This window comes from Fundulus heteroclitus, unplaced genomic scaffold (genome assembly GCF_011125445.2).
Source record: "Fundulus heteroclitus isolate FHET01 unplaced genomic scaffold, MU-UCD_Fhet_4.1 scaffold_344, whole genome shotgun sequence".
Classification (NCBI taxonomy): Eukaryota; Metazoa; Chordata; class Actinopteri; order Cyprinodontiformes; family Fundulidae; genus Fundulus; species Fundulus heteroclitus.
The window spans coordinates 48,343-120,431 of record NW_023396754.1 but is presented as its reverse complement, the minus strand read 5'-3'; the positions used below and the strand labels follow the sequence as shown (position 1 = coordinate 120,431).

Below are 72,089 nucleotides of genomic sequence, written 5' to 3'. Positions count from 1 at the left end.
TTGCACCAATACTAATAGGCAACCAGACATTAGATTTTCTGAAATTTTCCATGAAACCCATGTTGATACTCAGTATTGCACCTATATGGACCTTTAACATATTTGCATTGTACTAAATGGTTTGTTTTCAGTGGACATATATGTAGGTGAAACTGTCAGTCCCAATTTTTGTCAATATTAACATCATAATATACAATTATAGTAACGGGTGGGGGTGATTACCTCTACTTTAATACTTCATGTGGTTTTATATCTGGTTCTTTTATACTTTTACTTGAGTAAAAGGTTTGAGTTTTACTCCTCCAAGCAGCTCATCACTATAAATACCCTTTAAAAGTGACTCAACTTCAATGTTAGACTTTAACACTTTAATTTGTCAGAGAAACAATTAAAAGTTTTTCAGCGTTTGGCTCTTACAATAATAATTTTTGGAACAATAACGTTCCAAAGATGAAGAGCCCCGAATCAAAGCTACATGTTCTTTTTCTAAGCTTATACACACTCCATAGTGGAGATGGTCTCCTCCCATGACATCTAAACAAATAATGTGTCTTCATGGAGATGTTATCTGTTTTTCAGCATATGTTACTTTGTGGATGTTTTGAGCTGACAAGAACTCCATACAGCCTATAACTGATTAGACTACCTTTAGCTATTAGCAAAAGATTGCACAAATTAAACAAGCCATAACAATAGGTTCCTGCCAAACCCTTGCAGACTTCCTTACCTATAAGATTAAGCAGAAATATGTACAATAACACAAAAGGCAGGCATTTTAAAGGTCAAGTTTAAATACTGTATTATAACAAAGTTTGCTTTTTTTAAGGTAATTTTTATTGCTATATTTCAGCTGTGGAACAAAATGGAATAATAAGAAGCTAAGATGTCTGTTCTCTTTCAGATCAAAATAAGACAGAAGGCACGGTCATCTCCGCCCAGCATGGAAGCAACATCAACGCAAACCATTTTAATAATGTACACGCAAATAATATTACTTTTAACACAAGCTGTACACATGGTAAATATTTAAAGATATTTACAAATAATTTAATATTAATAATACAGATTGGATTTGTTCAGTACTTAGGACTGTGTATACCCTCTTAAAACCTATTAAAAAATAACTAATGTTTGTACATTTCTGTTTCAGTTCCAGGTCAGACAGACCAAGGTAATGTTGTCACTCCCAAACTGGAAGGTAATATGTATCTCTGAGATGTGTCTGATACAATATTCATCTTAATACTATAACATATATTTCCCTTATTTGGATTTCAGTGCCTTATAATTAAGAAGTAATTAACCATTAATTAAGCTGTCTATAAATCGATATGATGCAAATTATTTTCTTTTCCCATTGTAAAATCAGTTAATATGCATTCCAGAAGACCAGGAGTTTAATCTATTTCTTAAGCACAGCAATGTGTTTCTACAACAGATAAGAGCATGTCTTCAAAAGCTTATGAAAAACATAACCTGGAGCCAAATACTTGATTAAAAGTGTGCTGTTATTGATAATGAAACTAATCTATATTTTAAAATAATAAGTAATAAACACAACAGACATAAAAATGAATAAGACAGAAACAATTTTCTATTGGTTTAGAACATGAAGGGCTATGGTTAGATGAATAAAAGAATGGCCTGCAATTCTCATTCAACGGATACAAGATCTGAGAGCTCTTAGACCTTATTAGAGTTTTCCCAAGACCCCTGTCTGGAAAAATTGAGCGTATCTGATTTGATATCTAGCTGTCTCTCAGAGGAATGGGACCGGAGAGCAGGAGGAAATGATGGGTACAGTCCGATCCCAGTTGAATTTGTCCTCGACTCTGACCATGGCCAATGACAAAAATAATCCCTTCTGTCTCAAACACATCAGTCGTCCCCACGTCCAGGGGTCACACTCTGGCACCTCACCTCCAGCGGTAAAATACCGGATAACACCACAGAGGGACAACCATGGTTTAACTTCCTCAACACAGGTGTAAAAATCAGCTATTATGCTGCAAACCTAGTATATAGGAGGCAGATTTCAGAGCCGAAAACTATCACATCATTGGGATTCTTTTGGCTGTTATACTCTATAAAAGCATCTAATAAATACACAGATAGAGCTAAAGAGGAGGCCTTCAATCCTTGGAGCTCACAACCAATGATAAATAATTAAAAAATACCATTAGAAAGATGCAATAAGCTGGTCAGCTATTATAAGAAGGGTTTGATTGATGTAATGTCTATAAAGATTTTTCCACTGATTATGGAGAAATGTGTTCATTGCATGCCATTTTTTATTCAAATGAATCTGAAAACAGAATTGCATTTCTGAAATTGAGACCTCTTTATATTATTATATTATCTTTTAAGATATGCTCATCTCATTTCCAATCAAAAAAAACAAAAACTTTTTGGTTTAATTAAAATAATTTTGAATCAAAATATGCCAGTGATATAAATAATTTTAGGCTTAACTGCATGAATTAGTTAATCTAATAATGGATAGTATCTAAAAAATAATGTTAATTCAAACTTAATTAGAAGAATCCTTCCAGCTTTTGCAATTATATTTTTTGTTTGTAAAGCAGAAAATGTGAGCCTCTGTTTTTGTTTCTTGTCTATTTTTTTCCTAGTCTTATATTTCACTTTGGGTCTGTAAAATTGGCCTTCACTGTTATGTTTGGTTTGGCAGAACTAGTTTCAAAAATGGTATTTCCACTTGGAAAATCTTTGAAGATAACATATAAAATTTGATTTCTGGTTTTAATCCTGCAGACAACATCCAACGTTGCCAAGATGAATTAAAACGCTACCTTCAGTCAATGACGAAGACTCTGTCTCAAGGAACGGCAGAAGAATCATCAAACCTTTCTTTAAACAAAACCTATACAGAGCTGTACATCACAGAGGGAGGCAGTGGTGAAGTCAACAGGGAACATGAGATCATTGAGCTGGAGTGCACAAGGTGTACAAACGAAGAAAGAAAAATCCATCTCAATGACATTTTCAACGCTTTACCAAATGAAGAGGACCCACCAAAAAGAGTTCTGACAAAGGGAATCGCTGGTATTGGAAAAACAGTGGCTGTTCAGAAATTCACTCGGGACTGGGCAGATGGAAAAGCCAACCATTTCTTCCATTTTGTATTTCCCTTCACATTTAGAGATCTAAACTTGATAAATGAGAAAAGTGTCAGTCTTATTGATTTAATATGTGACTATTTTGAAGAGGTCCAGGATTTGAAAGATTCAGTATACAAGCAATCTAATCTTTTGTTCATCTTTGATGGCCTGGATGAGAGCAAATATCCTCTGAACTTCGAGAATAACACGATGTGTCGCAGTGCTACAAAGACTACAACAGTTGACGTCATACTCACAAACCTATTCAAAGGGACACTGCTGCCAAACGCTTCAGTCTGGATCACAACTCGACCAGCTGCAGCCAATAAGATTCCTCCAAATTGCACATCAACAGAGTGACAGAGGTACGAGGCTTTAATGACGAGCAAAAGGAGGAATACTTTCGAAAGAATATCGGTGACAAGAAAGTTGCTCAAAGGATCTTAGATCATCTTCTGTCGAAACCTTTGAGAAGTCTTTACATCATGTGCCACATTCCTATATTTTGTTGGATTTCAGCCACTGCACTTCAGAGCCTTCTGTCAAATCAGGATCAACATGAACTCCCTAAAACGTTAACAGAAATGTATATGCACTTCCTGATCAAACAGACAGAGTTGAAAAAACAAAAAGATTACCACGGAGGTGATCCGGACAAAGATATGGTCATGAAATTGGGAAAACTGGCATTTGAACAGCTGGAAAAGGGGAACATAATCTTCCATGAAGAAGACTTGAAAGAATGCAACATTGACCTGAAACAAGCTGCTGTTTATTCTGGTGTTTGCACACAGATCATAAGAAAAGAAAGTGGTCTTCACAAAAAGGTTGTTTACTCTTTTATACATTTAAGTGTCCAGGAGTTTCTTGCAGCTCTGTATGTACACAAGACCTTTGTAGAGCATGGGGAAAATCTTCTCAGCAAAAAAACTGTGAAAGTGGTGTCTGTGGGAGGAGAAAGTCCGGTCATTTTTCTACATAAAAGTGCAGTGGATAAAGCTTTGGACAGTGATTATGGACAATGGGACTTGTTCTTACGGTTCCTGCTGGGTCTGTCTCAAGATAAAAACCAGGAGCTTCTTAGGAAAGTCTTCGGAGCAAAAGACAGACTTCCACAGAGCCGCGAGGAGACAATCATCTACATTCACCGTAAAATAGAGAAGATGTCATATACCAACCAGGGCATTAATCTATTCCACTGTTTAAATGAGTTGGGGGACCAATCTCTTGTGGAGCAAGTCCAAAGGTTCTACAAGTTGGGGGATGTCAGTAAGATTTTACCGGCCCACTGGTCGGCTCTGGCTTTCGTGCTGCTTGTTTCCAATGATGACTTGTCTGTTTTTGATCTGAAAAAGTATCATGGATCTGATGCAGTTCTAGAGAGGCTGCTACCAGTGCTCAAAGCATCAAGGACAGCTTTGTAAGTAATTCCAACTCACGTTAAGGGCAAATCTTTTTCATTTAGTGCACAGGAATTGTGTTTGCAACATGCTTACCTTCATTTTCTTGCCCAACTTAGGTTAAGTGAGTGTAACCTCACTGACAGGTGCTGCAGTAACATTTCTTCAGCTCTCACCATGAAGTCTGGTGGCCTGGAAGTGCTGGATTTAAGCGGAAATAATCTGAACGACTCTGGAGTAGAGCTGCTGGCTGACAGCCTAAAGAGTCCCAACTGCAAACTTAAAGGACTCCGGTAAAATATTTTGGTCCTTTAATATTTGTGAATTCATAGATTTGCAGTGTGAATGTGATGATTTGCAAATATGGTTTGTTGGACAAATTCAGGATGGTACTTAGATATTAGCAACAAAGGAGTTTGTGACAGTGAATAAACCGAACTCTACACACTGGAGCCACATTAACCCAGACGCACTCAGTAAAAATCATGCATTCATATACCGATACACAGATCAGTAGGAAACCTGAAGTTAAGTTCCTTGCCTTGGGGCACAGCGACATGTAACATGAGGAAGCTGGAATCTAACCCACAACTTTTGTATTGCAAGGGAAGCACTCCACTTTACAAACTCCTAAGAAGTTATTGGACAAACCAAAAGATTTTCATACTAATTGTTGAATAAATTGCTCTAGATTTTCTACATGTAATTGTTGTACTAAAATGTAAATTAATCAGCTAAACTTTTTTTTCAAAATGGATTCTCATATATATAATCTTTTCAGCGATACCTGTCTCATGTCCTATCAGAATCAAACTTCTTGGTCAAACGAAAATCATGTTAAATCTCTGCCGGGATTATGAGTCATTTGGGGTTCAACTGTGCATGAATGAAAGTTAAAACAGCTTATAGCTGGTGCCATCACTACGAAGCTGGACGTAAATCTGTGGCCCTGAGCTGAATGAAAGCTACAAACCAAACTCATAAATAAGATTAAAACACAATGAAGTAGCTGCATAACAGATTCAAAGATCTGGATATTAGATTCCCAGATTGTACTGAATTTGTTACTCTGACTCTGAATACAAAGGGTGATTTGTTTCAGATCTGGGAAATTTTAAATATAAGCACTTGAGCCTTGAAATAAAATATGAACAAAGACATATTTTGCCTCCACAATCAAGATATAGTTCAATTTCACATGAAATATACTAATGTCGTGAAAGATGACATACTGAATGCAGTGGCAGATACTAGCAATATTGCCCCACCCTTATAACACTTATATGGTTTATAAGGGTGGAGGGTGGCAGAGACTGCAAATTCTCAGTTATCCGTGCAACAACAAACAGGCTTAAATTAGAGGTAACCAGACTTTCAAACCAAGCTGCCATAAGTTTGGTAACCTTGGTACATAAGCTGTCTTATTATGATTTGGGACAGATGAGTCCTTGATTTGCATCTGACCTGGAATGTGCCTAGGAGGATGGGCCTCCATGTGCTTAAAAACAGCTGCGCTCCAACTACAGGTTGCTCAAGTGTGAGCTGCCAAAAATCACAAAGGGTGATAGGTGTCAAAATGTTTTAAGAAATATACTGAGCAAGAGTCCAGTTTCCTTTGGTTAAAGCCTGTTTGCTTTAAAAAAAAAAAAAACAACATCATCTTTCTGTTGCACCAAACAAATTTTCTGTCGCTTATTTTGCATGCCAGCTCAATAGGGAGCAGTGTGTTGTGCACAGTGTAAGTACTGTATGAACATTTTGTTTTACCTGGCGAATGAAGCTAAATATGGGCCCAAGGCATTAGATTCAAATAAATAACTTTTTTGTGTTGTGTTTTTTTAAGGAATCGGGGCTGCAGTATTATTATTGTCAAAGTTTTCTCACAACAAGCTTTGCGAAGGAAGGGGACATACGGAGGAGTTTATCCAGGGCTCTATTCTTGAAAGAACGGCCCCTGGTCATATGTTTAACATAACTTAATGATTTAAAGTGCAGAAGTTATTCATCTGATTCAAATTACCGGCACAGAAATGATCTTTCATTGTCTTTATTTTTTAAAGCAGTAAGTATTTACCTCAAAAGATTATTAGGCTGTAAAGATTACCGCACCCTGTTGGTATTCCTCCCAGACAGTCTTTTTTTATTAATGACTTCTTTAGTAAGAAATTACTTTTGAGACAGAAACTGAACTTTACCACAATGAATCTAAACAAGCCAGAAAAATGGCACAGCTCAGTACTGGGCTCTCAGATTGATCACGATGCAGGAAAAAGTAAAATGAGGAAAAGAGAGCCCTAAATGACGGTTACATCAGCCTAAATATAGATCAGCAAGGACAAACCCCTGGTGGAGAGGTCCATCCCTCTCATGTCGTCTATAGTGGGCGTGTCACTGTCAGACTGTGAAATAAGCAAAGACTTTAAGGTTTATCCACATGTACATGCTGCCCCGAGATAACTTTAACAAAGACTTTATGTGTGCCACATCTGTTTCCCAGTACCTGCTTTCAGCAGCTCCAGCATCTGTAATCTCATTACTAGGAACCAATCTTTGTTTCTAATGTTACCATTTTGTGTTAACCTTGTCACTTTTCTTCTGTGATCCAGATTAAAACAGTGTGGCATGACAACAGAAGGATGTCAGCATTTGGCCAGATGTATAGCTTCCAATCCATCTCATCTGAGAGAGCTGGATCTCAGCAAAAACAAATTTCATGATGAGGGAATGAAGCTTCTTTCTGGTGTTCTCAGGACATGCTATTTGGAAACTCTGAGGTAAAACATTTACCAGATTTAATAAATACTAATCTTAGATCAGATCTGTTTGCCCTGTGGATGGTGCAAGAGAGTTCATGATTTGGAACATTTTGTGTAAATGACTTTTTGATTAGGTGGGAATTTCCATCGGGTGATGATGAAACAAGATAATTTCTCTACAGGGTGTCTGAGTGCGGTCTTAAGGCAAAAGGATGCACATATCTGGCATCAGCTCTTTACTCCAATCCATCGTCCCTAAAGAACTTGGATCTGAGCAGGAACAGCTTCGATAGAACATCGGTGGATCAGCTTTCTGACTTCCTGAAGCACCCTGACTGCCAGCTGCAACGATTGTGGTAAGCTTTGACTAAAAAGTAAGAAATGTCTTAACTTCAATCAAGTTTAAATATCTTACAAGGACATTTAATAGATTGGTCAAAACAACCAAATGCAGGATTGTGTAGTGGCTGCTTTGTAGTAAATATCAAGATTTAAGTGTAAGACACTTTTTGTTTCAGTCCCAATAGTTTCCGTGATTCATCATCACGTTGAGCTAAGCTGTTGTTTATACCTTGTCCACTCTGGCATGCAATGTGAATAAAATGTGCCTTTTTTGAGCAGAATCAAAATATTTTGATTAGTCTTTCTTTGTCCTTCTTTTTCCCACTGGTACCCTTGACTCCTTATTGGTTCTTGATTCTGTGGCCTCTGGGCCATCCAGATGTACTAATTACGTCTGCGTGGAAAATCATGGAAGCATTTGTTGTAAAGTTATACCCTTCCACTTGGTAAAACAATCCTTCTGGGTTTAAAACAGTAACCAAACATCTACTTTTGTTCTAAGGCTTTCTAAAACCAAATTAGAAAGAGAAGGTGCAGCTGTTCTGGTCTCAGCGCTGAACCCGATTCACCTGAAGGAATTAGACCTGGGAGCCAATGAAATAGGTGATGCTGGGGTGCAGGAAATTTCTGCACTGCTACACAGCCCAGACAGCAAAATTGAAGCCCTAAGGTAGGAATGTCTTTATACTGTGCTTGCTACCAGTTAGAGGTTTGCACTCACCTTCATCATTCAATGGTTTTTTCTTATTCTTTATGATTTTGTAAAGACATAGACTTAGACTTACTTAGACTTAGACAGCTTTATTTGTCATTTTGCATGCCCAGAGTGCATACAGAACGAAATTTGGTTGCATACAGCTTGTAAAATAGCAGAAGAATTGAGTTTACAATATGAGGTGCAGTATTGATTTAAAAGTAAGCAATTTAGATGTAGACAATGCAAGAGAAGTCACAGTGTACAGGTGAGTTTTTTTAAAAACCATTTCTATGTGCAGAAATTGATTGTACAAGGACATTAGTGCAAAAATACAGCTTGTAATTTACCGTAGATTTAAAATACAGTATAAGGTGCAGCACTGATTTAAAAGTAAAACAATTGAATTGTAAACAATGCAGGAGAAAGTCACAGTGTACAGGTGAATATATAAAAAAAAACTATCTGTACTGTATGTACAGAATTTAAAACTAAGAGTTCGGCAGCATTTGTACTGCTAGATGGAGATGCAATGGTGCGAAATGTGCAATATACAAATGTTGTGCAGAGTTTATGGGTTATAGTTCAGCAGCAGTTCAACAGTCTGATGGCAGCAGGGAAAAAGCTTTTGCAGAACCTGGTGGACCTGCAGCGGATGCTGCGGAACCTCTTCCCAGAGGGCAACAGGGAGAACAGTCCATGGTGGGGGTGTGAGGGGTCCCCGATGATGTTTCGGGCTCGGGACATGCAGCACTGAGATGTCTTTTATGGAGAGAAGAGGAGCCCCGATGATCCATTCTGCTGTCCTCACCACTCTCCTCACATTCTTCCAGTTGGAGGCACTGCAGCCTCCACACCACACAGAGACACAGCTGGTCAGAATGCTCTCTATGGTGCTTCTGTAGAAGGTCGTGAGGATGAGCGGGGGCAGGTGGACTCTCCTCATCCTCCTCAGGAAGTATAATAGCCTCTGTGCCTTCTTCACCAGTGACGTGGTGTTCACAGACCAGCTGAGGTTGTCCGTGATGTGCACCCCCAGAAACTTGGTGCTGCTGACCACCTCCACAGCTGAGCTGTTGATGAGCAGTGGAGCGTGGTGAGGCTGGTTCTTCCTGTTGCTGATGACACAACAAACTTACGATGTGATTGGTGGTGAACCTGGGAGCGCAGTCGTGTGTCATCAGAGTGAACAGCAGGGGGCTCAGGACGCAGCCCTGAGGGGAGCCTGTGCTGAGGGTGATGACATCAGAGGTGTTCTGTCCGACCCGGACTGACTGAGGTCTGTTGGTGAGGAAGTCTAGCAGCCAGTTTCCAAGGGGTGTGCTGAAGCCCAGATGTTCCAGTTTTCACACCAGATGCTGTGGGATGATGGTGTTAAACGCCGAACTGAAGTCCAGAAACAGCATCCGCACATGCGTGTTCTTCTCCTCCAGGTGTGCCAGGCTCAGGTGAAGAGCAGAGGAGATGGTGTCCTCAGTGGAGCGGTTCCGTCGGTAGGCAAACTGGAACGGATCGAATGTTGGGGGGAGACTGGAGACTATGTGTTCTTTCACCAGCTTTTCGAAGAACTTCATAATGATGGGAGTCAGTGCAACAGGCCGGTAGTCGTTGAAACAGGTGACTTGAGGTTTCTTCGGCACCGGAATGATGGAGGCAGACTTGAAGCATGCTGGCACTGTGGCTTGGTCCAGCAAGGTGTTAAAAATGTCTGTGAGGACACCAGCCAGCTGACCTGCACACTCCTTGAGCACCCGCCCAGGTATGTTGTCGGGACCTGGGGCCTTCCGCGGGTTGACTCTCCTCAGAGTCTTCCACACATTGGCAGTGTCAAGGCGGAGGACCTCCTCTTCCTGATGGGGAACAGCTTTCACAGCTGGAGTGCTGTTTAGTGCCTCAAACCTCCAAAAGAAGTTATTTAGTCCATTAAGGAAGTCAGCATCAACTTCACCCACCGGGTGGGAGGGCGTGTTGTATTCAGTGATCGCCCGTATGCCTTTCCACATGCTTCTGGTGTTGCTGGCGTCATGGAAAAGCTCCTGTTTTTTTTTTGGTGTGGTTCCGCTTTGCTAACCTGATGGCATGGTTCAAGTTGGCTCTTGATTTCCTCAGTGCTTCCTTGTCACCAGACTTGTAGGCTGAGTTCCGAGCTTTTAGCGCTTGACGAATCTCCTCAGTGATCCAAGGTCGTTGATTCGCTCGGGTGATGATGGTCTTTGTGGTGCTGATGTCCTCAATGCATTTGTTGATGTAGGCTGACACAGTAATGCCGTACTCATCAATGTCAATCTTGTCCTCATAAGTTGCTGCAGCTTTGAATATGTCCCAGTCGGAGTACTCAAAACAGTCCTAGGGCACCTCCATTGCTCCTTAATTCCACACCCTCACCTGCCTCGCTACAGGTTTAGCTCTGATCAGCAGGGGCCTGTATGCAGGAGTTAGCATAACAGATAGATGGTCTGAAGAGCCCAAGTGGGGGCGGGGGGCTGCCTTGAATGCGCCTTTAATATTTGTATAAACTGCATCTAGAGTGTTCTTTCCCTGAGTTGCAAAATCCACATGTTGGTAGAAATGAGGGAGAACAGTTTTCATATTTGCCTGGTTCAAATCCCCAGCAATGATGAAAACGCCCTCCGTATGTGTAGATTGCAGCTCGGAGATAGTCTTATACAGAGCACTCAAGACCTCTTTTGTATTAGCGCTCTGAGGTACATACACCGCTGTTATAATAACCACAGTGAACTTTCTTGGCAGATAAAAAGGTCTGCAGCTAATAATCAGGGTCACGTTGTCCGGAGAGCAAAAACTTTTGATTATTCTAGCATTTTTACACCAGTTGTTATTGGTGTAAACGCAGAGACTGCCTCCACGGGTCTTACCACTGAGCTCTATGCTCCTGTCGGCGCAGAAGGTGGCTAGTCCCTCCAGGCTAACGGCTTGGTCTGGGATTGTTGAGTTGAGCCATGTCTTGGTCTGAATCAGAGCGCAGCATTCTCTTAACTCCTTCTTTGCAGAAAGTTTGAGTTGTAAATGGTCTATTTTGTTGTCCAGTGAGCGGACGTTGGAAAGCCAGATGGACGGGAGCGGCGATCTGAATGGGTTAGCCTTTAGCTTGGCTGCTGCTCCACCCCAGCAACCGCGCTTTTTCGTCCGGCTACACCGCCTTCATTTTGCTCTCCACCGGCATGAGCTGCACAGCGAGACCGCTGCTTCACAGGCCTCCGGGGCTGTACTCCGCAAAATCCCGCAGTCACGTAAACAGTCGAGCAGTAGTTAAAAGTCCAAAACCACCACATGACCGTAACTCCAACAGGCGCTCGCGGTCAAGTACTGATCGGCTGGGTAGATGAGAGATTTCTAGCGAGTTTGGCGGCATTTTTTGTAAAAAATGTCGAGAGTTGGTCGGAGCTGTTTGCAGCCGCTGCCTCACCGGGCTAACCTGACAACAGCCAGATGCATGTATCGCTCCGCCTAGCTCCACTCACATACATCTGGGACACCGCCATAGGACTTGCCTTTACTGAAGGCTGGGCCTTATCAAAACTCCTTGCATATGATTGGATAAGCCACTTGTCTGTCATCTTTATCGACGTGCTATTTCAACCAGTCACACCAAAGCTAACCCGTGACGCTGATGAGAGCGACGCCGGAAAAAAAAAGCGCTATCTGCCGCGGAAAACGTGTCGTCCACCCAACCCCCCCCCCGCTCCGCTTGCCGGTCCGCGGAGAAAAAGTCATCCACCCCCCCCCCCCGCGAGTCGGTCCGCCTCTCATAAGCAAATTCCTGCGGGAAACACTGTAGTGGCAAGCGTTTTATTGACAGTGAGCTGACAGGAAGAGGGGGGAAGACAGGCGGCAAAGCGCCGCGGGTCGGAGTCGATCCCGGGCCGACCGCGTCGATGACTAAAGGCCTCCCAATATGGTTCGCGCTAACCGCTAACCGGTCCGGGGCGCGTCCGCGTTGCGCGTCCGCGGGCGCGCCCCAGAAAACAAAACTTGCCAAATCCGGTCGGGAGAAGGGCGAAAACATGGTTTCCACCAACAAAAGCCTTCAGAGCCGTTCTCTGATGTTCTTTTAATGAAACAATATCAGATAGATTGGACAACACGGAAGAAATAGCAGCATCAATGCTAACGCTTGCTTCCTCCATGCGAGCCGCCATTGTTGTTGGAATCTCACGGTGGCTTCTCCACTACGTCACATCCATGAAACACCCGCCCTGCGTCCTGATTGGCCAGACCAAAAATTTGGTTGGGGAAATCACTTTAAATGAGCCGTGTCCCAGATGTATGTGAGTGGAGCTAGGCGGAGCGATACATGCATCTGGCTGTTGTCAGGTTATCACCGGGCTCCACCGGAAGTAGATACATATATACTTTTCAGTCATCCAAACTATGACTCAAACGTATATATGTGTTAAACACAAAATTGTGAAATAACTCAAACATCTTGTATATCTGAGCTTTTTTTTTTTTTAAATACCCATCCTTTGTTTTGATGACTACTTTGATCACTCTTGGCCTTTTCTCAATGACCTTCATGAGGTCAGTCACCTGAAATGGTTTTCCAACTGTCTTTAAGAGAAAGAGATCCCAGTGGAAGTAACACAAATAAAGACAAACCATTGAATGAGAAGGTGATCCCAAACTTTTGACTGGTACTGTCCATCAGAGCAATTAATGTAGCTCTGGAATATGTTCTTGAAACAATATCAGCACAAATTTAGATTCAGGATATCATAGAGACTTTGAAAAGACACACATTTTCATAACCTGCTCAGCCAATCAGCTCTGGAAAGAGAAATTTGCCCCTTTTTTTCTGTCAGTTTTTACAGTTCAGTTCGACAGGTTTGAGCAACCTAAAGCTAAAACTTTTCTTGTCCACAGACTTGCAGGTTGTCGCTTTAAAGATGAAGGCTGTGCTGCGTTGTTGTCATCTCTGTTGACAAACCCGGCCCATTTAAGAGTCCTGGATCTGGAAAGAAATATCATTAAAGAAGAAAGTGTTGAAAAACTCTCAGCATTCTTGGAAAACCACAGCTGTCAACTGGAGATACTAAAGTGCGTACCATGTGCAACACACCTTTCACGCTTCATTTTCTGTTGTTTTCTCTGTGATCAAGATAACAATATTTCATCCAATTCGTAATTTATGGTGTAAATACTGCTGTAGACTGAATTGTTAATTCACTAAGGTACTAGCAAATTGGTTCTCAACCAATTTTACCACAGATAACTTGTATTTTCACAACTGTGCCATATTGCAAACTGTCAAAGCAACCTTTAGCAACAGTTTTGTTCAACAAAACAAGTTAGTGCTAAATGTGTGGATGCTTTTTTACAATTTATGCTGCATATATATTATCAACATTTCTTAGCTTCACTGTTCTGAAATAATAAACAAATATTATAATTCTTGTGTAGAAATGTTTTAGTTTAGACAGGTCAAAAGGCTTCATTATCAAGTTCCCTGAATCACTGCTGCCTTTTCAGTGAGAGCTGCTACATATAAAAACAATCCTAATAATAACAATTTAAATCTTTCCCTGCAGCCTGAGCTGCTGCTTTACAACACCAGATGGATGCAAACCTCTGATTTCGGCTTTTAGCCGCTGCTCTTTCCTCCGAAAACTCAACCTCTCGTACAACCCCATCACCAGCGAGAGCCTGAAGCTGGTGTGTGATTGGTTGAGCAAAGCTGAATGTAAACTAGAGGTGCTGAGGTGAGACCAAATGCAATAATTTATGCCCTTTTACAGCAGGGCTACGGTAGATTTGAGACGAGTGTTTATTGGTTGTCGAAGTGTTTTGTGCAGAACAGCAACAAATAATGATTTTGTCTGATGATTACCTTTTAACTTCATTAACATTTCATGGGTTACAAAATTCAGAAAAGGCAAAATAAAATCAAGAAAAATTTAAAACTTTGATTATCTGTTTGAATTTCAGTTTTGAGGCCTTAGAAAAATATTTAAATGAAGAACCTGAATTTCTTTTGATGAGCTCATTCATGTTGTCAGTCAAGGGTAGTAAATATGTATTAATTTATGAAGTGACAGGTAAATTTGATCAAACAACAATAGTGGCAGATTAATTTGGAGAACAGCTTCAATTTCCTCATCAGAGCTTTGCTCACTAGAGAAGAAGCACTGAACATTGTGCTGTTATTCCTAGAGTAAAGCAGTTGGCAAAGCCACCAAACCTTTGCTGTGCCGCTCACTTTCCATACACCTGATCTCCTATTTTTATACCCCATTTTCAGACACTTCATGTACTCTTAAGAGATTAAAAAACTAACAAAAATAACCAATGATTTAAAGTAATGTGATATAACATATTGATATCTACATTAAAGTAATGTGTTTTGTTTTTTTGATGCCCCAAAACATTATAGTTGGTGTCGCTTTGCATTTTATCTCTTTTATCTTTAATTTCATGATCCATGTGTTTAGTGATCATTAGTTAGGAGAAATTCTCAGATTATGTATAATGTAATTTATTAGTACATTATCTTTATAGACTTTGTATTACACCCTATTTTGATTGATTGTGATATTGAACAAATTTATCCACAGGTTGTCCCATGTGGAGGAGAGCACCTGTGAGCTGCTGGCTGTAGCTCTGAGGTCAAACCCTTCACACCTGAGAGAGCTGGAGCTGATCAAAAGTCATCCAGGAGAATCGGGTCTGAAGATGCTGACTGATTTACAGAACAACAATTTCAAACTGATTGTGACAGACTGAATGTATAACAGACCACCTCAGTGACACTGACAGAAACCCTGACGATATCAGGGTTCTTTTTAAATGTATGCCTGCTTGAGCATTACGTGCCTTTATTCGCCTTTTTACAGAATGTCTTTCAGTTTGTTCATCAACTAAATATAATCTTCAGGAATCCTCAGACTTCAGAAAGTCTTTAAACTGAATATCTGTGACATTTTCTTTACGTTTGCAGGTTTAGTGCAGTTTAGAGGTTTTGTATGACACGACTTTTTGACAATCTCAAGTCAACATGAATATATTTTTGCCCACTTAACAATCACAGGTTAGCAGAGTTTCAAGTACGTTCAATACCCCTGTGATGACATTATGATGTTTGCATATTTGGGTGCAGCCCGGAGGAACCTGAAAGCTGTAGTGGTATCTGATCCAGAAGGCGTGGTCCCTGCCCATCTACGTGGCTTGGTCACGAGAGAATTTGTAGAAGGACTGAAAATGAAACTGAACAATCTGGATAACCAGGCGACAAAGAGAGGCAGGAAAAAGGTAGCAGTGATGTAGCTTTTCTTTGCCGAGCCTGTGCAGGTGCACAGTGAGACATGTGAGTTTCTCTGTTTGGGTGTGACTTCCTGTTTTTACAGGGCGGGACTGGTAGGTGCTCCTTCACCGTTGCAGCCCACATCCACTTTTTGGGAGAGTGTGCTTAAGGAGCGGCAGGAACTGATGTGCGTATGGCTTCACTGGCCTAACAGCTGTTATTGTTCTTAACTACTGCAACTCGTCCTCATGGCCTTGATTGGAGGGAGCCATGTTTGCGACTGTCTCTGTGTCTCTGGTGAGGGAGTGGGGGGATTATAAGACTGCAACATTGATTGATGGTACAATTAACACATAAAGGGATGCTCGAGACTGTGATTCATAAATGTAAGGTTGTATATTCGTATGTGGCCCAATCATTAAAACAGTGCTGTGTTCAAAGGGTTAAACCTGTTATAAACACTACTTTAATTAAAATAATCATGTAATATAATCTAGATTTAATGTGTTTTAATTACTGAATGCAGAGTGATTTTAGCGTCTTGTAGTGTCTTACACTTAAATCTTGCAGAAACTGGCTCTTGGGACGTGGAATGTCACCTCTCTGGTGAGCTTGTGCGCGAGGTTGAGAGGTTCCGACTAGAGATAGTCGGACTCACCTCGACGCACCGCTCTGGCTCCGGAACCAGTCTCCTTGAGAGGGGCTGGGCATTCTTCCACTCTGGAGTTGCCCATGGTGAGAGGCGCCGAGCTGGGGTTGGCATACTTGTTGCCCCCCATCTCGGTGCCTGCACGTTGGGGTTTTCCCCGGTGAACGAGAGGGTGGCCTCCCTCCGCATCCGTGTGGGGGGACGGGTTCTGACTGTTGTTTGCGCTTATGCGCCAAACAGCAGTTCAGATTACCCACCCTTTTTGGAGTCCTTGGAAGGGGTACTGGAGAGTGCCCCTCCTGGGGACTCCCTCGTTTTGCTGGGGGACTTCAACGCTCACGTGGGCAATGACAGTGGGACCTGGAGGGGCGTGGTTGGGAGGAATGGCCCACCTGATCTGAACTCGAGTGGTGTTTTGTTGTTGGACTTCTGTGCTCGTCATGGATTGTCCATCACAAACACCATGTTCAAGCATAAGGGTGTCCATATGTGCTCTTGGCACCAGGACACCCTAGGTCGCAGTTCAATGATCGACTTTGTTGTCGTTTCATCTGACCTGCGGCCGCATGTCTTGGACACTCGGGTGAAGAGAGGGGCGGAGCTCTCCACCGACCACTACCTGGTGGTGAGTTGGCTCCGATGGCGGGGGAGGAAGCCGGTCCGACCGGGCAGGCCCAAACGTACTGTGAGGGTTTGCTGGGAACGTCTGGCGGAGTCCCCTGTGAGGCGGAGCTTTAACTCCCACCTCCGGGAGAACTTTAAACACGTCCCGAGGGAGGCGGGGGACATTGAGTCTGAATGGACCATGTTCCACGCCTCTATTGCTGAGGCGGCTAGTCGGGGCTGTGGCCGCAAGGTTGTCGGTGCATGTCGTGGCGGCAACCCTCGAACCCGCTGGTGGACACCAGCGGTGAGGGAAGCCGTCAAGCTGAAGAAGGAGTCCTACCGGGCTTTTTTGGCCTGTGGGACTCCGGAAGCAGCTGATGTGTACCGGCAGTCGAAGCGGCAGGCGGCTCGGCTGGTCGCCGAGGCAAAAACTCGGGCGTGGGAAGAGTTCGGAGAGGCCATGGAGAAAGACTTCCGTACGGCTTCGAAGCGATTCTGGTCCACCATCCGGCGTCTCAGGAGGGGGAAGCAGTGCAGTACCAACACTGTTTACAGTGGGGGTGGTGTGCTGCTGACCTCGACTCGGGACGTCGTGCGTCGGTGGGCGGAATACTTCGAAGACCTCCTTAATCCCACCAACACGTCTTCCATTGAGGAAGCAGAGCCTGAGGACTCTGGGTCGGGTTCTCCCATCTCTGGTGCTGAGGTTGCCGAGGTTGTTAAAAAGCTCCTCGTGGCAAGGCTCCGGGGGTGGATGAGATTCGCCCTGAGTACCTTAAGGCTCTGGATGTTGTGGGGCTGTGTTGGTTAACGCGGCTCTGCAACATTGCGTGGACATCGGGGGCAGTTCCCCTGGATTGGCAGACTGGGGTGGTGGTCCCCCTATTTAAAAAGGGGGACCGGAGGGTGTGTTCCAACTACAGAGGAATCACACTCTTAAGCCTCCCTGGTAAGGTCTATTCAGGGGTTCTGGAAAGGAGGGTCCGTCGGATAGTCGAATCTCGGATTCAGGAAGAGCAGTGTGGTTTTCGTCCTGGCCGTGGAACACTGGACCAGCTCTACTCCCTCAGCAGGATTCTTGGGGGGGCATGGGAGTTTGCCCAACCAGTCTACATGTGCTTTGTGGATCTGGAGAAGGCATTCGACCGTGTCCCCCGGGGGATCCTGTGGGGGGTACTCCGGGAGTATGGAGTACCGGACCCTTTAATAAGGGCTGTCAGGTCTCTGTACGACCGGTGTCAGAGTCTGGTCCGCATTGCCGGCAGTAAGTCGGACTCGTTTCCGGTGAGAGTTGGACTCCGCCAAGGCTGCCCTTTGTCACCGATTCTGTTCATAACTTTTATGGACAGAATTTATAGGCGCAGCCAAGGTGTTGAGGGGATCCGCTTTGGTGGCCTTAGGATTGCGTCTCTGCTATTCGCGGATGACGTGGTCCTATTGGCTTCATCAGGGCGTGATCTACAGCTCTCACTGGAGCGGTTCGCAGCCGAGTGCGAAGCGGCCGGGATGAAAATCAGTGCCTCCAAATCCGAGACCATGGTCTTGAACCGGAAAAGGGTAGAGTGCCTTCTCCGGGTTGGGGAGGATGTCCTGCCCCTAGTGGAGGAGTTCAAGTATCTTGGGGTCTTGTTCACGAATGAGGGGAGGATGGAGCGGGAGATCGACAGGCGGATTGGTGCAGCGTCTGCTGTGAAGCGGGCGCTGTACCGATCCGTTGTGGTGAAGAGAGAGCTGAGCCAAAAGGCGAAGCTCTCGATTTACCGGTCGATCTACGTTCCTACCCTCATCTATGGTCACGAGCTTTGGGTCGTGACCGAAAGAACGAGATCCCGGATACAAGCGGCTGAAATGAGTTTTCTCCGTAGTGTGTCTGGGCTCTCCCTTAGAGATAGGGTGAGGAGCTCAGTCATCCGGGGAGGACTCAGAGTAGAGCCGCTGCTCCTCCACGTCGAGAGGAGCCAGTTGAGGTGGCTCGGGCATCTGGTTAGGATGCCTCCTGGACGCCTCCCTGGAGAGGTGTTCCGGGCACGTCCCACCGGGAGGAGGCCCAGGGGAAGACCCAGGACACGCTGGAGGGACTATGTCTCCCGGCTGGCCTGGGAACGCCTTGGGATTCCTCCTGAGGAGCTGGCCCAAGTGGCTGGGGAGAGGGACGTCTGGGCCTCCCTACTGAAGCTGCTACCCCCGCGACCCGACCCCGGATAAGCGGAAGACAACGGACGGACGGACGGATGGACGGACGGACAGAGTGATTTTAAGCTGCCCGGCCAACTGGCTTTTGGTGTTATATTGCACAGGAACAATAACCGTACTTTTCAATCAGCATTATTAATTTTATTTGGCAGTTTGCACACAAGATGGCAGTATAGTGTCAGAAGCAATGGGTGTGGTCACCTTGTATTTAGAAAGAGATAGCTGTTAAATAAAACATTATTTTTATTAGGTAAAAGTCAAACAGCTGCATGTTTAGAATGTAAAGACATAAAAAGTGTAGAACATATATTGTTACAATTCAGGAAATGTAAGGATGAGAGGATTAGGCTAAATCAAAAGCCAAAACAGGCAGGAAGAAACTGGGCCATTGAATGTTTATTCAGAGCAACAGGAGAGGGGGTGAGGAAAACACAGAAAGCTGTGCCATTTTTTTAGGGGTATATTATAGGACTGAAGAAGAATAGAGGTTTGATTATTGACACCCAGAAAACCTGATTGCTTTTGTTTTTGCTTCATTTTGTTTCCTCGGGAATTAGCAACCACAGAGATGCTTTTGACATCTCTGTTGTCTTATGTAAATTATTAAGAGAAATGTGAATGTATTTGATTAATTTTATAGATTGTGTGTATAAACGTGTATTACATTAGATGGATTTAGAAACTAACATTAAAATCTTAATGAAACTATCAAGTGGGATGTGAATTCTACTGCATTGTGTCCATAAATTTGTGATACATAAAGATGGATTTTAAGAATTTACATTTGAAATAATAAGTAAATATAAGAGTTTAATATCTTTTATTGAGATTAGTACATGTCTTTGCTGAAGCAAGGGCTAATTTTTGTAACCTTGTTTAATGTTTAAGGTTATTAAGCTATAACTCATCATCCAACAAAAGGGTGAAAAAACACAAAATTAGTGGAGTTTTCCAGCCTCCTTTGTTGGGTGCCATGCCTAGTCAACTTTTAGGTATAGAGAAAATAACTTGACACCAGGTGTTACTTTGTTTTAAAAAGTTTTTTTAATCAACAGACTCCATACCTTGCAAATTTCTTCGTTTTTGTACATACATTCATTAAATGCGCAGGATTTTTTAACAGGTCTAACAATATCACCAACATAGATCATAAAATTGACAGAAAAGCATTTTTTCAGAGGGACATGAACAACCTTAGTAATTTAATGGCTGTATCACAAACATTGGTTTGCAGCATCAACAAATATTTCCATAATTCTGCAGAGCATCAACATATATCTATCCATGTCTACACCTCCCTAAACCTCGCAGGCTTTCTGCCGTCAATCCTCAGCAGTTAATGAGCATTGTGCACCTAATATCTGTTGCCAGTCCATCACAGGGCAACAAACATGCAGGAAACGCAATCGCGCATGTACACAATCCCATCTAAGGTCAATTCAAACAAATACCCTGACATGCCTTTTTTTCTTTCTTGTGTGGTGTGGAGGAAGCCGAAGGAGATGATGAAAACCCATCAATGGACATGGAGGGCATCAAACTCCAGACAAAAAGGAATTTGAACGTTGTTTCTTCTAAGGTAAAAAAAAATGCAAATACATGCACCGCTATGCTGCCCAAGGGAAAGCATAATAAACTCCCATTCAATTCAATTTTATTTTTATAGTGTCAATTCACAACACATGTCATCTCAAGGCACTTTACAAAGTGAAATTCAATCAAATTAGACGGATTAGTTGAAAAGTTTCCTGTCTGAGGAAACCCAGCAGAGTGCATCTAGTCTTGACAAGCAGCATTCACTCCTTCTGAAAGAGCGTAGAGCCAGTGGATAGTCGTCTGCATTGTTGATGGCTTTGCAGCACGATTTTGGGCCTACGCACCAAACCCGTTTTGTGATGAACACACCAAAACAACACAATCCACAAAGCAGAACATGGCGTTAACAGCAACATGCTGCAGGATGCTTTTTATTTCAGTAAATAGGGGGTGGGGGTGAGGTATAATGGGAAGATAGAGTACAGAACAATCCCAAAAGAAGACCTGTTTGAGGGTGTAAAATATTTAAGATTGGGTCAGAGATTTACTTTCCCACTAGACAAAGCATACTGGTTACAATGGCCTAGTCAAAATTCATATCTAAATCTAATCAAGAATCTGTGGCAAGACCTAAAAACTCCTGTTTGGAGACATTCACAAACCAGTTTGACTGAACTGGGACAAGTCTTATTCTGTATGTTGCAAAGCAAGTTCAATAAAAGTCAAGTCCCTCAAACAAGTTCCATCTATTCATCCATCCGGCATCAGCTTATCCGCACAGGGTCAAACAACCATGCATGCAGGCACACAATCACACCTAAGGGTAATTTAGAGACTCCACCAAGTTAACATATATGTAAAATGTTTTATTGCAACAACAACAAAAAACATTCCAGCCAACATATTAAAATACTTCACAATGCCGAACAAGTCAAAGGAGACCCTAACATAAACCTGAGTGATTGACCACAGCAATCCCTCACAGCAAAGTTAACATGCAGCCCCTCTCAGTTAACACAGCAAATGTTGGGACTCCAAATGAATTACACCAACAGGGTCAGATCTTGCAGACATAAGGGGTCATGGCTATAAATTGCAGTTGGTGTAAATTAGGGAGGTGGACATGACAGAAAAAAAGACTCCCCTTACAAGACACACTCCCAGGTCTTCTGGTCTTTAAGGCCTGGAGGACTGACAAAAACAATATTTTCAACTCATCTGAAAAAGGACAGCAGGAAACAGCACATCTGAAACTGACACCCCCGTGCAGACGAATGACGTACAAGCACAGCAGAGGCACAATCAGCAGAGCCCTGACAAATATCTCTGATCATGCCGCACCCACGTCTTTATCTGTTCCTTTTCCAGTCAGTGTTGGAGCACCAACAACAGCTACTGGCTACAACAAAAGCTCTGAGGTCTTCACAGAACACTTATGAGAGTGGATTAAAAACATGTGGAACTAATTGGGTGACTTCTGAAGGCAAATTGCTGTAATGGATTTTATTCAGGGACATCAGAGTACATGGGGTGGAATAACAACTCATGCCCGACGTCTTTGGATTTTTTTTTCTTGTAACAAAAAACAAAACAAAAACAAAACTGTCATTTTCCTTCTCTTTTACAATTCGGCACTACTTTATGTTGCTTTATCATATAAAATTCCAATAAAATACACACGGGGAACACTGAACACTTTCGCAATGCACTGTACAGTACATATTTTTATCTTTTAAGTTGTTTTATATTTTTTACAAGATGATCTTGGAACTGAAATAAGTTAGCAACAGATTATAGCTGGCAGGTGGCATATTCAACGAATTAGAATAGGCGTTCCGATGAGGCTGGTGTATCAGATAAAATTTTTTTTCATCTGATGTTTTAAAATTCTTTTAAAAATAACCTTTAAGAAGGCTTTAAACATACTTTTCGTTAAGTCCTAATTTCTGTAAATAAATTGTGTGGGGGAGAGCGGGGTGATTTGTGCCAGTGGGTAAGTTGTGCCACCCCCTGTTTCCAGGTAATCGTGAAAGAAATTGATCAGATTGCCACACATTTTTGAAGAGTCAGCCATTTCACTCATTCTGCAAAGAAGAGCACCTCATTGCATGAGAGGTTTGCACAGTTAAGTTAAAAAAAACAGTTACTTGCCTTTCAAAGTACAATTTTATTTTTCAGGTTTTTTGACTGTTTGAGGTATAGACTTGTTAAAAAACATTTCACATAGGTTTTAGTGCTTTGTTGACCTATGAGTCTATGCAGTTAGCATAAAGTTAGCACAAAACTGCTGGATATTGCTTTTTTTTTTCCAAAATAGTACACTTGTAAATATTTTAAATATATAGTTTTATTGTAATTGTACAACATATTCTTGTGTTTTCTGAGTAAAAAGTATGTGATATTATGAATTTTAAACCAAAAATAGAACCTTCATGACCATTGCAATCATCAAGTGACTAGGTTGGTTCTTCTGCCCATTTGGGCTATACATCAATCCCCCAGCATCCTACACCAAAGCCCAAACAGGGTGGAAGTGGAATGCTCTGTGATCTGAAGGGGGTGGGGGGTAAAATACGTCCTTTAGATTTAAAGAGACTGTCATGATTTAGGTTTTTGTTGGTTTGGTTTCTACTTGAAGTTTCAGTCTGTCCCCTGCCACTAACCAAGCAGCTTAGTCTCCTCAGTCACCAGTCATCAGCCCAGACCAGTTCCACCTGCTGCCACTAATCAGTTCTTACTCTGCTCGCCTGTTCCCCAGCCTTCATATACCTGCTTCAATAACCCACTCACTGCCAGATTGTCGCCTCACCTCACTTGTGCTCTGCCGCTGTGGTGTGTTTTTTTTTTATTTGTGTGTGTGCCACCTGCATCTGTTCAAATCTGGTTCTGTCAGCAACTCCTGGTCTGTCTGCATTGAACATTTACAATAAACCTTTTAAACGTAACTCTGTGTTTGGCTGACTATCGGGTTAACCAGCACCATTCGTTACAGAGACGGCACCAAAACGAGTTGCTCTGAGACAAACCTCAGAACAGGGGGAAAAAGAGGGAATGTAGAGCTACACTAATGAGAAATTCAGGTCAAAGCACTGCAGTTCCACTATAAACCACAACTGAATATTCTAAATGGGAAAAGGAAGATTTTTAAAACATCATATGTCCCCTTTTAAGAAAACTGACCTTTTAGGAGCTCTTAAGCTTTTAGAAAATTGCCTGTTGATGTTAGACTTAGACTTAGACTTAGACTTTCTTTATTGTCATTTTGTATACACAGAGTGCATACAGAACGAAATTTCGTTTTTCACACAGCTCAGAAATATTGCAGTAACTCTACAGGATACCTTGCAGTGAATTACAGTACAGGATAAAGTGCAGTGATCAATCGCAGTCTCTTACAGGATAAATTTCAATTTACTTCCGGATAAAGTGCAGCAGTGAACAGTAGGCAGTTGAAGTGTGTTAGGATATCAACAAGGTCAAGTGGAACGAGCTGTTTATCCCAGAACTGCATGGCACACTTAGATGGCACTGACCCAAAAGATTGGCACATATCTATCAGATACCACCCCGGAGGTGACACAGCTTCCCTGCTGATGTCACAGTTTGGATGTGTACCGCCCTTGTATGGGTGTGTCCCGAGATCCCTTTATAATGTTTGTGTAATGAGCACTCGAGGCCTCCTGCCGATCAGGGGCCCATCAGCGCTGGTGTGACTGTAACTATTTCTCTGTCTTTACGTAGATAAAATATAACTAAAAGCATACTTGTCTGTTTTATGCGTCCTACATTCAAGGTAATAAGTAAGTGGGGGTCGCCTGACTGGGTAAAACGAACTGGGTCCACCGAGGGTGCTTCACCGTAGTCACGGCACGGTGAAACAGTAACAAATTGGTGTTTCCACCCGGACCCAAAGGACGACATACCACCTTCCGTTTTTTCGGTCAGGACGTCATTCCGGAAGAAAAACACACAGCTTGCGGCCGCAACAAAAGGTAAGGAGATTTCATTCATCTCCTAGTGTCTTTTTCTTCCTGGAGGGCCGACTTTTTGTATTTCTAAAGGCAGAGAAAGGTTTGAGGATAATTGTTTGCAAACGTGTCGATAAGAATTTGGGATTTGCGTGCGGTCACAGAGGTGAGAGTCCGGGAATCCTTGGCCAGGGTTCCGAAAATACTGTGCACCTTGAGAATTTAGGGTTTAAAAGGTCCCCTTGTTAGGCACAGAGGAAAATACGTGTTCCTCTGTGCGTAGCATAAAAGCGGCCATTCTGACAGACACGCCTGTACGCGTGGCTTCTTAAACATCGTGTAGCCTAGAAATTGTGGGTTTAGAGCTCCCTTATTTTCCGCGAGGACGAACATAAAAATCTTCGTCTTTGCGGTAATATAAAAGCAGCCTTTTTCGAAAAACGAGCGCGTATGAGACTGAGAACACGCGTGGCTTCTAAAAACATCGTGTAGCCTAGAAATTGTGGGTTTAGAGCTCCCTTATTTTCCGCGAGGACGAATATAAAAATCTTCGTTTTTGCGGTAATATAAAAGCAGCCTTTTTCGAAAAACGAGCGCGTATGAGATTGAGACCGGAGGTACCTACAGAGTTAACTAAAGATTGGCCAGAGAGAGTGTGAGTGTGTATGTGTGTGTGTGTGTGTGTGTGTGTGAGACACGTTACTACATTGAGCCGTGGAAGTGAAGGGTATGGGTGCACCTGGTCAGGTGACATATGACCTGCTCTTCCTGAGTACACTGGCTCATTGAAACTGCCGTGCAAAAACACAATTATAAGGCATATAGGAACATAATAAGTTTTGGTGTCTGAGAGATAAAAAATAAGCTCTCATTGGACCGGGGACAGGACGCTGTCCCAGCAGGTTGGCCAAGACGTGTGAGTGCTGGAATGGCTGAGAATCAGGCAGAAAATGAGCTCCAGGGGGGTTCTTTAGGAACACTGCTGGAGACAGGAAAAAGGAGCATAATGGCAAACTTCCCACACAAAGATGCTGAAAACCATTTAAAACAATTTGAGGAGTGGTGTGAAAAAATGAGGAGAGACGGGGTTTTTGGTGATACACAAGGACCTCCACCCGATGCCCAAATGTGCACTTACTTTTTGCAAATAGACTAGCTCAAGCACAAGTAGAAACGGCTGATGCAGGTGAGTTTGCTAGAGAAAAATGCCAAAAAGAGGAAATCAAAATAGCAGGCTTGATAAAACTAACTGAACATTATTTCAGCATTTGCTTCTCAGGCCTCGACAAACAACAAGAGAGTGAAAATCTGCAAGGGGTAAGGGAATCATCTTCTTTCAAACAAGAAGGTAAGTACACAACTATGCAAAACAATCTGCATGGTGATAAGGGAGAACTGTTATCCAAGGCCAGGAGTGTGGTGACTTCATCAGACCCTTCGGTGCAGGTGCCTGGTATGGTGTTATGTGGGGGACAGATAAGCTGTGACGTAAGACCCAGATGTAACCTGCATTCTAGCGAAACTGATCTTTCTTTACCTGCAACAAAACAAAGTGTGCAACTGCCATTGTTTCAGACTCACAGTGCTACAGGACAGGTGAATGCAGCTGTTTGCAGCCCTCTTTCATGTGCTGACAACGTTCATCTGAGGCACATGTTCCCTGATCCCAGAAAAGGGGCGCACCTTTGGATCAAAGCATTCGTGGAGACTTTAAGCGGGTATGTATTGGCTATTGGTGATGTGAGGACTGGCTTATCAGCATACCTGGAACCACAAGAGGTACATGCGGTTGAAGTCTCTGCTGGAACTGACGTACTAGGAACAGCTGCTCCTTTGGCCCCAGTGGCACGGCAACTTTGGAGCACATTGAGGACATTTTTATCCAGTAAGTACGGATTCTGGCCTTTTTAAATGACACTACACGTTGGGCAGGGGAGACGGCTTCAGCATATGTGAACAGAATGTTGAAAGTTTGCGCGCAAGCTGTCTGTCTGATATTGTTGCCTTCGTCATGTCTTGTACAATATATTGTGTCTGTTGAAATGAGATTATTGAGTCAGAGTGAGTGGGGGAGAGACTGCTTGGATCCGCGGATATTGAGTGTGTCTGTGTGTGTGTGTGCAAATGGGTCTTTGTGTGTAAGTGAGGTTACAGATAAATGTATTTGTGTTTTGTTTTGTTTTGGGGGTTTTTGGCGCAGGGGGGTGTTCAAAGTGCAACCAGTTGGTCGGGGCAGTTGGATTAATAAGAAAAAGAAAAGCGAAAGTTTTTAATAAAATAAAAAATAAAAAGGAAACGGAAACGGAACTAAAAGGGCGTTGCACCGGGGAAGCGTTTACGTGGGGACCGACTGGGACTTCCGTTGTGGATAAAATTGTTCGTAACTATTAAATGCAACGTATAACTTTCAAAAAGGGGTAAGCGTCCAGGTGTCTGCGAGACACAGAGTTGTATCCTTGCGGGGCTGAAGAGTAAAACCGTGTTTGGACGAAACATTCGGGGGTCGTAGCCAGCGCAAGCTCTCCACTTTTAAACTAAGCGGGAACTTAACATGTTGAAAATACATCTTTCGGCGTTGCTATAGACGTTTGAAAACTATGAAAAACATAGAACTATTTAAGACAGTCAGAAAAAGCAGGCCTGCACGTGTTTGTCTGTCTGAATGTCATCTTTGTATGTAAATGTATGTATTTGTGTATCGTATGTAACTAAACGTTCGTCTGTGTGATGTTCATGGTTTCAGAATGTTCATTTGTTTTGGGAGAACTGCAGCTCCGTAATTCAAATGACATTTTAAGCATGGACTAGGTTAACAAAAAGGTAAAAGTAAAAGAGAGATTTAAATAACAAAGTTTTTTTTAACATTAAATATCTGGCCAAATTAAATTGTTACACTGAGATATGCTAACGTGTCTTAAACAGAAAATATCCCAGGGCTGTAAGAAATACTTGGGACTGGGGATAAAAGTTTTTTGTTGTTTGGAGCTTAAATATGCAGTACAGCAACCAGAGGCGTTAGGGCTGTATTCAGTTATGCTATTAGATTGCGTTTGGCTTGTGTTTGTCAATGAATTCATGACAGCTGAAATAATAACAGAGTAAAAGCTTTTATATTGTAATTTTGGAACATTAATAAAATGGCAAACAGCATATGGGGAGCATATGGGAGAATGTTTGGGAGAAAAGGATTTTACAGCTGCCTAAAAAGAAGAATTTAAGAGCACAATAATTGTGAACGGAAATATCTGGATGTGAAAGTGTTTGAAGAAGGTAAATGAAAGAAGGATTGGGAGTCTTGATAAGAACACTAATTACACCTTGTTTCTGTTATCCAACAGTAAACAAGGCCTGGTGTCTGCCAACCATCTCGACAGAGCATTTTCCTGGGGATAAAATGCTTATTGCCTAAGGACAGGACACTCATTACCATCCAACTAAATCGTTTTTGTCCATGCGGAGGAACCAAGAAGAGGACTGGGGATGAAGAAGCCAGAGAACTCTGATTCCTTATTCTTCAACGGGAGGAGTTGCCTGAAGAGACCCTAAGCGCGATTAGATTATTTTCTGCCTTGTGCCTGAATGGCCTGAAGGCTTCCTTAACTTTGCGTTATTGACGTACAGACTCTTTTTATATCACAAACCTGATTTTTTCCTTTCTCTTCTCCACTGACTTCCATCACCATGTTTGATTTTATGTGTTATGATGTTTATACTGTGATGTTGCATTATGATGATCGCTATGGCTTTATGACTAAGAATGGAAACTCTCTGTTACAGACACACACACCAAGACCTGCAGTTCTTGCTAACTTTTTGCTTTGTTATATAGAGAACCAGGATCTGATGGCTATCACAGATCCATAAGTTACTCGGTAAGGCTAATTTCTAGATTCAATACAGGGTGTCTTCTCGCTCAGATTGGCCCAGAGTGGGAGTGCCCTTGACTGGGGCTCCATCACTTTTTTGCCATTTCTTAGAGATGGTTTTTTGTGATGAAGACTCAGCCTGCCCTATGATGCCCCCTACTGGTACTCCTGGATTTGTGAGGTTGAAAGCGATGGATATTTGTCCATAGGAATGGAGAGTGGAGGACCAAGTAGGAGGTTTTTCGGGGTGGAGGTAGAGTAGACAAATTTGGCCTTGATTAATGTACATCTTTAGCTTATCTAGTCTAAAGTAAACTTAAAATAATGTGCGCATAGGAACCTAAAACAGGCCTAGCACAAATAGTTGAACCCTAAATTGTAGTTAAAATGCTTGGACTGTGGTGTTGAGTAAAAAATGATTCATGCTGATTGATGCTAAGATGTTTCCATTGTGGTTTGTCCGGCCCATTCCTTGGAACTGTTTTCGTTGTGATGTGCCTTTGGGGCACACCAACAGGGGGGGCTAACGGACAACTGGACTGGTTTTTATAAAGTGCTTTTCAGTCACACCAGCAGAGATTGTGTGACCCCAGAGACTGAGCCGCACTATCGACTGCCATGGAGATCACAGATGGATGGACTCTGGAAGCCGGAAGCTGACGTGATTGGATTGCTTGGACTGGACGGAATGACCGACTGTTCTGGGAGAGGGACAGACTGAGAGCTGTCGTTCCACTGGTTGATCATCTTTGGTGATGTGCCATAATGACACATCATCAGGGGGACTGTTAGGATATCAACAAGGTCAAGTGGAACGAGCTGTTTATCCCAGAACTGCATGGCACACTTAGATGGCACTGACCCAAAAGATTGGCACATATCTATCAGATACCACCCCGGAGGTGACACAGCTTCCCTGCTGATGTCACAGTTTGGATGTGTACCGCCCTTGTATGGGTGTGTCCCGAGATCCCTTTATAATGTTTGTGTAATGAGCACTCGAGGCCTCCTGCCGATCAGGGGCCCATCAGCGCTGGTGTGACTGTAACTATTTCTCTGTCTTTACGTAGATAAAATATAACTAAAAGCATACTTGTCTGTTTTATGCGTCCTACATTCAAGGTAATAAGTAAGTGGGGGTCGCCTGACTGGGTAAAACGAACTGGGTCCACCGAGGGTGCTTCACCGTAGTCACGGCACGGTGAAACAGTAACAAGTGTAAACAATGTAAACCAAATGTAGACAAATATGCATTAAGGTGCAGCAGTGATTTAAAAGTAGACAGTTGCATTGTACACAGTTTTGCAGTACGTTTCCGGTTAAGGTGCAGCAGCAATTTTGCAGGATACGATACAATGTGCAAATGTGCAAATCAGCGAATCTAGTGTGGTACAGTTCGTTTTTATACTTTAGTAGTTCAGCAGTTCAACAGTCTGATGGCAGCAGGGAAAAAGCTCTTGCAGAACCTAGTGGACCTGCAGGGGATGCTGCGGAACCTCTTTCCAGAGGGCAGCAGGGAGAATAGTCTATGGTGGGGGTGTGAGGGGTCCCTGATGATGTTACGGGCTCGAGACACACAGCGCTGCGATGAAATGTCTTTAATGGAGGGAAGAGGAGCCCCGATGATCCCTTCTGCTGTCCTCACCACTCTCCTCACGTTCTTCCAGTCGGAGGCACTGCAGCCTCCACACCACACAGAGAGACAGCTGGTCAGAATACTCTCTATGGTGCTTCTGTAGAAGGTCGTGAGGATGGGCGGGGGCAGGCGGGGGCAGGCGGGCTCTCCTCATCCTCCGCAGAAAGTACAGTCGCTTCTGTGCCCTCTTCACCAGTGACGTGGTGTTCACAGTCCAGGTGAGGTTGTCCGTGATGTGCACCCCCAGGAACTTGGTGCTGCTGACCACCTCCACCGCTGAGTTGTTGATGAGCAGTGGAGCATGGGGAGGCCGGTTTTTCCTGAAGTCGATGATGATCTCCTTCGTCTTCTCCACGTTCAGGATCAGGCTGTTGTCTCTGCACCAGCCCACCAGCTGCTCCACCTCCTCTCTGTAGTCCTGGTCGTTGTCGTCTCTGATCAGGCCCACCACCGTTGTGTCGTCTGCAAACTTCACGATGTGATTGGTGGTGAACCTGGGGACGCAGTCGTGTGTCATCAGGGTGAACAGCAGGGGGCTCAGGACGCAGCCCTGAGGGGAGCCCGTGCTGAGGGTGATGACATCAGAGGTGTTCTGTCCGACACGGACTGACTGAGGTCTGTTGGTGAGGAAGTCTAGCAGCCAGTTTCGTAGGGGTGTGTTGAAGCCCAGATGCTCCAGTTTTTCCACCAGATGTTGTGGGATGATGGTGTTGAACGCTGAACTGAAGTCCAGGAACAGCATCCGCACGTGCGTGTTCTTCTCCTCCAGGTGTGCCAGGCTCAGGTGAAGAGCAGAGGAGATGGCGTCCTCAGTGAAGCGGTTCCGTCGGTAGGCAAACTGGAACGGGTCGAGTGTTGGGGGGAGACTGGAGACGATGTGTTCCTTTACCAGCCTTTCAAAGCACTTCATCATGATGGGAGTCAGTGCAACAGGCCGGTAGTCGTTGAAACAGGTGACTTGAGGTTTCTTTGGCACCGGAATGATGGAGGCAGACTTGAAGCATGCTGGCACTGTGGCTTGGTCCAGCGAGGTGTTAAAAATGTCTGTGAGGACACCAGCCAGCTGACCTGCACACTCCTTGAGCACCCGCCCAGGTATGTTGTCGGGGCCTGGGGCCTTCCGCGGGTTGACTCTCCTTAGAGTCTTCCACACGTCGGCAGTGTCAAGGCAGAGGACCTCCTCATCCTGATGGGGGACAGCTTTCACTGCTGGAGTGCTGTTTTGTGCCTGTAATATAACCTTATATAAACCTTAAATTAGTAATTTTGGACTCAATATGTCTAGCCTTTCTATAGAAGCACAGTTTCTGAGATTAAAATATCCTTATTACTGTCATTATTGGAGCTAAATATGTGTATTTTTGGCTTTTGGTCACTAGATGGGGCTGTTGGGTCCAGTATAAGAACCGACAGGTGACAGGTAGCAAGACAGGTGTTGAACCCGAAAGGGCATACAGGTTTTTGACCGCTGTGGCGGAGTCTTTGTTAACCAATGTTGCCGTGTAAGACCAAATAAATGGACAAGAAGAAGAACTCTGGGATTTATTTACACGTGATCAACAGGTACGTAAGCAGGAAATATGGGTTTCCTTTGTGCGACTGGCTAGAAATCCCTTTGATTGGTCGGCTGTTTTCTGAACAATCCATGGTCAGCCAATCACAAACTCTAATCAGTCTTTCTGGTCCGACCCAATCTAACAGAAATGAACAGAAATACAGATTTTGCCCCATCCACAAAAAACTGTTTCTCTGTAGGAAACATTTTTTCCCCGGATTGTGAAACAATTGGAATATAGGTTTCAATGGGAGGAGCACAGTAGTCTCCACACACGTATTTAGAGTAACCCGATGACACAGTCGTTGGTAATGAATGCACTTGAACATGTCGTTGAATTATGTTTTTCTTTATTATAAGTTTTGTCTCAAGCTTTCATTAAGTTTTTTTCTCCAAAGTTTCTCCGTTCAACTAAGAATTTAAATGTTCAAGGCTGCCCATTAGAAAGGAAGAGTTCGAGGACGCTACTGACAGCCATAGGAAAGCAGATATTTGCCTTACATCATACAACACTGGGCAGCACCATGCTTGTTATTTATTGGAGAGTGAGGCGTATGTTGTCCTCACTGAAGTGTAGCAACTGCTGCCATACAACTAGCTAAACTCTTCCTTAAAAATGAAGACGTGAGTCGCAGTAAGCTCAAGTTGCTCTTTGCTGTGGCTCTTTTCTTCGTAACACAAGATCAGAATGAAAACTGTAACAAGACAAATACAAAAATTACCGTTTAACTCTGTGACGGGTGCTTTCCTTTTGTAAATAAATCTAAATAAAACATTTTAGTCACAAATAAATCAAAGGCATTTTAATGTAAATAATTCTTTTTTAACATCAACTTATAAATGTAATGAAATTATCAACTTCCGACGTTGCATGTAGTCATGTACTCAGTGATGGAATTTCTTCAGCTGCCGCAGGAAGTACATCCTCTGCTGGGCTTTCTTGGTGAGGGAGTTGCTGTTCAGCTCCCACTTTAGGAGAGGATAGTTCCCAGGAAGCGGAAAGACTCCACAGTTTCGATGGTGAAGTCACAGAGGGTGATGGGGTAGCTGGGGCTGTGTTCTTCCTGAAGTCCACAACCATCCCTACTGTTTTTACAGCGTTGAGCTCCAGGTTGTTCTCCCCATAGACATAATATAAGAGTAGATGCATCATTGGGCGGGTTCTGCCTATGCTGCGATGTGTCAGAGCGTCCGCCATCTTAAATGTGGCAAATCTGAAGTTATTTTTATTCTCCTAAAGAATAAAAATATTTAAAATAATCTAACCTGGCCCTATTACTCCAGGAGTCAAATAATTCTGCAAACTGTGACTATTCTGGAAATGTTCCCTCTTAATTATCATAATATGACGTTTTCTCATAACATTATCACTTTTGTGTTTTTTTTTTTTTTGTTTTTTTTTTACTTTATTGACCTAGGACTTTTTTTTCTCATATTATTAATTTTACCTCTTTAATACTCCCCCAAAAAGTCTGTTCCTAAAGGTTCACATGTGACACGGTTTTATGAAATAATGAAGACCACAATGTTTAGATTTAACAAATTGATCCTTATATTCATATCATATCATATATATATATATATATATATATATATATATATATATATATATATATATATATATATATATATATATATATATACAGTGTGTGATTTGCAAAAAAAAACAGAGGGGGGGGGATCATTTCAAAAGTTAGCTAGCAGGTGCTCTTTCAGGTAGCTAGCTAGGTCCAGTAGGTTAGACTATTGTTTTTAAACTTGTACCATCTACTGTCGGGACTCAGGAGTAGGTATTCATTTACTTTAACCGCTTTGAGCAGAAAAGGTAATAATACTCTTTAAAAACAAACAAAATAATTAATTCACAAATGTGAAGGACACAAGACAATTAATGATATTAATTATAATGAATTAATATATTTCCATAATATTCAGGGGTTAAAGCAAAAATAATCAATTTGACTGAACATTTTTCTAGTCAGCCCATATATTCCTGGGCCGTGGACGTCATGCCACCTAATAGCCTCATTTGCTTATTGTGCAAAGTCCTCTTTAAACAAATCTGGTAGTTCCATTGACAATTCCTGTATCTCTCCCACCTTTCAGCTTCAGAGCCTTGGCACCATCCTGGACAGCCCTCTCCATAATCTTCTTCACTTTCCACATCCATAACATCATCTGGTTAACTTTCATATTTACAGCATCAAGCAAGTTCTTCCTTCGCACTTTTGCCAAACTGGTCCACAGTCCACTCACCTTTCCACTTTACAATTTCAAAACCCTTCCCTCCTTGTCCCCCGGAAAACCCTCCATAAACTGCAGCTAATTCAAAAGACAGCAGCTTGCATCATTACAACATCTTCTTCACACCTGTACATTAACTCCACTGTCACATTCAATATAAATCAATCCTATGATCATACAAGGCCAACAACAGCCATGGACAAAGAGGGACACAAAACCAACACAACACAGATTGCACATTACAATAATCAGTCTCTGCTTTGCCCGTTATTGCTCACCAATTAATTATCACAACTCATGAGTTTATAAAAGGCATTAACTTTTTTTTAAGTTTATAAAAACGGTTATATTTTAGACGAGTGACATGTCCAGGTGTCCCCACCTCTCGCTCATTGACTGCTGGAGATGGTCACCAGCTCCTCCACGACCCTGTGTTACGTCAAGCCGCGTTTTCCAATCAGATATGGCATGACGTAACACCTGTACGGAAAAGCAGGTATAGAAAATCCATGGATGGGAGGTTCCATTTTTAAAAAGTTTAATAAAATTGCTTAAAGTTTAAAAGAAAAAAACGTAACTTGCTTTCAAAGAACATTAAAACGTTATTAAACTTCTGATAAGTTATATATTGTTTAAGGTAATCTTGGCTGGTTTAGCTTGTCTTTCTGGCAGGTGTTTTGGGTTGGAGTAAAATGAGTCCATAGATCCACAGGAGTCTATTTAACATGTTTCTGGTGCGACTCGCTTTACATCGCGCTCCACTCCGTGTAAAAATAACAAATAACTACAACAACTCTGAGAATCGCCTTTCTCTGGTCTCACACAGTTAGAACCCGTTCTCCTGTCCATGTTGTAGCTGCAGTTTATTTGTTTATTTTTGATGTAGTTTCCTTAATAATCTGTATGCATCAAAATCCTTGTCATTTTATTTAACGAGTGTCCTGGTTCAGCTCATGAGGTGGAGCTGCTGCTTATTGACTGACAGCCGCTCTGACTGCAGCTCTGCCTTCTTTGTTACAGAAAAGCATGTCATGCTAAATTAGCCGAGCTAGAGCATTACTCTTTCAGTTTTAAATAAAACATAACAGTGAATCACGAGGAGGTCCCTGGTTAGTCTCTGCGTTTATCAGCTAAATTGCTGGAAGCCAGTGAATAAACGCTGACAGGCGACATGGCCACAGGTGGAAATAATTCATTAATTAGCTGCAGGAGCAGCAACAGACACACTTACCAAGGGAAGTTGTTGTCAGCTGTTCTATCCGCTGAACTTTCTGACCTGCTGGTTCACATAAATCCAAAGAAAATCTTTGACCATCGCTACTTTAATTCATAGCATCTGTGGTTAGTTTGAGATGTTCTTCCAAAAGTTAAAATGATTAAACACCGATAAAACTCAGATGGGAGACCTCCGTGTTGCAAAGACCCGCCCTACTCTCTTTCTGATTGGCTAATGTCTGTCTATCTATCTATCTATCTATCTATCTATCTATCTATCTATCTATCTATCTATCTATCTATCTATCTATCAGTTATCTGCTGACATGCATCCCCATTTCACCCTGAAGGTTGCAAATGGACAACGGGCAAGTAACTTGGGTCCCATGGTCAAAAAAGCTGTTGAAACCAGTGATTGGCAACAAGTGCAAGGGACTCCTCTCATGGAGTACAGCCCCAAGTACAACACTTACAATCTCATTTATGAGGCAAAGGTACATCTAAATTTGGAGAAGGTGAAGAAGAGCAGAACACACGGGAGAGAGAACACAGATTCTGAGATGGCACTGCAACTTCTGAAATCTGTTCCAGACACAGTTTGGTCCAAGTGACATTTTGATGCTGGACTGTGCTCTGGTGTTTCCCCTATTTTCTTCCAAGTGAGCATTGCTGATATTGTGAGCCAGCAGCAGTACCCACTTTCACCTGAAAAAGTTGAAGGTTGGACAGGTGCTGTTTCCTGCAATACATGGATGATATCATTATTGCAGGCCCCACTGAGGAGGAGGTCATTCAGCTAAGTGCAGAGTTCCTCATCTTGTTAGATTCCACAGGTTTCAAGGTCTCGAAAGATAAGCTTCAACTCTGCCGCCCCAGAGTTTTTTTTCTTGGCAGAATTATTACAGCTGCTGGTGTGGGGATAACAGAGAGTCACAAGCAGAGCATTCTCACACATCTTAAACCACACACGGTACGAGAGATGGTGTGTTTTTTGGGCATGACGAACTACAGCAAAAACTATGTGCCTGACTACACTGCGCTTGTAGCTCCCATGCAAAAACTTCTCACAGCTACAGGTCACGACCATTTGGCAGCGCCATTACTTTGGACGGATGAGGCAGAACAGGCGTTCATTCTTCTGAAGCAACATCTGAATGAAGCTTCAGAGTAGGCATCCCACTGATTTAACAAATATGTTTAAGCTGGATGTGAAGGAGGAAAATGGATTTGTTTCCTCAGTTTTATGGCAACCTGGTTAGATGGGGAGGAGAGTTTTGTGTTATTACAGCACACCTTGGAGGCCAAATTCATACCATCTCTTGCCTCGGCTCAATTGGCCGAGACAATTGCTGTAACGCGCGCCTGTGAACTGCAAAAAGTTAAAAGATCAAACATTTACACTGATTTGGCCTATGCGGTTAAGACGGTGCATGTCAACTTGAAACATTGGTTACAAAACCTGAACTGGTGAGCATTATTAAATGCATTGCTCACCAGACTGGCGCTTCTAAAATTGTTCTGAGAAACGATGCTGCTGATGCAGCTGCAAAGGCAGTGGCTGGTTTTAGGAAAGCTGTAAAAGCCACAGCACAGCTGATTCAGTCCCTCATAGCTGCGTAGGAAACAGGACTGATGGAGATCGTTGACATGCAAAAAACTGCTGAACCTCAGGAGAAACAGGCAGGAATTGAGAAGGGAGCAACACAGAACAAAGAAACTGGTGAGTGGATTTTACGTAATGGGAGACTTGTGGCCTCCTCAGCGCTTTTGTTACTACTTTGTGAGGAAGCACATCTAGGGGCCACCAATCCAGTCACAAGGTCATTGGACTGATAGAATCCTGGATCCTGGATGAATCATGACGTCTACATGTGTAATTTCCAGTATGGTTCTCCTACTGGAAGAGGTATATGGTATCCCGGGTGGATAGATGTAGGCTGGAATACTGGCCCGACGGGATATACAGCGCAACAATCAGGTTATTTGAAACAAATTCAGGAACAGAACATTGGATTGGCGAGGGGGCAACTGACCACGATTTTAGTTTCTGGAACAAACAAGGCGTTAATCCATTTCTACTTAGTGTGACAGACCTTCGGAAAAATGTGTACTACTGTGGTAAACATTATCTCAATAACTGTCAGAAGAGAGGGGATAAAGGTTTTTACCTTGTCCTGGGAGTTGATGCCTCGGGCATAGATGCCAAGGGGCTTATACGTTTTAACTTGTTGGATTTGCCTAAATCTAATGCTAAATCTGTGAAGCCTGAACAGGCGGGTCTGGTACAGGCTTTTGACAACCAAATGCTTGTCTGGTGAGTCATAAGGAAGTGAAAAAAAAGTTTGTCTCACGTGACCACGTTCAACAGAGACTGGCAGCTGGGACCACTTAGGTTTCCTTTTCATGTCAGTTAGGAGAAAGTCTAGTTAATGTTTTCTGCTTGGAGTAAAGGGACCTTTCTTGTTTAACATCAACATCCAGACTGAAGGAACTATGTCATGATGGGCATACGGGAGGAGGGTAAACTTTTTTTATGTGTTAGCGCATTCCTTAACTTTCTTTAGTCTGCAGTTGGGCTGTCAGAAAAACTGAGTATGGAAGACCGCTTTGCAGCTGGGCGGGCTGTCGACGAGGCAACATCACAGCAAAGTAAGATCAAAGCTTGATTTTCTTACAAAAGCCACATAGATTAACACACTGGCTTTGAGAAAAAGCCAGCTTGCTTCAAAAACACATTTATTTGGAGCAGAAAAGCTAAAAACAAGTTTCAAATAATTAAAAACAATACCCGGTGACTTGACGAGATTAGTTCAGAATGTTATTCAGTTACATTTTAACGAAAGCTGGCAAAGACGGAAAGAATAAACAGTATCAGTTGACAGAAACCTGCATTCTCTATCTAGACAGTGAAAACATGAGAAAACCTGAGTAGCGAGGCAATAAACCAAAAGTTTGCAGTAGTTAATATCCTCTTCAGGATTACTGCATAGCCGTAAATTATTTCAGCAACAACAAGAAGAAAACACCTGACTTCAGGACCGAGTTGAAACAGCTGAACACCTATCTAACTTTGAAATTATAACATATTTGTCAGGGTTGATGTGGTTGTGGCAGGACTGAAATAAAGACTATAGAGCTAAGGAGCTGTCGCAAATTTGTCAATATTAGGAACTTCTACTTTAATACTTTAGGTGGTTTTATATCTGGGTCTTTTATATTTTTACTTGAGTCAAATTTTTGAGTTGATACTTCTACAGAAGTATTTATGAATCCTAGTGTCTATACTTGTACTTGAGTAGTATATGTGAATACTTTTGACACCTCTGAAGTTCTCATGCCCGAACATCTAGACCACTGCTAGACACACAAGCATTGTTGTGATTACACAACCAAAACACAATTTTAATATTTTGCAACAATATATTAAAATGCACTGAAATTCAAATTGTAAGTTGATCCTGGAATATAAAAGCCACAATGAGATAGTGAAAACAGGGGAGTAAAACAAGCTAAAAAAGTCTGACACAGTGAATAATGGTCTCCTCCCATGACATAAAGAGAAAGAATGTGTCTTCATAGAAGTGTTATCTGTTTTCCAGCGTGTATACTTTGAGGATGCCTTGAGCTGTTTCATTAAGAACTCCACACAGCCTATATCTAATTAGACTAGCTTTATCTATTAGCAAAAGATTGCACAAATTAAACAAGCCATAACAATAGGTTCCTGCCAAACCCTTGCAGACTTCCTTACCTATAAGAATAAGCAGAAATATGTATAATAACACAAAAGGCAGGCATTTTAAAGGTCAAGTTTAAATACTGTATTATAACAAAGTTTGCTTTTTTAAGGTAATTTTTATTGCTATATTTCAGCTGTGGAACAAAATGGAATAAAACCAAGCTAAGATGTCTGTTCTCTTTCAGATCAAAATAAGACAGAAGGCACGGTCATCTCCGCCCACCATGGAAGCATCATCAATGCAAACCATTTTAATAATGTACACGCAAATAATATTACTTTTAACACAAGCTGTACACATGGTAAATATTTAAAGATATTTACAAATAATTTAATATTAATAATACAGATTGGATTTGTTTAGTACTTAGGACTGTGTATATCCACTTAAAACCTATTAAAAAGAAACTCATGTTTGTAAATTTCTGTTTCAGTTCCAGCCCAGACAGACCAAGCTAATGTTGTCACTCCCAAACTGGAAGGTAATATGTATCTCTGAGATGTGTCTGATACAATATTCATTTTAATACTATAACGTATATTTGCCTTATTTGGATTTCAGTGCCTTATAATTAAGAAGTAATTAACCATTAATTAAGCTGTCTATAAATCGATATGATGCAAATTATTTTCTTTTCCCATTGTAAAATCAGTTAATATGCATTCCAGAAGACCAGTAGTTTAATCTATTTCTTAGCACAGCAATTTGTTTCTACAACAGATAAGAGCATGTCTTCAAAAGCTTATGAAAAACATAACCTGGAGCCAAATACTTGATTAAAAGCGTGCTGTTATTGATAATGAAATTAATCTATATTTACAAATAATAAGTAATGAACACAACAGACAAACATTTTCTATTGGTTTAGAACATGAAGGGCTATGGCTAGATGAATAAAATAATGCCTTGCAATTCTTGTTCAATTGATACAAGCTCTGAGAGTTCTTACTTTTTTAGACCCCTGTCTGGAAAAATTGTGAGTATCTAAACTGATATCTAGTTGTCTCTCAGAGGAATGGGGACCGGAGAGCAGGAGGAAATGATGGGTACAGTCCCATCCCAGTTGAATTTGTCCTTGACTCTGACCATGGCCAATGACAAAAATAATCCCTCCTGTCTCAAACACATCAGTCGTCCCCACGTCCAGGGGTCACACTGTGGCACCTCACCTCCGGCAGTAAAATACCGGATAACACCACAGAGGGACAACCATGGTTTAACACTGTGGGGATTTTAGTGCCGAAAACTATCACATCATTGAGATTCTTTTGGCTGTTATACTGTATAAAAGTATCAAATAAACACATAGGTAGAGCTAAAGAGGAGGCCTTCAATCCTTGGAGCTCACTACCAATGATAAATAATTAAAAAATACCATTAGAGAGATGCAATCAGATGGTCAGCTATTATAAGGGTTTAATTAATGTAATGTCTATAAAGGTTTTTCCATTATTTACAGAGAAATGTGTTAATTGCTTGCCAGTTTTTATTGAAATGAATCTGAAAACCGAATTGCATTTCTGAAATTGAAACTGTTTTATAATATTTTATTATTTTTTAAAATATGCTTCTCTCATTTTCAATAATAAATAATATAATATGCCAGTGATATGAATAATTATAGGCTTAATTGCATGAATTAGTTAATCTAATAATCCATAGTACCTAAAAAATAATGTTCTTTCAAACTTAATTACAAGAATCCTTCCAGCTTTTGCAATTACATTTTTTTGTTTGTATAGCAGAAAATGTGAGCCTCTATTTTTGTTTCTTTTTTTTGTTGTTGTTTTTTTCTAGTCTTTTATTTTACTTTGGGTCTGTAAAATTGGCCTTCACTGGTATGTTTGGTTTGGCAGAACTAGTTTCAAAAATGGTATTTCCACATAGAAAATATTTCAAGATAACATAAAATTTGATTTCTGGTTTTAATCCTGCAGAGAACATCCAACGTTGTCAAGATGAATTAAAAGGCTACCTTCGGTCAAGAACAGAGACTCTGTTTCCAGGAATGGCAGAAGAATCCTCGAACCTTTCTTTAAACAAAACCTATACAGAGCTGTACATCACAGAGGGAGGCAGTGGTGAAGTCAACAGGGAACATGAGATCATTGAGCTGGAGTGCACAAGGTGTACAAACGAAGAAAAAAAAATCCATCTCAATGATATTTTCAACGCTTTACCAAATGAAAAGTATCTCCAAAAAAGAGTTCTGACTAAAGGAATCGCTGGTATTGGAAAAACCGTGGCTGTTCAGAAATTCACTCTGGACTGGGCAGATGGAAAAGCAAACCATTTGTTTCATTTTGTATTTCCCTTCACATTTAGAGATCTAAACTTGATAAATGAGAAAAGTGTCAGTCTTATTGATTTAATATGTGACTATTTTGAAGAGGTCCAGGACTTGAAAGATTCAGTATACAAGCAATCTAATCTTTTGTTCATCTTTGATGGCCTGGATGAAAGCAAATATCCTCTGAACTTTGAGAATAACGCGATGTGTCGCAGTGTTACAAAGACTACAACAGTTGACGTCATACTCACAAACTTATTCAAAGGCACACTGCTGCCAAAAGCTTCGGTCTGGATCACAACTCGACCAGCTGCAGCCAATAAGATTCCTCCAAATTGCATTAACATAGTGACAGAGGTACGAGGCTTTAATGACGAGCAAAAGGAGGAATACTTTCGAAAGAATATCGGTGACAAGAATGTTGCTCAAAGGATCTTAGATCATCTTCTGTCGAAACCTTTGAGAAGTCTTTACATCATGTGCCACATTCCTATTTTTTGTTGGATTTCAGCCACTGCACTTCAGAGCCTTCTGTCAAATCAGGATCAAAATGAACTCCCCAAAACTCTAACAGAAATGTATATGCACTTCCTGATCAAACAGACAGAGTTGAAAAAACAAAAAGATTACCACGGAGGTGATCCGGACAAAGATATGGTCATGAAATTGGGAAAACTGGCATTTGAACAGCTGGAAAAGGGGAACATAATCTTCCATGAAGAAGACTTGAAAGAATGCAACATTGACCTGAAACAAGCTGCTGTTTATTCCGGTGTTTGCACACAGATCATAAGAAAAGAAAGTGGTCTTCACAAAAAGGTTGTTTACTCTTTTATACATTTAAGTGTCCAGGAGTTTCTTGCAGCTCTGTATGTACACAAGACCTTCGTAGAGCATGGGGAAAATCTTCTCAGCAAAAAAACTGTGAAAGTGGTGTCTGTGGGAGGAGAAAGTCCGGTCATTTTTCTACATAAAAGTGCAGTGGATAAAGCTTTGGACAGTGATTATGGACAATGGGACTTGTTCTTACGGTTCCTGCTGGGTCTGTCTCAAGATAAAAACCAGGAGCTTCTTAGGAAAGTCTTCGGAGCAAAAGACAGACTTCCACAGAGCCGCGAGGAGACAATCATCTACATTCACCGTAAAATAGAGAAGATGTCATATACCAACCAGGGCATTAATCTATTCCACTGTTTAAATGAGTTGGGAGACCAATCTCTTGTGGAGCAAGTCCAAAGGTTCTACAAGTTGGGGGATGTCAGTAAGATTTTACCGGCCCACTGGTCGGCTCTGGCTTTCGTGCTACTTGTTTCCAATGATGACTTGTCTGTTTTTGATCTGAAAAAGTATCATGGATCTGATGCAGTTCTAGAGAGGCTGCTACCAGTGCTCAAAGCATCAAGGACAGCTTTGTAAGTAATAAACACTCACGTTAAGGACAAACCTTTTTCATTTAGTGCACAGGAATTGTGTTTGCAAAATGCTTACCTTCATTTTCTTGCCCAACTTAGGTTAAGTGAGTGTAACCTCACTGACAGGTGCTGCAGTAACATTTCTTCAGCTCTCACCATGAAGTCTGGTGGCCTGGAAGTGCTGGATTTAAGCGGAAATCGTCTGAAAGACTATGGAGTAGAACTGCTGGCTGAGAGCCTAAAGAGTCCCAACTGCAAACTTAAAGGACTCCGGTAAAATATTTTGGTCCTTTCATATTTGTGAATTCATAGATTTGCAGTTTGAATGTGGTGATTTGTAAATATGGTTTATTGGACAAATTCAGAATGGTACTTAGATATTAGCAACAAAGAAGTTTGTGATCGTGAATAAACCGAACTCTACACACTGGAGCCACATTAACCCAGACGCACTCAGTAAAAATCATTCATTCATATACCGATACGCAGATCAGTAGGAAACCTGGAGTTAAGTTCCTTGCCTTGGGGCACAGCGACATGTAACATGAGGAAGCTGGAATCTAACCCACAACTTTTGTATTGCAAGGGAAGCACTCCATTTCAAGAACTCCTAAGAAGTTATTGGACAAACCAAAAGATTTTCCCTCTCATTATTGAAAAAGTTGCACCAAATTTTCTACATGTAATTGTTGTACTTAAATGTAAATAAATTGGCTATTCAAAATATATATAATCTTTTGAGCGATACCTGTCTCATGTCCTATCAGAATCAAACTTCTTGGTCAAACGAAAATCATTTTAAATCTCTGGCGGTGTTATAAATCATTTGGGGCTCAACTGTGCATGAATGAAAGTTAAAACAGCTTATAGCTGGTGTCATCACTACGAAGCTGGACATAAATCTGTGGCCCTGAGCTGAATGAAAGTTACAAAAGCCAAACTGTTATAAAAAAAGATTAAAACACAATAAAGCAGATGCATAACAGAGTAAAAGATCTGGATTATATATTCCCAGATTGTACTGAATTTGTTACTCTAACTCTGAATACAAAGGGTGATTTGTTTAAGATCTGGAACGTTTTAAATATAAGCACTCCATCTACAGGTTGCTCAAGTGTGAGCTGCCAAAAATGACAAAGGCTCCTTGATAGGTCTCAAAACATTTTCAGAAATATGCTGAGCGAGAGTCCAGTTTCCTTAGAGCCTGTTTGCTTTTGGAAAAAAACAACAATTATCTTTCTGTTGCACCAAACACATTTTCTGTTGCTTATTTTGCATGTCAGCTCAATAGGGAGCAGTGTTGTGCATAGTGTAAGCACTGTATGAACATTTTGTTTTACCTGGTTAATGAAGCTAAATATGGACCCAAGGCATTAGATTCAAATAAATTATTTTTTGTGTTATGTTTTTTTAATGAATCAGGCCTGCCGTAATATCATTGTCAAAGTTTTTAGTTATCAACATAAGAAAATGCTTCTTTTTTTTTCACAACAAGCTTTGCAAAGGAAGGGGGCATACGGAGGAGTTCATCCAGCGCTCTATTCTTGAAAGAAATGCCCCTGGTCATATGTTTAACATAACTTAATGGTTTAAAGTACAGAAGTTATTCATCTGATTCACATTACTGGTACAGAGATTATCTTTTATTGTCATTGTATTTTAAAGCAGTAAATATTTGCCTCAAAAGATTATTAGGCTGTAAAGATTACCGCACCCTGTTGGTATTCCTCCCAGACAGTCTTTTTTTAATAATGACTTCTTTAGTAAGAAATTACTCTTGAGACAGAAACTGAACTTTACCACAATGAATCTAAACAAGCCAGAAAAATGGTACAGCTCAGTACTGGGCTCTCAGATTGATCACGATGCAAGAAAAAGTAAAATGAGGAAAAGAGAGCCCTGAATGACGGTTACATCAGCCTAAATATAGATCAGCAAGGACAAACCCCTGGTGGAGAGGTCCATCCCACTCATGTAGTCTATAGTAGGCATGTCACTGTCAGACTGAAATAGCAAAGACTTTAAGGTACATATATATGCTACCCCGAGATAACTTTCCATTTGTTTATGTGTGCCACATCTGTTTCCCAGTACCTGCTTTCAGCAGCCCCAGCATCTGTAGTCTCATAACTGGGAACCAATCTTTGTTCCTAATGTTACTGTTTTTATCTGAACCTTGTCACTTTTCTTCTGTGATCCAGATTAAAACAGTGTGGCATGACAACAGAAGGATGTCAGCATTTGGCCAGATGTATAACTTCCAATCCATCTCATCTGAGGGAGCTGGATCTCAGCCATAACACATTTGATGATGAGGGAATGAAGCTTCTTTCTGATGTTCTCAAGACATGCTGTTTGGACACTCTGAGGTATGCTGGTGAAAATTCTCTGTCATCCAGGTCATGGTCATTCCAAAAAAATAAAGTAAAAAACAAAACAACTGGACTTGTTTTACATAGTTTAAAGACGTTTCACTTCCTATCAAGGAAGCTTTCTCCATTCAAAAAGTCTGGAGTAATGTGGAGTATCAAGCTTTTTATGTTGTGCAGTAGTATAATGCTTGATACTCCATATTACTTCAGACTTTTTGAATTGAGAAAGCTTCCTGGATAGGTGAATAAACCGAACTCTACACACTGGAGCCACATTAACCCAGGCGCACTCAGTAAAAATCATGCATTCATATACCGATAGACAGATCAGTAGGAAACCTGGAGTTAAGTTCCTTGCCATGGGGCACAGCGACATGGGACACGAGGATGCTGGAATCTAACCCACAACTTTTGTATTGCAAGGCAATATAAAAGTTTTTTTTATTAATGACTTATTTAGTAAGAAATTACTCTTGAGACAGAAACTGAACTTTATCACAATGAATCTAAACAGGCCAGAAAAATGGTACATCTCAGTACTGGGCTCTCAGATTGATCACGATGCAGGATAAAGTTAAATGAGGAAAAGAAAACCCTGAATGACGGTTACATCAGCCTAAATATAGATCTGTAAGGACAAACCCCTGGTGGAGAGGTCCATCCCACCCATGTAGTCTATAGTCGGCATGTCACTGTCAGACTGAAAAAGCAAAGATTTTAAGGTACATGTACATGCTACCCCGAGATAACTTTCCATTTGTTTATGTGTGCCACATCTGTTTCCCAGTACCTGCTTTCAGCAACTCCAGCATCTGTAATCTCATAACTGGGAACCAATCTTTGTTTCTAATGTTACTGTTTTTATCTGAACCTTGACACTTTTCTTCTGTGATCCAGATTAAAACAGTGCGGCATAACAACAGAAGGATGTCAGCATTTGGCCAGATGTATAGCTTCCAATCCATCTTATCTGAGAGAGCTGGATCTCAGCAAAAACAAATTTCATGATGAGGGAATGAAGCTTCTTTCTGGTGTTCTCAGGAAATGCTATTTGGAAACACTGAGGTAAAACATTTACCAGATTTAATAAATACTAATCTTAGATCAGATCTGTTTGCCATGTGGATGGTGCAAAAGAGTTCACGATTTGGAACATTTTGTGTAAATGACTTTTTGATTAGGTGGGAATTTCCATCGGGTCATGATGAAACAAGATAATTTCTCTACAGGGTGTCTGAGTGCGGTCTTAAGGCAAAAGGATGCACAGACCTGGCATCCGCTCTTTACTCCAATCCATCGTACCTAAAGAACTTGGATCTGAGCAGGAACAGCTTCGATAGAACATCGGTGGATCAGCTTTCTGACTTCCTGAAGCACCCTGACTGCCAGCTGCAACGATTGTGGTAAGCTTTGACTAAAAAGTAAGAAATGTCTTAACTTCAATCAAGTTTAAATATCTTACAAGGACATTTAAAAGATTGGTCAAAACAACCAATTGCAGGATTGTGTAGTGGCTGCTTTGCAGTAAATATCAAGATTTAAGTGTAAGACACTTTTTGTTTCAGTCCCAATAGTTTCCCTGATTCATCATCAGGTTGAGCTAAGCTGTTGTTTATACCCTGTTCACTCTGGCATGCAATGTGAATAAAATGTGCCTTTTTTGAGCAGAATCAAAATATTTTGATTAGTCATTCTTTTTCCTTCTTCTTCCCACTGGTACCCTTTATGTGTGCTTCATTCATTGACTCCTTACTGGTTCTTGATTCTGTGGCCTCTGGGCCATCCAGATGTACTAATTACGTCTGCATGGAAAATCATGGAAGCATTTGTTGTAAAGTTATACCCTTCCACTTGGTAAAACAATCCTTCTGGGTTTAAAACAGTAACCAAACATGTAATTTTGTTCAAAGGCTGTCTGAAACCAACTTACAAAGAGAAGGTGCAGCTGTTCTGGTCTCAGCTCTGAACCCGATTCACCTGAAGGAATTAGACCTGGGAGCCAATCAAATAGGTGATGCTGGGGTGCAGGAAATTTCTGCACTGCTACAGAGCCCACACAGCAAAATTGAAGCCCTGAGGTAGGAATATCTTTAAACTGTGCTTGCTACCAGTTAGAGGTTTGCACTCACCTTCATCATTCAATGGCTTTTCCTTATTTTTTATGATTTTGTAAAGACATAGACTTAGACTTAGAGACTTAGACTTAGACAGCTTTATTTGTCATTTTGTATACACAGAGTGCGTACAGAACGAAATTTCGTTGCACACAGCTTGTAAAATAGCAGAAGAATTGAGTTTACAGTATGAGGTGCAGCAGTGATTTAAAGGTAAGCAATTTAAATGTAGACAATGCAAGAGATGTCACAGTGTACAGCTGAGTATTTTTAAAACCATTTCTATGTGCAGAAATTGATTGTGCAAGGGCATTAGTGCAAGAATACAGCTTGTAATTTACCGTAGATTTAAAATACAGTATAAGGTGCAGCACTGATTTAAAAGTAAAACAATTGAAGTGTAAACAATGCAGGAGAAAGTCACATAGTACAGATGAATATATAAAAAAACATCTGTACTGTGTCATGATTTGTCTTTGGATGAACCCGGACACAGCACGCACACACAGAGCTTGTTCTTGAAGTGAGTTTTATTGTACAGAATGATGGGTGAAATGACGAGAGGAACCGGAGTCTTTATGGACGGAGGTGAAGGGTGCGGAAGCTGGCTAGCAGGAGGAGCACGGGGAGACTGACCCGGAGGAGACTCGGGAGCGGAGGACTTGAGAGCGTTGAGCTGAGTTGCTGGACTGGAGAACGTTGAACTGAGTTGCTGGACTGGAGAACGTTGAGCTGATTTGCTGGACTGGAGAACGTGGAGACGAGGGCAGGTTCAACTAAACTGATGAAAAACTAGATAACTACAGCTAAAAATAGGAACACGAGCAAAACAGGAACTCTAAGGTGAAAACTAAAATTCAGAACCAAAATTCGAAAGCCCAAAGGGAAACCTAGAACACTTGAACCAAACTGAAAATAAACCCAAAGCAAAACAGAAACTCAAATACTTTTAAAGAAAACGGAAAAAACCTCCTAAATATTTCCGAAACACAAAATTCCTAGATAAACCAAACTAAGGCTAAACCTATATAAATTATCAGAAAGCTGAACAACTAACCAACTTAAGAACTCTAAAGGAACACTAGAAAACTGTAAAACCAAAGAATGCTAAGTAACTCAAAACCTCGGGACCAAAATAACTCAAAAACAACAACTGAAACTAGAGAACTGGATGTCTAACTAAAAAAAAAACGAGAATCTGGAAAAATAAAGCTGAACTAGGTAACTAAGATCTAAGGTGGGAACTTGAGACACGCAGACAGGAACTTGAGCACGCAGACGGGAAGTTGGGCACGCAGACAGGAACTGAGGCGGGGCAAATCCTACCAGCTTCCGCACCTAGGCTCTGTGCGTGTTCGGGTTCATCCTTTGGCCGGCCCGTAATTGTCATGATTTGTCTTTGGATGAACCCGGACACAGCACGCACACACAGAGCTTGTTCTTGAAGTGAGTTTTATTGTACAGAATGATGGGTGAAATGACGAGAGGAACCGGAGTCTTTATGGACGGAGGTGAAGGGTGTGGAAGCTGGCTAGCAGGAGGAGCACGGGGGGACTGACCCGGAGGAGACTCGGGAGCGGAGGACTTGAGAGCGTTGAGCTGAGTTGCTGGACTGGAGAACGTTGAACTGAGTTGCTGGACTGGAGAACGTTGAGCTGATTTGCTGGACTGGAGAACGTTGAGCTGATTTGCTGGACTGGAGAACGTGGAACTGAGTTGCTGGACTGGAGAACGTTGAACTGAGTTGCTGGACTGGAGAACGTTGAACTGAGTTGCTGGACTGGAGAACGTTGAGCTGATTTGCTGGACTGGAGAACATTGAGGCTGCTGTAGATCTCACCGTGCAGCCGAGAGGATTCTTGGAGGTGCAGATAGGCGCGGGCGCAGGAACTCTGGCAACCAGACGTGGGAAAATCTCTGGTTGCTGAAGATTTCACCGTGCAGCCGAGAGGATTCTTGGAGGTGCGGGCGCAGGAACTCTGGCAACCAGACGTGGGAAAATCTCTGGACAGAGGCGCAACAGAGGATGAAAACAGGCTGAGACTGAACGGGAGTGAACACTACGGGCCGGCAACGAGAGCAGAAAGAGGTATGTTTAAATAGGGGTGGAACCAGGTGGAAGCAGTAGCGAGTTGATTGCAGCCTGCCAGGTGAAACCCATCAGGCTGCGCAGTAACGAGAGAGAGAGGGAGAGAGGCTCAGCATGCAGCCCTCACGCTGCATCCTGACATACTGTATGTACAGAATTTAAAACTAAGAGTTCGGCAGCATTTGTACTGCTAGATGGAGATGCAATGGTGCGAAATGTGCAATATACGAATGTTGTGCAGAGTTATGGGTTATAGTTCAGCAGTTCAGCAGCAGTTCAACAGTCTGATGGCAGCAGGGAAAAAAGCTTTTGCAGAACCTGGTGGACCTGCAGCGGATGCTGCGGAACCTCTTCCCAGAGGGCAACAGGTTCAGCAACATGGTGGGGGTGTGAGGGGTCCCCGATGATGTTTCGGGTTCGGGACACGCAGCACTGAGATGTCTTTTATGGAGAGAAGAGGAGCCCCGATGATCCATTCTGCTGTCCTCACCACTCTCCTCACATTCTTCCAGTTGGAGGCACTGCAGCCTCCACACCACACAGAGACACAGCTGGTTAGAATGCTCTCTATGGTGCCTCTGTAGAAGGTCGTGAGGATGGGCGGGGGCAGGTGGACTCTCCTCATCCTCCTCAGGAAGTATAATCGCCTCTGTGCCCTCTTCACCAGTGACGTGGTGTTCACAGACCAGCTGAGGTTGTCCGTGATGTGCACCCCCAGGAACTTGGTGCTGCTGACCACCTCCACAGCTGAGCTGTTGATGAGCAGTGGAGCGTGGTGAGGCTGGTTCTTCCTGAAGTCGACGATGAGCTCCTTCGTCTTCTCCACGTTCAGGGTCAGGCTGTTTTCTCTGCACCAGCCCATCAGCTGCTCCACCTCCTCTCTGTAGTCCTGGTCGTTGTTGTCTCTAATCAGGCCCACCACCATTGTGTCATCAGCAAACTTGCTGATGACACAACAAACTTCCGATGTGATTGGTGGTGAACCTGGGAGCGCAGTCGTGTGTCATCAGAGTGAACAGCAGGGGGCTCAGGACGCAGCCCTGAGGGGAGCCCGTGCTGAGGGTAATGACATTAGAGGTGTTCTGTCGGACCCGGACCGACTGGGGTCTGTTGGTGAGGAAGTCTAGCAGCCAGTTTCGAAGGGGTGTGCTGAAGCCCAGATGTTCCAGTTTTCCCACCAGATGCTGTGGGATGATGGTGTTAAATGCCGAACTGAAGTCCAGGAACAAAATCTGCACGTGCGTGTTCTTCTCCTCCAGGTGTGCCAGGCTTAGGTGAAGAGCAGAGGAGATGGTGTCCTCAGTGGAGCGGTTCCGTCGTTAGGCAAACTGGAACGGGTCGAATGTTTGGGGGAGACTGGAGACCATGTGTTCTTTCACCAGCTTTTTGAAGCACTTCATAATGATGGGAGTCAGTGCAACAGGCCGGTAGTCATTCAAACAGGTGACTTGAGGTTTCTTCAGCACCGGAATGATGGAGGCAGACTTGAAGCATGCTGGCACTGTGGCTTGGTCCAGCGAGGTGTTAAAAATGTCTGTGAGGACACCAGCCAGCTGACCTGCACACTCCTTGAGCACCCGCCCAGGTATGTTGTCGGGACCTGGGGCCTTCTGCGGGTTGACTCTCCTCAAAGTCTTCCACACATCGGCAGTGTCAAGGCGGAGGACCTCCTCTTCCTGATGGGGAACAGCTTTCTCTGCTGGATTTCTGTTTAGTGCCTCAAACCTCCAAAAGAAGTTATTTAGTCCATTAAGGAAGTCAGCATCAACTTCACCCACCGGGGGGGTGGGGGGGGGGGGGGGGGGGCGTGTTGTATTCAGTGATCGCCCGTATGCCTTTCCACATGTGTTGCTGGCGTCATGGAAAAGCTCCTGTATTTTCTGACTATGGTTCCGCTTTGCTAACCTGATGGCATGGTTCAAGTTGGCTCTTGATGACAAGTGCTTCCTTGTCACCAAAATTGAAGGCTGAGTTCCGAGCTTTTAGCGCTTGACGAATCTCCTCATTGATCCAAGGTCGTTGACTTGCTCGGGTGATGATGGTCTTTGTGGTCCTGATGTCCTCAATGCATTTGTTGATGTAGGCTGACACAGTCATGCCGTACTCAACAATGTCAATCTTGTCCTTATAAGTTGTTGCAGCTTTGAACATGTCCCAGTCAGAGTACTCAAAACTGTCCTAGAGCACCTCCATTGCTCCTTAATTCCACACCCTCACCTGCCTCGCTACAGGTTTAGCTCTGATCAGCAGGGGCCTGTATGCAGGAGTTAGCATAACAGATAGATGGTCTGAAGAGCCCAAGTGGGTGCGGGGGGCTGCCTTGAATGCGCCTTTAATATTTGTATAAACTGCATCTAGAGTGTTCTTTCCCCGTCTGTCCTCAATGTCCCCCGAGGGAGGCGGGGGACATTGAGTCTGAATGGACCATGTTCCGCGCCTCTATTGTTGAGGCGGCTAGTCGGAACTGTGGCCGCAAGGTTGTCGGTGCATGTCGCGGCGGCAACCCTCGAACCCGCTGGTGGACACCAGCGGTGAGGGAAGCCGTCAAGCTGAAGAAGGAGTCCTACTGGGCTTTTTTGGCCTGTGGAACTCCGGAAGCAGCTGATGTGTACCGGCAGTCGAAGCGGCAGGCGGCTCGGCTGGTCGCCGAGGCAAAAACTTGGGCGTGGGAAGAGTTCGGAGAGACCATGGAGAAAGACTTCCGTACGGCTTCGAAGCGATTCTGGTCCACTATCCGGCGTCTCAGGAGGGGGAAGCAGTGCAGTACCAACACTGTTTACAGTGGGGGTGGTGTGCTGCTGACCTCGACTTGGGACATCGTGTTTCGGTGGGCGGAATACTTCGAAGACCTCCTTAATCCCACCAACACGTCTTCCATTGCCGAAGCAGAGCCTGATGACTCTGGGTCGGGTTCTCCCATCTCTGGTGCTGAGGTTGCCGAGGTTGTTAAAAAGCTCCTCGGTCGCAAGGCCCTGGGGGTGGATGAGATTCGCCCTGAGTACCTTAAGGCTCTGGATGTTGTGGGGCTGTGTTGGTTAACGCGGCTCTGCAACATTGCTTGGACATCGGGGGCAGTTCCCCTGGATTGGCAGACTGGGGTGGTGGTTCCCCTATTTAAAAAGGGGGACCCGAGGGTGTGTTCCAACTACAGAGGGATCACACTCTTAAGCCTCCCTGGTAAGGTCTATTCAGGGGTTCTGGAAAGGAGGGTCCGTCGGATAGTCGAATCTCAGATTCAGGAAGAGAAGTGTGGTTTTCGTCCTGGCCGTGGAACACTGGACCAGCTCTACACCCTCAGCAGGATTCTGGAGGGGGCATGGGAGTTTGCCCAACCAGTCTACATGTGCTTTGTGGATCTGGAGAAGGCATTCGACCGTGTCCCCCGAGGGATCCTGTGGGGGGTATCCAGGAGTATGGAGTACCAGGCCCTTTAATAAGGGCTGTCAGGTCTCTGTACGACCGCTGTCTGGTCTGGTCTGCATTGCCGGCTGTAAGTCGGACTCGTTTCCGGTGAGAGTTGGACTCCGCCAAGGTTGCCCTTTGTCACCGATTCTGTTCATAACTTTTATGGACAGAATTTCTAGGCGCAGCCAAGGTGTTGAGGGGATCCGTTTTGGTGGCCTTAGGATTGTGTCTCTGCTATTCGCGGATGACGTGGTCCTATTGGCTTCATCATGGCGTGATCTACAGCTCTCACTGGAACGGTTCGCAGCCGAGTGCGAAGCGGCCGGGATGAAAATCAGTGCCTCCAAATCCGAGACCATGATCTTGAACCGGAAAAGGGTAGAGTGCCTTCTCCGGGTTGGGGAGGATGTGCTGCCCCTAGTGGAGGAGTTCAAGTATCTTGGGGTCTTGTTCACGAATGAGGGGAAGATGGAGCGGGAGACAGGCGGATTGGTGCAGCGTCTGCTGTGAAGCGGGCGCTGTACCGATCCGTTGTGGTGAAGAGATAGCTGAGCCAAAAGGCGAAGCTCTCGATTTACCGGTCGATCTACGTTCCTACCCTCATCTATGGTCACGAGCTTTGGGTCGTGACCGAAAGAACGAGATCCCGGATACAAGCGGCTGAAATGAGATAGGGTGAGGAGCTCAGACATCCGGGGAGGACTCAGAGTAGAGCCGCTGCTCCTCCACGTCGAGAGGAGCCAGTTGAGGTGGCTCGGGCATCTGGTCAGGATGCCTCCTGGACGCCTCCCTGGTGAGGTGTTCCGGGCACGTCCCACCGGGAGGAGGCCCAGGGGAAGACCCAGGACACGCTGGAGGGACTATGTCTCCCGGCTGGCCTGGGAACGCCTTGGGATTCCTCCTGAGGAGCTGGCCCAAGTGGCTGGGGAGAGGGATGTCTGGGCCTCCCTACTGAAGCTGCTGCCCCCGCGACCCGACCCCGGATAAGCGGAAGAAGACGGACAGACGGACGGACGGAGTTTTCATATTTACCTGGCTGAAATCTCTAGCAATGATGAAAATGCCCTCCGTATGTGTAGATTGCAGCTCGGAGATAGTCTTATACAGAGCACTCAAGACCTCTTTTAGCGCTCGGAGGTACATACACTGCTGTTATAATAACCACAGTGAACTTTCTAGGAAGATAAAAAGGTCTGCAGCTAATAATCAGGGTCTCGATGTCCGGAGAGCAAAAACTTTTGATTATTCTAGCATTTTTTCACCAGTTGTTATTGGTGTAAACGCAGAGACTGCCTCCACGGGTCTTACCACAGAGCTCTGTGCTCCTGTCGGCGCGGAAGGTGGCTAGTCCCTCCAGGCTAACGGCTTGGTCTGGGATTGTTGAGTTGAGCCATGTCTCGGTCTGAATCAGAGCGCAGCATTCTCTTAACTCCTTCTTTGCAGAAAGTTCGAGTTATAAATGGTCTATTTTTTTGTCCAGTGAGCGGACATTGGAAAGCCAGATGGACGGGAGCGGCGATCTGAATGGGTTAGCCTTTAGCTTGGCTGCTGCTCCACCCCGGCAACCGCGCTTCTTCGTTCGGCTACACCGCCTTCGTTTTGCTCTCCACCGGCGTGAGCTGCACGTCGAGACCGCCGCTTCACAGGCCTCCGGGGCTGTACTCCGCAAAATCCCGCAGTCACGTAAACAGTCGAGCAGTAGTTAAAAGTCCAAAACCACCACATGACCGTAACTCTAACAGGCGCTCGCGGTTTAGTACTGATCGGCTGGGTAGATGAGAGATTTCTAGCGAGTTTGGCGGCATTTTTTGTGAAAAATGTCGAGAGTTGGTCGGAGCTGTTCGCAGCCGCTGCCTCACCGGGCGCCACCGGAAGTAGATACATATATACTTTTCAGTCATCCAAACTATGACTCAAAAGTATATATGTGTTAAACACAAAATTGAGAAATAACTCAAACATCTTGTATATCTGAGCTTTTTTAAAAAAAATACCCATCCTTTGTTTTGATGACTACTTTGATCACTCTTGGCCTTTTCTCAACGACCTTCATGAGGTCAGTCACCTGAAATGGTTTTCTAACTGTCGTTAAGAGACAGAGATCCCAGTGGAAGTATAACACAAATAAAGACAAACCATTGAATGAGAAGGTGATCCCAAAGTTTTGACTGGTACTGTCCATCAGAGCATTAATGTAGCTCTGGAATATGTTCTTGAAACAATATCAGCACAAATTTAGATTCAGGATATCAGAGAGGCTTTGAAAAGACACACATTTTCATAACCTGCTCAGCCAGTCAGCTCTGGAAAGAGAAATTTAAAAAGATGTAGGCAGTTAAATAAATAATTCATGACACAAAGGTGTGGATTATAGTTGGTAAGGCACCATCAGGTGCCCCTTTTTTCTATCAGTTTTTACAGTTCAGTTCCACAGGTTTGAGCAACCAGAAGTTAAAACTTTTCTTATCCACAGACTTGCAGATTGTTGCTTTGAGGATAAAGGCTGTGCTGCGTTGTTGTCATCTCTATTGACAAACCCGGCCCATTTAAGAGTCCTGGATCTGGAATGGAACTACTTTAAAGAAGAAAGTGTTGAAAAACTCTCAGCGCTCTTGGAAAACCACAGCTGTCAACTAGAAACACTAAAGTGCGTACCATGTGCCACACACCTGTCACACGCTTCATTTCCTGTTGTTTTCTCTGTGATCAAGATAAAAACCTAACACAATATTTCACCCAAGTCATAATTTATGGTGTAAATACTGCTGAAGACTGAATTGTTAATTCACTGAGGTACTAGCAAATTGGTTCTCAACCAATTTTACCACAGATAACTTGTATTTTAGCAACTGTGCCATATTGCAAACTACAGTAATTAAATAATTCATGACACAAAGGTGTGCATTATAGTCGGTAAGGCACCATCAGGTGCCCCTTTTTTTCTGTCAGTTTTTACAGTTCAGTTCCGAATGTTTGAGCAACCTAAAGTTAAAACTTTTCTTGTCCACAGACTTGCAGCTTGTCGCTTTAAAGATGAAGGCTCTGCTGCGTTGTTGTCATCTCTATTGACAAACCCGGCCCATTTAAGAGTCCTGGATCTGGAAAGAAACATCATTAAAGAAGAAAGTGTTGAAAAACTCTCAGCATTCTTGGAAAACCACAGCTGTCAACTAGAGATACTAAAGTGCGTACCATGTGCAACACACCTGTCACATGCTTCATTTCCTGTTGTTTTCTCTGTGATACAATATTTCACCCAAGTCATAATTTATGGTGTTAATTCTGCTGTAGAGTGAATTGTTAATTCACTTAAGTACTAGCAAACTGGTTCTCAACCAATTTTACCACAGATAACTTGTATTTTCACAACTTAAACCGGCCATATTGCAAACTGTCAAAGCAACCTTTAGCAACAGTTTTGTTCAACAAAACAAGTTAGTGCTAAATGTGTGGATGCTTTTTTACAATTTATGCTGCTTATATATTATCAATTAGCTTTACTGTTCTGAAATAATAAACAAATATTATAATTCTTGTGTAGAAATGTTTTAGTTTAGACAGGTCAAAAGGCTTCATTATCCAGTTCCCTGAATCACTGCTGCCTTTTCAGTGAGAGCTGCTACATAAAAAACAATCCTAATAATAACAATTTAAATCTTTCCCTGCAGCCTGAGCTGCTGCTTTACAACACCAGATGGATGCAAGCCTCTGATTTTGGCTTTTAGCCGCTGCTCTTTCCTCCGAGAGCTCAACCTCTCGTACAACCCCATCACCAGCGAGAGCCTGAAGCTGGTGTGTGATTGGTTAAGCAAAGCCGAATGTAAACTAGAGGTACTGAGGTGAGACCAAATGCAATAATTTATGCCCTTTTACAGCAGGGCTACAGTAGATTTGAGATGAGTGTTTATTGGTTGTCGAAGTGTTTTGTGCAGAACAACAACAAATAATGATTTTGTCTGATGGTTACCTTTTAACTTCATTAACATTTCATTGGTTACAAAATTCAGAAAAAGCAAGTGAAAATCATGAAGAAATTACAACTTTGATTATCAGTTTGAATTTCAGTTTTGAGGCCTTAGAAAAATATTTAAATGAAGAACCTGAATTTCTTTTGATGAGCTCATTCATGTTGTCGGTCAAGGGTGGTAAATGTGGATTAATTTATGAAGTGACAGGTAAATTTGATCAAACAACAATAGTGGAAGATTAATTTGGAGAACAGCTTCAATTTCCTCATCAGAGCTTTGCTCACTAGAGAAGAAGCACTGAACATTGTGCTGTTATTCCTAGAATAAAGCAGTTGGCAAAGCCACCAAACATTTGCTGTGCCGCTCACTTTCCATACACCTGATCTGCTATTTTTATACCCCATTTTGAGACACCTCATGTACTCTTCAGAAATTAAAAAAACTAACAAAAATAACCAATGATTTAAAGTAATGTGATATAACATATTAATATCTACATTAAAGTAATATGTTTTTTTTGATGCCCCAAAACATTATAGTTGGTGTCACTTTGCATTTTATCTCTTTTAGCTTTAATTTTATGATCCATGTGCTTAATTGGATTAATTATAGTGATCATTTGTTAGGAGAAATTCTCAGATTATGTATAATGTAATTTATTAGTACATTATCTTTATAGACTTTGTATTACACCCTATTTTGATTGGTTGTGATATTGAACAAATTTATCCACAGGTTGTCCCATGTGGAGGAGAGCACCTGTGAGCTGCTGGCTGTAGCTCTGAGGTCAAACCCTTCACACCTGAAAGAGCTGGAGCTGATCAAAAGTCATCCAGGAGAATCGGGTCTGAAGATGCTGACTGATTTACAGAACAACAATTTCAAACTGATTCTGACAGACTGAATGTAGAACAGACCACCTCAGTGACACTGACAGAAACACTGACGATATCAGGGTTGTTTTTAAATGTATGCCTGCTTGAGCATTACGCGCCTTTATTCGCCTTTTTACAGAATGTCTTTCAGTTTGTTCATCAACTAAATATAATCTTCAGGAATCCTCAGACTTCAGAAAGTCTTTAAACTGAATATCTGTGACATTTTCTTTACATTTGCAGGTTTTTTGACATGTTAACTTTTTGACAATCTCAAGTCAACATGAATATATTTTTGCCCACTTAACAATCATGTGTTAGCAGAGTTTCAAGTCCGTTCAATACCTCTGTGATGACATTATGATGTTTGCATATTTGGGTTCAGCCCGGAGGAACCTGAAAGCTGTAGTGGTATCTGATCCAGAAGGCGTGGTCCCTGCCCATCTACGTGGCTTGGTCACGAGAGAATTTGTTGGACTGAAAATGAAACTGAACAATCTGGATAACCAGGCGACAAAGAGAGGCAGAAAAAAGGCAGCAGTGATGTAGCTTTTCTTTGCCAAGCCTGCGCAGCTGCACAGTGAGACATGTGAGTTTCTCTGTTTGGGTGTGACTTCCTGTTTTTACAGGGCAGGACTGGTAGCTGCTGCTTCACCGTTGCAGCCCACATCCACTTTTTGGGAGAGTGTGCTTAAGGAGCGGCAGGACCTGATATGCGTATGGCTTCACTGGCCTAACAGCTGTTATTGTTCTTAACTACTGCGACTTGTCCTCATGGCCTTGATTGGAGGGAGCCATGTTTGCGACTGTCTCTGTGTCTCTGGTGGTGGAGTGGGGGGATTATAAGACTGCAACATTGATTGATGGTACAATTAACACATAAAGGGATGCTCGAGACTGTGATTCATAAATGTAAGGTTGTATATTCGTATGTGGCCCAATCATTAAAACAGTGCTGTGTTCAAAGGGTTAATCCTGTTATAAACACTACTTTAATTAAAATAATCATGTAATATAATCTAGATTTAATGTGTTTTAATTACTGGATGCAGTCTGATTTTAAGCTGCCCGGCCAACTGGCTTTTGGTGTTATATTGCACAGGAACAATAACCGTACTTTTCAATCAGCATTATTGATTTTATTTGGCAGTTTGCACACAAGATGGCAGTATAGTGTCAGAAGCAATGGGTGTGGTCACCTTGTATTTAGAAAGAGATAGCGGTTAAATAAAACATTATTTTTATTAGGTAAAAGTCAAACAGCTGCATGTTTAGAATGTAAAGACATAAAAAGTGTAGAACATATATTGTTACAATTCAGGAAATGTAAGGATGAGAGGATTAGGCTAAATCAAAAGACAAAACAGGCAGGAAGAAACTGGGCCATTGGATGTTTATTCAGAGCAACAGGAGAGGGGGTGAGGAAAACACAGAAAGCTGTGCCATTTTTTTAGGGGTATATTATAGGACTGAAGAAGAATAGAGGTTTGATTATTGACACCCAGAAAACCTGATTGCTTTTGTTTTTGCTTCATTTTGTTTCCTAGGGAATTAGCAACCACAGAGATGATTTTGACATCTCTGTTGTCTTATGTAAATTATTAAGAGAAATGTGAATGTATTTGATTAATTTTATAGATTGTGTGTATAAATGTGTATTATATTAGATGGATTTAGAAACTAACATTAAAATCTTAATGAAACTATCAAGTGGGATGTGAATTCTACTGCATTGTGCCTATAAATGTGTGATACATCAAGATGGATTTTAAGAATTTACATTTGAAATATTAAATAAATATAAGAGTAATATATTTTATTGAGATTAGTACATGTCTTTGCTGAAGCAAGGGCTAATTTATGTAACCTTGTTTAAGGTTATTAAGCTATAACTCATCATCCAACCAAAGGGGAAAAAAAACACAAAATGAGTTTTCCAGCCTCCTCTGTTGGGTGCCATGCCTAGTCAACTTTTAGGTATAGAGAAAATAACTTGACACTAGGTGTTACTTTGTTTTAAAAAGTTAATCAACAGACTCCATACCTTGCAAATTTCTTTGTTTTTTGTACATACATTCAACAGGTGTAACAATATCACCAACATAGATTATAAAACTGCCAGAAAACCATTTTTTCAGAGGGACATGAACAACCTTAGTAATTTAATGGCTGTATCACAAACATTGGTTTGCAGCATCAACAAATATTTCCATAATTCTGCAGAGCATCAACATATATCTATCCATGTCTACACCTCCCTAAACCTCGCAGGCTTTCTGCCGTCAATCCTCAGCAGTTAATGAGCATTGTGCACCTAATATCTGTTGCCAGTCCATCATAGGGCAACAAACATGCAGGAAACACAATCGCGCATGTACACAATCACATCTAAGGTCAATTCAAACAAATACCCTGACATGCCTTTTTTTCTTGTGTGGTGTGGAGGAAGCCGAAGGAGATGATGAAAACCCATCAATGGACATGGAGGGCATCAAACTCCAGACAAAAAGGAATTTGAACGTTGTTTCTTCTAAGGCAAGAATGCTAATACATGCACCGCTATGCTGCCCAAGGGAAAGCATAATAAACTCCCATTCAATTCAATTTTATTTATATAGTGTCAATTCACAACACATGTCATGTCAAGGCACTTTACAAAGTCAAATTCTATCAAATTAGACAGATTGGTCGAAAAGTTTCCTGTCTGAGGAAACCCAGCAGAGTGCATCTAGTCTTGACAAGCAGCATTCACTCCTCCTGAAAGAGCGTAGAGCCAGTGGACAGTCGTCTGCATTGTTGATGGCTTTGCAGCACCATTTTGGGCCTACGCACCAAACCCGTTTTGTGATAAACACACCAAAACAACACAATCCACAAAGCAGAACATGCTTTTTACAGCAACATGCTGCAGGATGCTTTTTATTTCAGTAAATAGGGGGTGGGGGTGAGGTATAATGGGAAGATAGATGAGTACAGAACAATCCCAAAAGAAGACCTGTTTGAGGGTGTAAAATATTTAAGATTGGGTCAGAGATTTACTTTCCCACTAGACAAAGCATACTGGTTACAATGGCCTAGTCAAAGTTCATATCTAAATCTAATCAAGAATCTGTGGCAAGACCTGAAAACTCCTGTTTGGAGACATTCACAAACCAGTCTGACTGAACTGGAACAAGTCTTATTCTGTATGTTGCAAAGCAAGTTCAATAAAAGTCAAGTCCCTCAAACAAGTTCCATATATTCATCCATCCGGCATCCGCTTATCCGCACAGGGTCAAACAACCATGCATGCAGGCACACAATCACACCTAAGGGTAATTTAGAGACTCCACCAAGTTAACATATATGTAAAATGTATTATTGCAACAACAACAAAAAATACTCCAGCCAACATATTAAAATACTTCACAATGCCGAACAAGTCAAAGGAGACCCTAACATAAACCTTAGTGATTGACCACAGCAATCCCTCACAGCAAAGTTAACATGCAGGCCCTCTCAGTTAACACAGCAAATGTTGGAACTCCAAATGAATTACACCAACAGGGTCAGATCTCGCAGACATAAGGGGTCATGGCTATAAATTGCAGTTGGTGTAAATTAGGGAGGTGGACATGACAGAAAAAGAGACTCCCCTCACAAGACACACTCCCAGGTGTTCTGGTCTTTAAGGCCTGGAGGACTGACAAAAACAATATTTTACCTCATCTGAAAAAGGACAGCAGGAAACAGCACATCTGAAACTGACACCCCCGTGCAGACGAATGACGTACAAGCACAGCAGAGGCACAATCAGCAGAGCCCTGACAAATATCTCTGATCATGCCGCACCCACGTCTTTATCTGTTCCTTTTCCAGTCAGTGTTGGAGCACCAACAACGGCTATTGGCTACAACAAAAGCTCTGAGGTCTTCACAGAACACTTATGAGAGTGGATTAAAAACATGTGGAACTAATTGGGTGACTTCTGAAGGCAAATTGCTGTAATAGATTTTATTCAGGGACATCAGAGTACATGGGGTGGAATAGCAACTCATGCCCGACGTCTTTGGATTTTTTTTTCTTGTAACAAAAAACAAAACAAAAACAAAACTGTCATTTTCCTTCTCTTTTACAATTCGGCATTACTTTATGTTGCTTTATAATATAAAATTCCAATAAAATACACACGGGGAACACTGAACACTTTCGCAATGCACTGTACAGTACATATTTTTATTTTTTAAGTTTTTTTATATCCTATACAAGATGATCATGGAACTGAAATAAGTTTGCAACAGATTATAGCTGGCAGGTGGCATATTCAACGAATTAGAATAGGCGTTCTGATGAAGCTGGTGTATCAGATGAATTTTTTTTTCATCTGATGTTTTAAAATTATTTTAAAAATAACCTTTAAGAAGGCTTTAAACATACTTTTCGTTAAGCCCTAATTTCTGTAAATAAAATGTGTAGGGGAGAGCGGGGTGATTTGTGCCAGTGGGTAAGTTGTGCCACCCCCTGTTTCTAGGTAATCGTGAAAGAAATTGATCAGATTGCCACACATTTTTGTAGAGTCAGCCATTCCACTCATTCTGCAAAGAAGAGCACCTCATTGCATGAGAGGTTTGCACAGTTAAGTTAAAAAAAACAGTTACTTGCCTTTCAAAGTACAATTTTAATTATCAGGTTTTTTGACTGTTTGAGGTATAGACTTGTTAAAAAACATTTCACATAGGTTTTAGTGCTTTGTTGACCTACACTATGAGTCTATGCAGCTAGCATAATGTTAGCTCAAAACTGCTGGATGATGTTTTTTTTTTTTTCCAAAATAGTACACTTGTAAATATTTTAAATATATAGTTTGATTGTAATTGTACAAAATATTCTTACGTTTTCTGACTAAAAAGTATGGGATTTTTTTAATTTTAGACCAAAAATAGAACCATCATGACCAATGCAATCATCAAGTGACTAGGTTGGTTCTTCTGCCCATTTGGGCTATACATCAATCCCCCAGCATCCTACACCAAAGCCCAAACAGGGTGGAAGTGGAACGCTCTGTGATCTGAAGGGGGTGGGGGGTAAAGTACGTCCTTTAGATTTAAAGAGACTGTCATGATTTAGGTTTTTGTTGGTTTGTTTTGGACTTGAAGTTTCAGTCTGTCCCCTGCCACTAACCAAGCAGCTCAGTCTCCTCAGTCACCAGTCATCAGCCCAGACCAGTTCCACCTGCAGCCACTAATCAGTTCTTACTCTGCTCACCTGTTCCCCAGCCTACCTGCCTCAATAACCCACTCACTGCCAGATTGTCGCCTCACCTCACTTGTGCTCTGCCGCTGTGGTGTGTTTTTTTTTTATTTGTGTGTGTGCCACCTGCATCTGTTCAAATCTGGTTCTGTCAGCAACTCCTGGTCTGTCTGCATTGAACATTTACAATAAACCTTTTAAACGTAACTCTGTGTTTGGCTGACTATCGGGTTAACCAGCACCATTTGTTACAGAGACGGCACCAAAACGAGTTGCTCTGAGACGAACCTCAGAACAGGGCTAAAAAGGGGGAATGTAGAGCTACACTAATGAGGAATTCAGGTCAAAGCACTGCAGTTCCACTATAAACCACAACTGAATATTCTAAATGGGAAAAGGAAGATTTTTAAAACATCATATGTCCCCTTTTAAGAAAACCTTTTAGGAGCTCTTACGCTTTTAGAAAATTGCCTGTTGATGTTGTAATATAACCTTATATAAACCTTAAATTAGTAATTTTGGACTCAATATGTCTAGCCTTTCTATAGAAGCACAGTTTCTGAGATTAAAATATCCTTATTACTGTTATTATTGGAGCTAAATATGTGTATTTTTAGCTTTTGGTCACTAGATGGGGCTGTTAGGTCCAGTATAAGAACCGACAGATAACAGGTAGCAGACAGGTGTTGAACCCGGAAGGGCATACAAGTTTTTGACCGCTGTGGCGGAGTCTTTGTTAACCAAATTTGCCGTTTGGACTAAATAAATGGAAAACAAGAAGAACTCTGGGATTTATTTACACGTGATCAACAGGTACTTAAGCAGGAATGGGTTTCCTTTGTGCGGCTGGCTAGAAATCCCTTTGATTGGTCGGCTGTTTTCTGAACAAACCATAGTCAGCCAATTACAGACTCTAATCAGTCTTATTGGTCCCACCCAATCTGACAGAAATGAACAGAAATACAGATTTTGCCTCATCCACAAAAAACTGTTTCTCTGTAGGAAACATTTTTTCCCCGGATTGTAAAACAATTGGAATATAGGTTTCAATGGGAGGAGCACAGTAGTCTCCACACACGTATTTAGAGTAACAAGATGACACAGTCGTTGGTAATGAAAGTACTTGAACATATCGTTGAATTATGTTTTTCTTTATTATAAGTTTTATTATTAAGTTTTTTCTCCAAAGTTTCTCCATTCAACTAAGAATTAAATTTTTCAAGGCTGCCCATTAGAAAGGAAGAGTTCGAGGACGCTACTGACAGCCATTGGAAAGCAGATATTTGCCTTACATCATACAACACTGGGCAGCGCCATGCTTGTTATTTATTGGAGAGTGAGGCGTATGTTGCCCTCATTGCAGTGTAGCAACTGCTGCCATACAACTAGCTAAACTCTTCCTTATGAATGAAGACGTGAGTCGTAGTAAGCTCTAGTTGCTCTTTGCTGTGGCTCTTTTCTTCATAACACAAGGTCAGAATGAAAACTGTAACAAGACAAATACAAAAATTACCGTTTAACTCTGTGACGGGTGCTTTCCTTTTGTAAAAAAAAATCTAAATAAAACATTTTAGTCACAAATAAATCAAAGGCATTTTAATGTAAATAATACTTTTTTAACATCAACTTATAAATGAAAAGAAATTATCAACTTCCGACGTTGCATGTAGTTATGTAGTCATGTACTCAATGATGGATGCACCACCATTGTCCTTGGCAGGTGGAAATTCTTCAGCTGCCGCAGGAAGTACATCCTCTGCTGGGCTTTCTTGGTGAGGGAGTTGATGTTCAGCTCCCACTTTAGGTCCTGGGAGAGGATAGTTCCCAGGAAGCGGAAAGACTCCACAGTTTCGATGGTGAAGTCACAGAGGGTGATGGGGTAGCTGGGGCTGTGTTCTTCCTGAAGTCCACAACCATCTCCACTGTTTTTACAGCGTTGAGCTCCAGGTTGTTCTCCCCATAGACATAATATAAGAGTAGATGCATCATTGGGCGGGTTCTGCCTATGCTGCGATGTGTCAGAGCGTCCGCCATCTTAAATGTGGTAAATCTGCAGTTATTTTTATTCTCCTAAAGAATAAAAATATTTAAAATAATCTAACCTGGCCCTATTACTCCAGGAGTGAAATAATTCTGCAAACTGTTCTGGAAATGTTCCCTCTTAATTATCATAATATGACGTTTTCTCATAACATTATCACTTTTGTGTTTGTTTGTTTTTTTTACTTTATTGACCTAGGACTTTTTTTTCTCATATTATTAATTTTACCTCTTTAATACTCCCCCAAAAAGTCTGTTCCTAAAGGTTCACATCTGACACAGTTTTATGAAATAATGAAGACCACAATGTTTAGATCTAACAAATTGATCCTTATATTTATACCATGACCCCCGCCCCCCCTCTGTTTTTTTGCAAATCGCACACTGTATATATATATATATATATATATATATATATATATATATAAAAATACACATACACACACACACACATATATATATATATATATATATATATATATATATATATATATATATATATATATATATATGTGTATGTGTGTGTGTGTCACGAGGAGGTCCCTGGTTGGTCGCTGCGTTTATCAGCTAAATTGCTGGAAGCCAGTGAATAAACGCTGACAGGCGACATGGCCACAGGTGGAAAAAATTCATTAATTAGCTGCAGGAGCAGCAACAGACATACTTACCGAGGGAAGTTGTTGTCAGCTGTTCTATCTGCAGAACTTTCTGACCTGCTGGTTCACATAAATACAAAGAAAATCTTTGACCATCGCTACTTTCATTCATACCATCTGTGGTTAGTTTGAGATGTTCTTCCAAAAGTTAAAATGATTAAACACCAATAAAACTCAGATGGGAGACCTCCGCATTGTAAAGACCCGCCCTCCTCTCTTTCTGATTGGCTAATGTCCTGGCTCTGCCACATTTCATTGGTTGAGCGGAGCTTCTGTTTAAAATCTTGAATAAAAAGTCTACACAGAACATTTTGCGCTCATTTTCCAAATGACGGAAATCTGTCGCAGCGAAGGAGAACTTTAACCCCTGATGATATAACTCATTCAGATCAGTGGGGGGAGGAATGTATCCCCCCCAGGGATAAAACATGAATGACCAGAGGGGGGGGACATCACAACCATGCAGCACAGGAATGAGGCATCTTCTCTGATTCACGTTCACAAAAACAGAATTCAACTTTTTTCTGCCACATACAATATGGCGGTGACGTTGACGTGCGAACCTGCGCCCTATGACGCGTCTATGTATATGATGTCTGTGGTTCTCCCTGCACCAGGTCACCAGATGGTCAGCCTCCCACCTGTAGGCGGACTCGTCACCATCAGAGATGAGTCCGATGATAGCGGTGTCGTCCGCAAACTTCAGGAGCTTGACAGACTGATGACTAGAGGTGCAGCTGTTGGTGTACAGGGAGAGGAGCAGAGGAGAAAGAACACAGCCCTGGGGGGAACCAGCGCTGATGAGCTGTGAGTCAGAGACATGTTTTCCCAGCTTCACGTGCTGCTTCCTGTCAGACAGGAAGTTTGTGATCCACCTGCAGGTGGAGTCAGGCGCATTCAGCTGGGAAAGCTTCTCCTGAAGCAGAGCTGGGATTATTGTATTGAAGGCAGAGCTGAAAAACAGGATCTTGGCGTAGGTTCCTGCAGAGTCCAGGTGCTGAAGGATGTGGTGAAGGGCCATGTTGACAGCGTCGTCTGCAGACCTGTTGGCTCTGTAGGCAAACTGTAGGTGGTCCAGGAGGGGGTCTGTGATTTCTTTAACGTGTGAAAGCACAAGGCGCTCAAAGGACTTCATAACCACAGAGGTCAGGGCGACCGGTCTTGTTAAAGAAATGTGAATGTAATCGTTTTATTTTTATTAAGGAATCTTCTACTGTTTTAACTTCACACAGGAAGAAACAGATGTTTCTCCTAGACAAGGAATCTCTTGCTGTATATGTTAATCCTACACCTCTTTGTATGACAACCCCATGTTGTAAAACCCCCCTTGTCCTTTCTTTTGTTTCTTAACCGCCATGTTGTGAACTCCTGACTCCTCCAGTCCCTTCTTTGATGTCTGATAATAAAGGCAAAGAGACAGAAGTAGCCCAGCGCAGATGGACCCGAGACTGTGATGGAACAGGCCTCACATTTCTGGCCCTTCTGCCCTCTTTCTTTGTGAAGAGTCTAAACTTGTGTTTGTGTTGGTTTTCTTTCCAGGATAAAAGGGTTATTAAACTTAACTCTATCAGGTGTAAAGTCATTAAGTCTTGGCTTCTTGGGGACAGGGATAATGGTGGAGGATTTGAAGCAGGCTGGCACGTGACATGTCGCCAGTGAGGTGTTAAAAATGTCTGTGAACACTGGAGACAGCTGATCAGCACAGTGCTTCAAGGTGGATGAAGACACGGAGTCTGGTCCAGCAGCTTTCCGGGGGTTCTGTCTTTTGAAGAGTTTGTCAACATCTCTCTGGTGTATGAAAAGAGTTGTCACTGAGGAGGAGGTGGAGGTGATCTGTCGGGAGGTGTCCTGGGTGGTGATTGCAGGACTGTCCCTTTGTCTGTCGAAACGACAGTAGAAGTTGTTCAGGGCGTTGGCTAAGTGTCTGTCGTTCATGGAGTGGGGGGCTTTAGGCTTGTAATTTGTTATCTGCCTAAACCCTTTCCAGATAGAAGTCATTCGCTAAAAAACTGGTTTTGCAGCTTCTCAGAAAACAGTCGTTTAGCCTCTTTCACCGCCCTACTAAACTTGTATTTTGCATCATTGAATCTGCATTTGTCACCACTCCCGAAGGCCTCTTCCTTCTCCAGCCTTAGCCTTCTGAGTTTGACTGTGAACCACGGTTTGTCATTATTGCAATTCACCCTGGTTCGTGATGGAACACAGTAATCCTGACAGAAGCTTATATATGATATATGAGTTCATCCTCTGTGAACTCATTCAGACTCATAAAAAATCTATCTATCTATCTATCTATCTATCTATCTATCTATTATCTGCTGACATGCATCCCCATTTCACCCTGAAGGTTGCAAATGGACAACAGCCAAGTAACTTGGGTCCCATGGTCAAAAAACCGTTATTGAAACCGTTGATTGGCAACAAGTGCAAGGGACTCCTCTCATGGAGTACAGCCCCAAGTACAACACTTACAAACTCATTTATGAGGCAAAGTTACATCTAAATTTGGAGATGGCACAGTTTGGTCCAAGTGACATTTTGATGCTGGACTGTGCTCTGGTGTTTCCCCTATTTTCTTGCAAGTGAGCATTGCTGATATTGTGAGCCAGCAGCAGTACCCACTTTCACCTGAAAAAGTTGAAGGTTGGACAGGTGCTGTCTCCTGCAATACATGGATGATATCATTATTGCAGGCCCCACTGAGGAGGAGGTCATTCAGCTAAGTGCAGAGTTCCTCATCTTGTTAGATTCCACAGGTTTCAAGGTCTCGAAAGATAAGCTTCAACTCTGCCGCCCCAGAGTTTTTTTTCTTGGCAGAATTATTACAGCTGCTGGTGTGGGGATAACAGAGAGTCACAAGCAGAGCATTCTCACACATCCTAAACCACACACGGTACGAGACATGGTGTGTTTTTTTGGGCATGACGAACTACAGCAAAAACTATGTGCCTGACTACACTGCGCTTGTAGCTCCCATGCAAAAACTTCTCACAGCTACAGGTCACGACCATTTGGCAGCGCCATTACTTTGGACGGATGAGGCAGAACAGGCGTTCATTCTTCTGAAGCAACATCTGAATGAAGCTTCAGAGTAGGCATCCCACTGATTTAAGAAATATGTTTAAGCTGGATGTGAAGGAGGAAAATGGATTTGTTTCCTCAGTTTTATGGCAACCTGGTTCGATGGGGAGGAGAGTTTTGTGTTATTACAGCACTAAGTTTGAACCAGTGGAGAAGGGACATGCAACTTGCACCAGGGCTCTGTGTGCAATTGCTAAAGCATTAAAGGGAACATCACACATCACTCGTGGTCAGGATGTCAGGGTTCACACTAACCATGCTGTTGTCAGTTATATTTTTAGCAAAAGGTTTACTCTAGGTAAACAACGCACATGCAAACTCCAGGACATTTTGCTCCAACCTAATGTATTTTACATAGGGACTGAAACTAACATGGCTGTCCCCGCGTCTGACCATTTTCCCCATATCTGTGAAGCATTGGTAAGGGATGAAATGAATATCTTTCCTTCTGTTTTGATAGAACCCATTCCAGGTGTCATTGACGTCTTTACTGATGGACACAGCCACACTACCCCCATATTGTTGCCTCTTATGTTGTTTTCCACGCCTCTTTTTAACCTGATCCTGTTGTTAGCCACACTTGGCACACCTTGGAGGCCAAAGTCATCTCCTGCCTCGGCTCAACTGGCCGAGATAATTGCTGTAACGCGCACCTGTGAACTGCAAAAAGTTAAAAGATCAAACATTTACACTGATTTGGCCTATGCGGTTAAGACGGTGCATGTCGACTTGAAACATTGGTTACAAAACCTGAACTGGTGAGCATTATTAAATGCATTGCTCACCAGACTGGCGCTTCTAAAATTGTTCTGGGAATTGATGCTGCTGATGCAGCTGCAAAGGCAGTGGCTGGTTTTAGGAAAGCTGTAAAAGCCACAGCACAGCTGATTCAGTCCCTCATAGCTGCATAGGAAACAGGACTGATGGAGACCGTTGACATGCAAAAAACTGCTGAACCTCAGGAGAAACAGGCATGAATTGAGAAGGGAGCAACACAGAACAAAGAAACTGGTGAGTGGATTTTACATGATGGGAGACTGGTGGCCTCCTCAGCGCTTTTGTTACTACTTTGTGAGGAAGCACATCTAGGGGCCACCAATCCAGTCACAAGGTCATTGGACTGATAGAATCCTGGATCCTGGATGAATCATGACGTCTACATGTGTCATTTCTGGTATGGTTCTCCTACAGTAAGAGGTATATGGTGTCCCAGGTGGATAGATGTAGGCTGGAATACTGGCCCGACGGGATATACAGCACAACAATCAGGTTATTTGAAACAAATTCAGGAACAGAACATTGGATTGGCGAGGGGGCAACTGACCACGATTTTAGTTTCTGGAACAAACAAGGCGTTAATCCATTTCTACTTAGTGTGACAGACCTTCGGAAAAATGTGTACTACTGTGGTAAACATTATCTCAATAACTGTCAGAAGAGAGGGGATAAAGGTTTTTACCTTGTCCTGGGAGTTGATGCCTCGGGCATAGATGCCAAGGGGCTTATACGTTTTAACTTGTTGGATTTGCCTAAATCTAATGCTAAATCTGTGAAGCCTGAACAGGCGGGTCTGGTACAGGCTTTTAACAACCAAATACTTGTCTGGTGAGTCATAAGGAAGTGAAAAAAAAGTTTGTCTCACGTGACCACGTTCAACGGAGACTGGCAGCTGGGACCACTTAGGTTTCCTTTTCATGTCAGTTAGGAGAAAGTCTAGTTAATGTTTTCTGCTTGGAGTAAAGTGACCTTTCTTGTTTAACATCAACATCCAGACTGAAGGAACTATGTCATGATGGGAATACGGGAGGAGGGTAAACTTTTTTTATGTGTTAGCGCATTCCTTAACTTTCTTTAGTCTGCAGTTGGGCTGTCAGAAAAACTGGGTATGGAAGATCGCTTTGCAGCTGGGCGGGCTGTCGACGAGGCAACATCACAGCAAGGTAAGATCAAAGCTTGATTTTCTTACAAAAGCCACATAGATTAACACACTGGCTTTGAGAAAAAGCCAGCTTGCTTCAAAAACACATTTATTTGGAGCAGAAAAGCTAAAAACAAGTTTCAAATAATTAAAAACAATACCTGGTGACTTGACGAGATTAGTTCAGAATGTTATTCAGTTACATTTTAACGAAAGCTGGCAAAGACGGAAAGAATAAACAGTATCAGTTGACAGAAACCTGCATTCTCTATCTAGACAGTGAAAACATGAGAAAACCTGTCTGTCTTTGTGAGTAGCGAGGCAATAAACCAAAAGTTTGCAGTAGTTAATATCCTCTTCAGGATTACTGCATAGCCGTAAATTATTTCAGCAACAACAAGACTGACTTCAGGACCGAGTTGAAACAGCTGAACACCTATCTAACTTTGAAATTATAACATATTTGTCAGGGTTGATGTGGTTGTGGCAGGACTGAAATAAAGACTATAGAGCTAAGGAGCTGTCGCAAATTTGTCAATATTAGGAACTTCTACTTTAATACTTTAGGTGGTTTTATATGTGGGTCTTTTATATTTTTACTTGAGTCAAATATTTGAGTTGATACTTCTACAGAAGTATTTATGAATCCTAGTGTCTATACTTGTACTTGAGTAGTAGATGTGAATACTTTTGACACCTCTGAAGTTCTCATGCCAGAACATCTAGACCACTGCTAGACACACAAGCATTGTTGTGATTACGCAACCAAAACACAATTTTAATATTTTGCAACAATATATTAAAATGCACTGAAATTCAAATTGTAAGTTGATCCTGGAATATAAAAGCCACAATGAGATAGTGAAAACAGGGGAGTAAAACAAGCTAAAAAAGTCTGACACAGTGAATAATGGTCTCCTCCCATGACATAAAGAGAAAGAATGTGTCTTCAAAGAAATGTTATCTGTTTTCCAGCGTGTATACTTTGAGGATGCCTTGAGCTGTTTCATAAAGAACTCCACACAGCCTATATCTAATTAGACTAGCTTTATCTATTAGCAAAAGATTGCAACAAATTAAACAAGCCATAACAATAGGTTCCTGCCAAACCCTTGCAGACTTCCTTACCTATAAGAATAAGCAGAAATATGTATAATAACACAAAAGGCAGGCATTTTAAAGGTCAAGTTTAAATACTGTATTATAACAAAGTTTGATTTTTTTAAGGTAATTGCTATTACTATATTTTAGCTGTGGAACAAAATGGAATAAAAAGAAGCTAAGATGTCTGTTCTCTTTCAGATCAAAATAAGACAGAAGGCACGGTCATCTCCGCCCACCATGGAAGCATCATCAATGCAAACCATTTTAATAATGTGCACATAAATAATCTTACTCTCACCACAAGCTGTACATATGGTAAATATTTAAAGATATTTACAAATAATTTAATATTAATACAGATTGGATTTGTTCAGTACTTAGGACTGTGTATATCCACTTAAAACCTATTAAAAAGAAACTCATGTTTGTAAATTTCTGTTTCAGTTCCAGGTCAGACAGACCAAGCTAATGTTGTCACTCCCAAACTGGAAGGTAATATGAATCTCTGAGCTGTGTCTGATACAATATTCATTTTAATACTATAACGTATATTTGCCTTATTTGGATTTCAGTGCCTTATAATTAAGAAGTAATTAACCATTAATTAAGCTGTCTATAAATCGATATGATGCAAATTATTTTCTTTTCCCATTGTAAAATCAGTTAATATGCATTCCAGAAGACCAGTAGTTTAATCTATTTCTTAGCACAGCAATTTGTTTCTACAACAGATAAGAGCATGTCTTCAAAAGCTTATGA

General features: G+C 42.2%; 3 protein-coding genes across 5 annotated transcripts in view; all 3 read left to right on the top strand.

The window, feature by feature from the left end:
* The window catches only part of LOC105923884 (NACHT, LRR and PYD domains-containing protein 14), a 17,166-nt gene extending 1,105 nt beyond the window's left edge, over positions 1-16,061 (top strand). The window contains 11 exon segments of the mRNA XM_036130347.1: positions 902-1,018; positions 1,151-1,198; positions 2,773-3,461; positions 3,464-4,539; positions 4,639-4,812; positions 7,126-7,293; positions 7,458-7,631; positions 8,120-8,287; positions 13,196-13,369; positions 13,861-14,031; positions 14,884-16,061. Of these exon segments, the coding sequence (XP_035986240.1) occupies positions 902-1,018; positions 1,151-1,198; positions 2,773-3,461; positions 3,464-4,539; positions 4,639-4,812; positions 7,126-7,293; positions 7,458-7,631; positions 8,120-8,287; positions 13,196-13,369; positions 13,861-14,031; positions 14,884-15,052 (3,128 nt within the window). The 3' untranslated portion in view covers positions 15,053-16,061.
* A 21,226-nt stretch (positions 16,062-37,287) lies between these two features.
* Positions 37,288-59,008, top strand: LOC118559740 (NACHT, LRR and PYD domains-containing protein 12-like). 2 transcript variants are annotated; one of them, XM_036130346.1, is made up of 12 exons: positions 37,288-37,686; positions 38,962-39,078; positions 39,211-39,258; positions 40,715-42,479; positions 42,579-42,752; positions 45,749-45,916; positions 46,081-46,254; positions 46,762-46,929; positions 54,933-55,106; positions 55,470-55,643; positions 56,128-56,298; positions 57,163-59,008. In XM_036130346.1, exons 1-12 carry the CDS (start codon positions 37,632-37,634, stop codon positions 57,329-57,331), a joined length of 3,357 nt encoding a protein of 1,118 aa, XP_035986239.1. In that variant the 5' UTR covers positions 37,288-37,631; the 3' UTR covers positions 57,332-59,008. The 2 variants fall into 2 exon arrangements, with proteins under 2 accessions (XP_035986239.1, XP_035986238.1); XM_036130345.1 differs by lacking the exons at positions 37,288-37,686; positions 38,962-39,078 and adding an exon at positions 44,681-44,848 and having other exon boundaries at positions 39,191-39,258.
* An 11,096-nt stretch (positions 59,009-70,104) lies between these two features.
* The window catches only part of LOC118559739 (NACHT, LRR and PYD domains-containing protein 12-like), a 13,753-nt gene continuing 11,768 nt past the window's right edge, over positions 70,105-72,089 (top strand). For both annotated transcript variants that reach the window (XM_036130344.1, XM_036130343.1), the window contains exons 1-3: positions 70,105-70,248; positions 71,529-71,645; positions 71,775-71,822. In XM_036130344.1, the coding sequence (XP_035986237.1) occupies positions 70,194-70,248; positions 71,529-71,645; positions 71,775-71,822 (220 nt within the window). In that variant the 5' untranslated portion in view covers positions 70,105-70,193. The remainder of the gene's footprint in view (positions 70,249-71,528; positions 71,646-71,774; positions 71,823-72,089) is intronic.

Excerpts from the sequence above, each read along its gene's own strand:
- LOC118559740 (XM_036130346.1), top strand. The coding sequence starts at position 37,632 with ATGGAAGACCGCTTTGCAGCTGGGCGGGCTGTCGACGAGGCAACATCA. Across the intron at positions 37,687-38,961 it reads CGAGGCAACATCACAGCAAA|ATCAAAATAAGACAGAAGGC; the intron begins GTAAGATCAAAG and ends GTTCTCTTTCAG. Across the intron at positions 42,753-45,748 it reads TGCAAACTTAAAGGACTCCG|ATTAAAACAGTGCGGCATAA; the intron begins GTAAAATATTTT and ends TCTGTGATCCAG.